Genomic DNA, 72,089 nt, shown 5'->3' on the forward strand with positions numbered 1-72,089 from the left:
CAACAATACACAGAATAACTATATATTAAAAAAAAAAAAATCTTCATAACCCAGTTAATCATGATGGTATGATCAATCAACTAGAGCCAGATATCTTGGAATGCAAAGTCAGGTGAGCCTTAGAAAGCATCACTACAAACAAAGCTAGTGGAGGTGATGAAATTCCAGTTGAGCAATTTCATATCCTACAAGATGATTTTGTTAAAGTGCTACACTCAATATGCCAAATTTGGAAAACTCAGCAGTGGCCACAGGACTGGAAAAGGTCAGTTTTCAGTCCAATCCCAAAGAAAGGCAATGCCAAAGAATGCTCAAACTACCACACAATTACCCTCATCTCACATGCTATCAAAGTAATGCTCAAAATTCTCCAAGCCAGGCTTCAACAATACATGAACCATGAACTATGAGATGCCCAAGCTAGATTTTGAAAAGGCAGAGGATTTTTTGGATCAAATTGCCAACATCCGTTGGATCATTGAAAAAGCGAAAGAGTTCCAGAAAGTACCTGTTTTATTGACTACATCAAAGCATTTGACTGTGTGGATCATAACAAACTGTGGAAAATTCTGAAAGAGATGAGAATACCAGACCACCTGACCTGCCTCTTGAGATATCTGTATGCAGGTCAGAAATCAACAGTTAGAACTGGACATGGAACAACCGACTGGTTCCAAATCAGGAAAGGAGTATGTCAAGGCTCTATGTTGTCACCCTGCTTATTTAACTTATATGCAGAGTACATCATGAGAAATGCTGGGCTGGATGAAGTACAAGCTGGAATCAGGATTGTTGGGAGAAATATCAATAACCTCAGATATGCAGATGACACCACCCTTATGGCAGAATGTGAAGAAGAACTAAAGAGCCTCTTGATGAAAGTGAAAGAGGAGAGTAAAAATGTTGGCTTAAAACTCAACATTCAGAAAACTAAGATCATGGCATCTGCTCTCAGCACTTCAGGGCAAATATATATGGAAACAAGGCAAACAGTGACAGACTTTATTTTGGAGGGGCTCTAAAATCACTGCAGATGGTGACTGCAACCCTGAAATTAAAAGACATTTTCTTCTTGGAAGAAAAGTTATGACCAATCTAGACAGCATATTAAAAAGCAGAGACATCACTTTGCCAACAAAGGTCCATCTAGTCAAAGCTATGGTTTTTCCAGTAGTCATGTATGGATGTGAGAGTTGGACTATAAAGAAAGCTGAGAGCCAAATAATTGATATTTTTGAACTGTAGTATTGGAGAAGACTCTTGAGAGTCCCTTGGACTGCAAGGAGATTCAACTATTCCATCCTAAAGGAAATCAGTCCTGAATATACATTGGAAGGACTGATGCTGAAGCTGAAACTCCAATACTTTGGCCACCTGATGTGAAGAACTGACTCATTGGAAAATACCCTGATGCTGGGAAAGATTGAAGGAGGGAGGAGAAGGGGACGACAGAAGATGTGATGGTTGCGTGTCACCGCCGACTCAGAGGACATGAGTTTGAATAAACTCTGGAAGTTGATTTTGGACAGGGAGGCCTGGCGTGCTGTAGTCCATGGTGTCAGAAAGAGTAAAACAAGACTGAGCTATTGAACTGAACTGAACTTCTATATGACTGCCAATAAATAATTAATAGAAGTTAGATAGGGCTTCCCTTGCAGCTCAGCAGGTTAAGAATCCACCTACAATGCAGGAGACCTGGGTTTGATGCCTGGGTTGGGAAGATCCCCTGGAGAAGGGAAAGGCTACCCACTCCAGTATTCTGACCTGGAGAATTCCATGGACTGTATAGTTCATGGGGTGGCAAAGAGTCGAACACGACTGAGTGACTTTCACTCACTCACTCACTCAGATAGGTCAACTGATGAATAGAAGTTCAGAAGTGATGCAGAAAAGTGGAAAGAAGAGAAAGATGAAATAGAAAAAAATATAATAAAAACTTCCTTTTAAAAATTACAATCATATATGTTATTCAGTCTAAATGTTGTATTTTTATAATATTACATGTGTGAACATGTAATAATAAAAATTAGAGGAACCTCAGGTAGTCTGAAATATTGATTCTTGAAAGAAGTTAAGTTATTTCTATGCTCCTTTCATGTTAATTCCTGAACAAGTAAATAGCTAAACAGCCATCAATAGTTATGATACACTTATTGGAACCCATGAAATGTCAAGCATTATTCTAGTTGTGGGGCCCAATAGTCTCTCTCATCTCACTATTCCTCTTTCCACTTCATTAGAATAATAAGGAAGTGTGATGTGCCATCGGCCATGAACAAGAGGAACCAGTTCTACCAAATAATAACCAGCGGCAATATGTATGGTGACACTTTCCCAATAGGGATGAAGCATGGAGGTGTTCATATACCCATAGTACAAATGTGAAAGATAAAAGTTTCTAACCATGTCCTGAACACACACACTATGCCCACACACCTTTATATATGAGATTGTCTTCAAACAGTGATTTTTTTAAATATAAAACTTCTAAGGTTCAACTTGATTCAAATAACTTTTCATCTTCTTAACACATTTGCTTTGGTCCTGGGTGTTCATTGGAAGGACTGATGTTGAAGCGGAAACTCCAATACTTTGGTCTCATGAAAGAGCTGACTCATTTGAAAAGACCCTGATGCTGGGAGTGATTGCAGGCAGGAGGAGAAGGGGACGACAGAGGATGAGATGGTTGGATGGCATCACCGACTCAATGGAAATGAGTTTGAGTAAACTCCGGGAGTTGGTGATAGACAGGGAGGCCTGGTGTGCTGCAGTTCATGGGGTCGCAAAGAGTCAGACACAACTGAGCAACTGAACTGAACTGAAATGAACTGAATATAAAGGAGGATCAATTCTTTATAGCAACTGAATATTTGCATAGAAAATCATTCTTCTCAAATAGGTACCTGTCTTGTTTTGTTTGTATGGTTTTTTTGTTTGTTTTTGTACCCACTTTTTTATTCTTTCCCTTGTCTACAGTAGGAGTTGAAGATGTAATCTGATTCTTGGCTATCCTGTAAAAACTTCACTTGCTGTCAGGAGCTCAATACTATTGTTTTTTTACTGGCAAAACTCCCAATGAGGTCAGTCAGAGCTTTCTTCCTGACCTAAGGAGAGTGCAATTGGGTCTCAGTGCAGCAGAAAATGTGAGCAAATACAGCTAGCTATTTGGTCACCGTAGATTGCTCAAACACATTTAGAAGGATTGAGTTCCTCTAATTCCTGCTGGGTTGCTGACCTTAAATTTGAGCAGTAGAGTATCAGAAGCAGAGGCTTGCTTTGGAAACATTCTGGGTCTTTTTTCTTTAGGCATTTGTGCAGACATTTAATTTTTTTTTTAATTCTATCATGAGGATTAAATAAATTCAGATAATTTGCTAACTAAGTTTGTGAGGTTTGAGTAGGAATGCTGAAATTGGAGAGGAAGAGAAGGAACGGAAGGAAGAGGATTGGCCAGATGAGAAATTACACTGGGAGATAAAATATAATATTTCAAGACTATTTTTTTCAGAGGATCCAAAACCACAGCAATCAATACAATAAACTACAATGATATAACCTAATAAATTATGTTTTTAATCCCTAAAGCACTTTTAATATTTTCAAAGTCAGTAAAATAAGCCTATATGATTTTTCTTTACAATATTTACTAGAACACAAAATATAGTATGTCAATTATTGCTTGAATCATTTCACTTTAATCGTATAATAGCATGCATACTATGTTGCTTCAGTCATGTCTGACTCGGTGTGGCCCCATGAACTGTAGCTCACCAGGCCCCTCTGTCCATGAAATTTTCCAGGCAAGAAAAGTGTGGGTTGCCATGCCCTCCTCCAGGGGATCTTCCTGACTCAAAGATCAAACCAGTGTTTCAGAGATCAAACCTGACCTGCTTTGACAGACAGGCTCTTTACCACCATGCCACCTAGGAAGTCCTTAAACGTGTACAATCAGGAGCAACTCAACTATGAAGTACTCTAAAACTGAAACCTTGTTTTATCATTATTATGTACTCTTTTCTTTTCTGATTGATTGATTGAAGAGACTTTATTCACTATGCATTACTGAAATTATTTATCAACAGGATTTTCTGTTGCTATTTTCGTTTGAGATTTCATCATTGACTAAAAGAATATACTTGAAATTACATTTTTTATGAGTTTCTATTGAAATGTAATTTCATGAAATTTTATCCTTCATTGTGAAAACAACACAACATGAGGTCTATCCTCTTAACAGACTAAGTGTATAATACAGTATTTTAATCTATAGGCACTCTCTGCAAAACTGAAATTTTATTCTTGTTGGTTAGTGGCTCTGTGTTTTGCGCTTATCCCAGCCTCTAGCAGCCATATTTCAATGCTTTGCTTCTGTGAGTCTAACTATAGAAATTTGCTTCTATAAGCAGACATCTCATGTAAGCGAACTTATATATACCCAAAAGTATTTGTTCTTTTATAACTGGCTTATTTAACTTAGCATTATATCCACAAGATTCATCTATGTTGTCACATATTACAGGATTTTCTTACTTTTTTAAAGCCGAATTTTTTTTTTTCAATTCAGCTTTACTATATTTAGCAATAACAATGACTTTTTTCTGTAAGAATTTATTGAACTAGAGTTGATTTACACTGTTTCAGGTATACAGCATGATTCAGTTTTATACATAGTATATAGACATATGTATATATTATTTTTCAGTGTCTTTTCCATTTTAGGATATTGCAAGATATTGACTGTAGTTCTCTGTGCTATACTGTAGGTCCTTGTTGTTTATCTAGTTTATATATAGAAATGTGTATCTGTTAATCCCCAATTCCTATTTAATCTCCTCAGTCCCCTGTCACCTTCAGTAACATAAATTTGTTTCCTACACCTGTGAGTCTATTTCTGCTTTGTAAATAAGTTCTATTGTAACATTTAATGGATAAAGAAGATGTGGTGCATATATACAACAGAATATTACTCAGGCATAAAAAAGAATAAAGTAATGCTATTTACAACAGCTTGGGAGGACCTATATTTTTACCATACTAAGTAAAATAAGTCAAACAAAGACAGATATTGTGTGTTATCACTCATTATGGTTGTTGTTGTTCAGCCGTGTACTTGTGTCTTACTCTTGAAACCTCATGGACTACAGTACATCAGGCTTCCCTGTCCTTTACCATCTTCTGGAGGTTGCTCAAACTCATGCCCATTGAATCAGTGATACCATCCAACCATCTCATGCTCTCTTGTCCCTCTCTCCTCCTGCCTTCAATCCTTCCCAGCATCAGGGTCTTTTCTAATGAGTCAGCCCTTTGCATTAGGTGGCCAAAGTAGTAGAGCTTCTACATCAGTCCTTCTAGTGAATATTCAGGGTTGATTTCCTTTAGGATTTACTGGTTGGAACTCCTTGCAGTCCAAGGGACTCTCAAGAATATTCTCCAGCAACACAGTTCAAAGGCATCAATTCTTTGGCACTCAGCCTTCTTTATGGTCCAACTTTAATATCCATACATGACTACTGGAATAACCAAAGCTTTGACTATACAGACAGACATCTGTCAGCAAAGTAATGTTTCTGCTTTTTAATACATGGAATCTAACCTGAATTCTTGACACAATTTTTAATAAGGATAGAGAAATAGTAAAGATAACAGCTATTATTTAAAACAAATAAAATACTGTGGGGCCCAAGATTGAAGATATCTGAAAATAGAGGTGCTCTCTTAACCTCGATCAATTTAGATTTTGCTAGGTTGTATCATTTGCCAGCCCCAAGTCTATGATTTTGAAGCCTGTTGTTTTTAAGACTTGATGTACCGTATGGTATAAATAAACAAAAATGAGATTCACTGAATGAAAATCTAATTCTAGAATTATTCTTCTATCTGCATTTTCATATGACTTCCAGTTCCCATAGACACTCACTATGGGGGCAACAAAGGTAGAAAAATTCCATACTGAACTTGGAAGCAGAAGGCATCAACTTGAAATGTAGTTTGTTCACTTACTAGCTATAGGATCTTGGGGATTCACAGTTGGAGTAGAGGCTGTTTAAACCATTCTTCTCTTGATATACAAATAAGGACTGATACACAGAAACATGGATGAAACTCAAAAGCATCTATTAACCAAAATAAGACAGACTAGAAATATATATTATGTGAAATAATTTTTCAGAGAAGACAAAACTAAGCAACAGCAAATCAAAAGAATGGTTTCTGCAGGGTGAGTCTGGAGGGTGAAGGCAGAGATGAAGACTGACTGGGAAAGGAAATGGGGAAACTTGGTGTCGGGTATGTTTAGTATCCAGATCTTGGAGTTTTCATAAGATTATATATATTCAAAATCACTATGTAGTACTTAAGATTTGTGCATTTTATTCCACATAAAATTTATCTCAATAAAATACTATAAAAATCCATGGAGATGGGAGAAAGAAAATGAAAAGATAGAGAAACGGAAAGTAACTTGAAGTAAAATCCAAATCCACAAGATGGGAAGAGAGGACGGGACATCAAAATCCCATTTGAGGGTCTCTGCATCCCTCAGTCTGTGATAAAATAGATTGCTATAACTAGATCCAAGAAATCCATCAGGCAGAATATCCACTTTGAATAGGATTCCTTTCCTGACAACTATGCATTATTCCTTCTCCACTGTGCTGATGATTCCCTCAAAAAGCAAATTACTTTCTAAGGCATGCTAGAAGTTCATGAAACAAATAGAATCTACTTTTTTTAAATCTCTACCTGAATCTATAAAAGTATCATTTACAAAAATTTCAAAGTAGAACTGTTTCAAAATCTATCCCAAGTTCTTGAAATAACCTGATACGTGTCATCCTTATTTACTATACAATGCACTACTTGGTGTTCTATGATATTTTGACTTCTAATTCCGAAAGACTACAGTTCCCCTCCCTTCATATCCCATCAAACATACTGCAACCACCACCAACACGCACGCACACACACACACACACACACACACACACACACACACAGGTGTACATTGCTGGGAAATACCTTACTGGAGAAAGGGCAGATAACACATGAATATTTAGGAAGAAATGGTTTGAAAAGAAATATAATTATTCATTAATAATCACAGAAATTGAATCAGAGGCATCTAGTTCATCTCCCTGCCATTTCAAGATTTTTCTCTCCATTAAGATACTCATATAGCAATATAAACAAGTGATATTGCATTTTATTAGTTCACATTATAATATGACATTTATATTCCATTTTCTATTTCACTAGTTGTCATGTACATTCCTATTGTTTTCATATTCCTCCTTTTGCCTATAGTGTTTTTAATAAGATTTTCCTTATAAAGTCAATTCTAAAATGTTTTGATGTTCTATATAATCAATTTTTCATAGTTCTGTAATGATTGCTTCATAACATTCTATGGCTGGTTTTATTGCCTTTGTTTTCATTTCTAGAACTATTATAGGAATTGAAAATATAAATGCATGTGCAGAGTTTTCCGTATCACTGCAAAGATTTAAATTTAGAATTTTTGCAGGGCAGTCTGCAGAAACACGACAAAATAATCAAAGAGTTGAAAGATGGCTGTTTTCTGATGGAGCATTGTTATTGTAAAGCAAACTTACAACTGGATACCAAATGACCTCAGTAAATAAGTAGGTTTTTGCCTGTTGCGGTTAGTCAACAAAACTAAGTCTCTAATGGTATTTCTAAATTAGCTAAAAAATCAAGTATATACCCATCAATAAATTACTTTAGTACTTGGTACTTTTAATAGTTTATTTATTGCTGAAAAACAACAAAAACAAAACAAATAGTGTGTGCAATAAATTAAATTGTTGAAATCTCTAATTGCCTCACTGACTTTCTCTCATTGGAAATGTGCACACACACACACACATACATACAAATGAGATTAGAATTAATGATAAGAAAAGTCTGGAACATATTATCCTGCAAAAAAAAACAGAAAGGTGTTACAAGTAGAACTATTCCTAGAAACTTTTAATTTTCAGAACTATCCTTTTGGATACAAGACTCCAGACCATCGGCTCTCAATCACAGTAGACTCAACGTTTCCTTTATGCAACAAATATCTTTATAATATCACCTTTATTCTCTCAATGCAATATTCACAAGTAATATCATGAATCAATCCACAATTTAAAAAAGAAATCATTAACTGTTATATAATGAAGACAATAAATTGATTTATAACAAAATACATTAATATTTACATTTTAGACATAACTATGCTAGTAAACATAATAAATTAGGTAGGTATGCACTCCTATAGGTAACATCATTGTGAATGTACAGATAAAAATGCAAATGGACTCATTTCATTGTGTTGCTGCCTTGAAAATTAGAGAAATTACAATGTGAGTCTGAGAAATGATGAGTCACTCTTGGTAAAGTTCTTAACAAAGTATACTCTCCTAAATTTACACAGCTGTTGCATTACTGGAAAAATCTGTGTGTACTAAAACTATTCACAAAAATACTTGATTTTACTAGGCTCATTTATAAACAGGTCTTTCACTTACATGGTTACTCAGTAGAACATTAACAAGTCATGCAGTGCCCTATAATTGTGCAAGACTTTCTACACACTCAGAGCACCCAGCGTTCCTAACAATTGCCTATTAAATAACAGCAGGGTCTCCCCACTTGTCATGACAGCAAATGCCCCAACCTGCTTCTATTTCCCAAAGAACCTCTAAGGGATTGTACGTCCGATTAAGAACCACTGCCCTAAACAAGCCATACTGTATCTGTTTGCTACTACATACAAAGCATTGGTCTCAGCAACTGTAACAACAATAAAGTTAAGTCACTGCAAAAGAGAAACCCTGTACCTTCCTGCTTTTCTCTTGCTTTTAGCCTGAGAGCCTTAAGTATAGAAGATAGGAGCAGCTCCTGCATGCATATTCTTTCTCTGACATCACTGAGGTGAATGCTTGTTGTTATTGGTCCCAAATGCTTTTCCCAGGACAATAATTATTTTTGGTCCATTTTTTTCCCAGAGGGCAACTATCCCTGTAAGAGGTTTATGTGTAATTATAAAACATGAACCTTGAGATAAACTTACCCCATTAAGCAGCATGACATCAATGTGCATACATGCTAAGTCACTTCATATCTGACTCTTTGCAAACCTATGGGCTATAGCCTACCAGACTCTTCTATTCATAGGACTCTCCAGGCGAGAATATGGGATTGAGTTGCCATGCCCTCCTCCAGGCGATCTTTCTGACCTTGGGATCGAACCCATATCTCTTGTGTCTCCTGCATTTGCAAATGGGTTCTTTACCACTAGCACCACCTGGAAAGCCCATGACATCAATAACAAAGACTAATGCTTAACAGGAACTACTGACTCCTGAGCCAAGCACTGCTCTTAGCAGTGTGATACATATTAATATAATTTATTCTCACAACTCTAAGAGGAAGGGTTAAGAGGAACCCTAATCATTCCCATTTTATAGATGAAGGAAATGAGAAAACAGAGGCACAGGCTAAAGCCACACAGTCATAAAGTGGTAGACCAAGATTGGAAACCTGGCATCTGGTAATCTGGCCATCTGGTGCCAGAGTCCATGCGCTCAGCTACATATGTTATTCTCTTTCTGATGCATGTGTATAAAAGGAGGGAGAGAGTTATGAACCAGTCGTCTGTCTAAAAATGTTAGAGTTTGATCATTGCTGTTATTTTCTTTTCAAAATTTCAGATGATGCAGTCACTCCTTTCTCTATCAGCTGCATCCTCAAATCACTACTGTGATTCTAAGCCCCTACTGCATAAGTCCTGTGGAAGTTATCCTTAGCTTGCTGATCCTGGGAATGGCTCTAATTTTAGACTTACGGAGTCTTCCAGAATATACACTGGCACATTGTGTTTCTACTTATAAATAGTGGCCCTCCAATTTCCTAGTTTTAATTGAATTTTCCAATGAATATTTTTATTCCTCTGATTCACAACACTCTAGCTCTTTGAATTTATAGGTACGTAGGAGGTCTGGAAATTTCATGAATCAGCAATTACAGTAGTTCTAGGTTATAAGTTCTCTGAGGGCAGATAATATCTTTCTTCTAGTCAACACTTTATCTCTGTCTGTTAGCATGATGCCTAAACCTTAGCAGGTGTTCAATAATGACTGTTAAAGAAATAGATTAATAAGTGAATTCTATACAGGATTTAAGGAAGCACTTTGGTTTGAATTGAATCATTCTGATACTATTGCTATGGCTATTCTCTCTTCTTAATCAAGTTTCTTCACTTTTTAATCATAATTGTCCAAACCTGTCAACATTCTATGGTTCCCTGCCAGACATGATCCAACTTACCTTTGTCCATAACTTCTGAAATTAAAAATAATATCAAATTTGTATGAAAATCATCCCTTAAAAATTTCCAAAATCTTTTTTGCACAACACTGAATTGCCATTTGTTGCATATTTATCATAGAAATCAAACCGTATAATAATCCTGTTGTGTATTATGTATATTTTTTTCTATGACAGTAAAAGTTCTGCTTTTGGAGAAGTTACTCTCCAAGTATTGAAAGGGAAAAAAGGAAAGTAATATATATATATATAGGTCAAAATTGCTAGAACAGTATGCAAAAGCTATCCCCTTCATATATATAACTTTTATAAATCAGGACAGAAAATATTTAAGAGCCTATTTAATGAGCCTATAAGGCATCATTAAATTGGCTGGTTTGTAAAGGTTTGCCTTTCATTGCTGTGATGTGTCAATATGGGATGATGTCGAATACAGCTTCAACAGCAACGCTACTCCAATGGCATGCAAAGATTCAAAATGATAAAACAATTTGAATATAAAATATGAACATACTGCAGTAAAATGAAGTGAATTAATCTTATATTCATTGTAAAGAGCAATTCCTCGAAATATATGAGTCAGGCTTAGAAGCACAATATTTAAATACTATCCTGAATGATATGCACAAATCAGAGTACACCTCTCAGTGACACCCCAAAACAATTTTCCCAGTTCTGATTGTTACTGGTTTGCTCTTTTTAAAGAAAAAGAAATATCTCAAACTAACTTCAAAGCTAATTGGAAATCCCAACTAGGAACAAACCCTAAATTAATTCTCTGAAAATAGTTAATGGGAGTTGAAAATGAACTGCAATTTCCAACATAAAAATGCATAAATATATTCCCATCAGAGGAAGTAAAATAGAACCAAAAATTTGCTCTTGTATAGGGAGTCTCAGAATGGCTTATGGAACAGGAGATCAGAATACTTGAAATCTTAGGGAGAAATAAGTATTTGCAAATGAAAAATGTTGCAAATGATATATATGATTTTTAGATATTTGCAAGAATATTTTTTAAAAATAGTAATAAAAGGAAAATAATCAGAGTCATGTCACTTTAGCATCTTAGAACATGCATCCACCTTAGCTCTCACTGTTGTCAAACTCAAAATTGCAACATACAACATGTATTTGTATTTGAGTAGGAAGACTTGGTAAGGTTAACTTTTGGTGAGACTGTCTAAAATTCTCACATCCCTGTCTTGTCATACTGTAAGTCATTTTCAATTTATTGGTGTTCTGTGTGTGTTAGTTGCTCAGTCATGAGACTCAGTCATGTCCAACTCTTTGCAACCCCATGGACTGTAGCCCGCCAGGATCCTCTGTCCACGGAATTCTCCAGGCAAGAATACTGGAGTGGGTTGTCAGTCCCTTAAACAGTTGGTGTTCTCTAAAAGCATTTAAATCTGCTCTCCTTCAATTTATTTTCCCCTCCTCACTCACATTCTAAAGTGCACCCTAAGCCCAAACCCCTGTTCATCACCCCGTGTGCCATCAAAATAGATTGGTGCTGCTGTGTCCACAGCAGGGCTTCCAGTCTGTCATCACACCCCTCAAGGATTGCAGACATGTTTTCTATTAGTCAACAGTGCATTTTCTTAAAACACTTCAGGGTTAACCAATTCCCACCCATGTGATAAATTCCTTCATGTACATATGTAAAATAAACTCAATCACTATGTGCTGAATGCACAGATACTTCAATGTCCTAATATTCAGTAAGTCTTTCTTTAGCTATTTTAAAGTAATTTGAAAAGGATTTACAACTTCAGTAGCTGATCTGCAAACTGCATCTAATAAGAAAGGTGACAATTGGAGACTTTGTCTAATGTTCCGCAAAGAAGAGCTATCTGGTCTTTCAACACTTCCCAAATCAGTAGAATGAGTGCAGAAGGGACTTCTTGTGTACAACATTCTATCGAGTAAATTAGAGGAGTGCTTCACTTAGCCTTCTTTTGTTTTCAGTGTTAAATTCAAGCACCAGATTTTGTTCAAATTTCACAAAGTTTTATGATAGTGTCCATTATCTCTTTTCATACATTATACAAGATTCCACACTGTAGTTAGTTGCATTGAGCGGCTTCAGCTGCATGCAACAAATTCTAATAAATTCTCTTTCAACTTTTATTCTTTTTTTTAATTTTTTTTATTTTTCAGTGGGTTTTGTCATACATTGATATGAATCAGCCATAGAGTTACACGTATTCCCCATCCCAATTCCCCCTCCCACCTCCCTCTCCACCCGATTCCTCTGGGTCTTTCCAGTGCACCAGCCCCGAGCACTTGTCTCATGCATCCAGCCTTTGGCTGGTGATCTGTTTCACTATAGATAATATACATGCTGTTCTTTCGAGACATCCCACCCTCACCTTCTCCCACAAAGTTCAAAAGTCTGTTCTGTACTTCTGTGTCTCTTTTTCTGTTTTGCATATAGGGTTATCGTTACCATCTTTCTAAATTCCATATATATGTGTTAGTATGCTGTAATGTTCTTTATCTTTCTGGCTTACTTCACTCTGTATAATGGGCTCCAGTTTCATCCATCTCATTAGAACTGATTCAAATGAATTCTTTTTAATGGCTGAGTAATATTCCATGGTGTATATGTACCACAGCTTCCTTATCCATTCGTCTGCTGATGGGCATCTAGGTTGCTTCCATGTCCTGGCTATTATAAACAGTGCTGCGATGAACATTGGGGTGCGCAGATGGTAATTGCAGAGAGAAAACATTTAAAATGAGAAATTAATATCAAAGATACATAAAAATTCCCATGTATTTGGAAATTAAATGCCCATTTTAAATGATGGGCTTATCTAAGAAGTCATAACAAAAAAATTAGAAAATATTTGTAACAGAATAAAAGTTAATGACACATGCACCCCAATGTTCATTAACTTTTATTCTGCTACAAATATTTTCTAATTTTTTTGTTATGACTTCTTAGATAAGCCCATCATTTAAAATGGACATTTAATTTCTAAATACATGGGATTTTTTAAGTATCTTTGATATTAATTTCTCATTTTAAATGTTTTCTCTCTGCAATCACCATCTGCATTTTTTCAGTCTTTTAATTTTTTTGAGGTTTTCAATGGCTAAACCAAAGATCTCTCTTGATAAATGTCACATTGCACTTGAAAATGTTTGGGTTACCTTCAAATATCTTTTGATACTGATTTCTACAATAATTCCACAGTAATAAGAGAACAGACCCTGTATGATTTCAATAACTTTAGACCATGAAATTTTTGCACCTTGTTTTATGTCCCAGATATGTTTCAGTGTCTCTGGTTTATAGTCTATGGGAACTTGAACAGAATTTGTATCCTGCTGTTGTGTGAAAATTGTATAAATCTTAATTATGTTAAATTGGTTCATTGTGCCTTTCAGATCTACTATAGCCTTCTACTTTTCTCTCTATTTACTTCATTAATTTTTGAGAGTTTGATATTGAAACTCCAAGTAAAAATCTTATCTACTTAAAGTAATTGAAATATATAATAGAACTATATGTAACTTCGTTCCATAATTTCCAAGTTTCCTGTAAATGTGTTTTTATACTTTCATAATTTAAAAAAGTAAAAAAGAAATATTAAAGATACAAAAAGAAAAAAATAAAGTACCATTTAGACAACATAGTTTGAAACAGAAGAGTGATTAAAGACTTGGACCAGGAACCACACCAGCTCAAAAACCTTAAAACAGCTACTTATCGGGGTCTCAGTTGACTCTTCATTCAAACAGTAATGAAATTGATAATATTTTCATAGGGTTTGAAAAGAATTAAATAAAGTACTATGTATAAATTGCTTTGTATATTCAGAGTATGGCACATAATAAGGGCTATATAAATATTTACTGCATGAAGGTGCTGGTAATGATGCTCTAATCCAGAAACAAATGATATAATATGAAAAATTATTCTAATATGACAAATGTGATTATATATTTATATATCTAGTAAGGTTTTTTAAAAAGATTCCTTGTCAAGATTATGACAAGAGACACATATGTGTACTTTTCCCCAACTTGAAAAATATCTACTATTATTTTCTACACTGGAAAATCTGAAGATATAGCTCTTAAAGTTTTTCAAATAGGGATCACCATTAGGAGAGCCTTGATGGGATACATTTAAATGGCCCCATATAGCTGAGGGCAGAGTTCCAATGTCCAGAACTGATTTCTCTATGGAGGTCTTACTATATATTAAGTTTCAGTGAAATTCATATTGAATAGCAAAGTGAAGGTTTGGTTACCATTAACCACAGTATATTCAATTCTTCAGGTGAACCCTTTATAGATAGAGCTATATTTAACCTGAATTCTCCTTCTATAATCCACAAGTCATGCATATTAGTTGAAAATAGAAACCAGTAAGCTCTTAGACATGACATAATAACTGAAAGATTTTAATAATTCTTTGTTTTGTTTGCCTGAATTAAAATAGCAATCTTTATGACTCATGAAAGAGAAGAAACAACTTATGATCACCAAGATATATTTAAAAGAGTTATTCCAGTGGAGAGGAGGATAGAATAAATGCTACATTGCTGCTCAAAAGTCCAATCTAGAACAGAGTTAGAAATGAATAATAAAGACTGTTTCCCTTATTTAACTTTTGACAGAGCTTTTCAAAAACTGTATCTTCACAAACAACAATTTTATTTATCTCAATAGAAAAAAGAATTATATTTGGTAAAGATGTTTTCTTTTAGTTTGTGTGTATATATTTATTTTCATTTATTGGGGGATAAAGACTAGGTGATCAAATGCATTTGGTACTGTGGTAAGTATATTACAGACATATTCTAATTTAAGGCTTATAATAAACAAATATGATTATATTTTCTAACTTTATAGTTGAGGAAATTAAAAGTTTGCAAGCTTCATCCAATATGAGTAGAGTCAGCAGGAAAGCAAAATTTAAATCTGATTCTGTTCCACTCTAAATTTTACACTCTTTATACTATACTGTGCAGTTGCTTTACCTGAAATAACTTCTTTGGGTAAATTATGTTTTGTGTTTTTTTAACTTGTTGTTTGAAAGTGTGAAAAACAAGGCTAGGTGTTTTTCTCACCTTCCCTGTAAGTAGCTCAGCCATTATATTTTTAATTTTTCTGCTTTTTCCATTTGGTTGAAGTACACTTTCTCTTTCATCTTCCAGATTAGCAGGATTTATTGCTTAAACAAAGATACTGACTGAATCATGAGTGCAACAGATTTGTATGACCAGATCTGTGGTTGCCGAGTGCCAATTACAGCATCAAGTTACCTTTCGTGGTGCTTTCAGGAGATCTACTATGGAACATTTCTTTCTACCCCTCTTTCAAGAAAGCTAAGTTATCATATCCTTTGAGAACTTTTAGCAAAATAACTGGCATGCTATTAAGAGCCACTTCAGGTACCCAAATATCTACCTCTTGTCCAAGGAGGAGTACATCCATAAAGTTGAGGCTAAATATGCTACTTTCAAAACACTCCAATGCCTTCAACAAGACCTCATCTCCATGGGCTGATCCTGAGACACTTATTACCCAAATCAAAGAAAAACAAATTATTCAGCGCCCTTGTTACTAAATTGAGATTTTTAGATTTCTGAATGTGGAAAAATATTATTGGTTTTCAAAAAGCTATTGGATTTAAAACCAGTTAATGAAAAAAATGAGATGATATAATGCCATACGTCTAAGAATCTCTGACAATATTTGCAAAGTCTAGAGCTAAAGGCCAACACAGCATCCACAGAACTATGAGGCTCAATCATAAAGCAAAAGTCATTAGTATCATATTTCTAGATGAATAAAAAGTATAATTACTTTGGAAATAAGAGGGATATTATCTCAGAGTTTTCCAATTAATCTTGTCTTTAATTAATTAAAATTAATCTTATCTCTAAGTCTATGAAGGCAAGGATCTCATCTCATTAATCATTCTATCTCTACTACCTACTGCTATGTATGATGATGTGTGTGCTTAAAATACATTGGAAAAAGGAATTAACGGAATAATAAATGGATAACTTGATAATAACCACAAGCAGAAAAAAAAAAAAAAAGAATCACCTGACTCCAACATTGGGTAGAAGCTGTGTCAGAAACTAAGATTCAGGATGAGGATAATTTAAAATAAATAGCTTCCACTCTCTCCCCCAATTTGCCTATTACTGTCTCTGATGATATACAATCCCAAGTGAAAGTGTTAGTGAAAGCTTTGTTAGTACATATTCCCTACATTCCAATCCCAGAAAAGTTACATTTCACCAGATTGTGTTTTATGTCTTCTGTCATCCCCGTGTTGGTCACTCTTCCATTCTCCCTAATGTCACTCTGATTGTAGATCTTACATTGCAATATTCCTAATTTCCCCTGCCCTAATAATCATGTATTAACTTTAAAAAATATATAATAGAAGTTATATCAAGGCAAAACACATCAGTCACCAGGATATCTTCCCTATTAAATTTACCCTCAAATACTTTAATTAATGAACCCAAGTCACCAGTTATTATTAAGTGATCTTATTCTGGATAGGGGTTTGGGGAGGACCATAAAATTGATAGATTAAGTAACTCATCAACACCTCTGCATGAATGGCTCAGAACCCTACCTTAATAGCTCATTGTGTCAATTTATTACCCATTCTCAGATAAGTAATATTCATTCACAATAGCATAGCAAAATCCCCAATAGCTTTTTTCATATAAATTATTCAACTAAAACTAAAAGAAATTGCAGAATATTCAAACTACACTTTGCTAACACAACTTAGTGACCAATTATCTCAGGGTGATCTTGTCCTCGATTTAAACCTCTAGTGAAACAGAAACTTGGAAATGAGACACACAGCTTCAACAAAACATAGAACTATAACTAGTACATTGTGCAGAGCTATCAATTCTAATATTTTATAAAGCATATTTGTAATTCAGTTCAAACAGTTTTAAATCCCAGCCCCTGCCAATGAATAAGTTTTTGTTTTGAGGGTTCAAAAACTGAGTAACAAACAGTTTCTTGACCTTAAGATCTTACTAATCAAGTGAGGGGTGCTTTTAGTATACAAATAGTGTTAATATAAAGAAGAAATTACTTGTCAAGAGGTATTAAATCTCATGGGAGTAAAAGAAGAAAAAGCTTGCATTTAGTTGGGCTTCCCTGGTGGCTCAGAGGTTAAAGTGTCTGCCTGCAATGCCAGAGACTCAGGTTTGATCCCTGGATTGGGAAGATCCCCTGGAGAAGGAAATGGCAACCCACTCCAATATTCTTGCCTGGAGAATCCCATGGAGGGAGGAGCCTGGTGGGCTACAATACACAGAGTTGCAGAGAGTCAGACACGACTGAGCTACTTCACTTTCACGTTCTTTCAAATAAGCAAATAAATTGATATGTTTGCTGAAATACAAACTATTTTCAACAGGACTAGCTCTGTGCTATGCACTATCCTGATAACTGTATATTTGTTATAAAATTTATTATTTTACTGAGATATAATTAACATATAAGCCCATTATTTTCACGTGGATAACATAATGACTATGTTGTTGGTCAGTCGCTAAGTCATGACTGACTCTTTGCAACCCCATGGATTGCAGCACGCCAGGTTTTCCCTGTCCTTCACTATCTCCCAAGGTTTGCTCAGATTCATGTCCAATGAATCAGTGATGCTATCTAACCATATCATCTTCTGCTGCCCTCTTCTCCTTCTATATATATAATTATCATACTGAGTCTAACATCCAACCCAATACATCATTAGGATTCTTTTTTATTTTGATGAGAAATTTTCAGTTATTCCCTTAGCAACTTTCAAATACATAGTTCAGTATTATTAAAAATTTGATAAGATATAATTAACACATACAACACCATCATGGGGTTAAAGTGTTAAGATGCTTTATTATTCCAGTGACAAAGCCGGGCTGGACCTGGGTAGCCTTACTCCATAAAGCTTCTCCTAAACACTGCACCACACTTGCCTCATTTTCTTCTGGGAGAATGGTGTGAATGGTGCAGTCATTAATAAAAGCACAGATATCAGAAGGAGGAAATCCTCTGGGCAGAGAAGAATATTCATATATTCTTCATATGAATTCATATTTCTGTATTTCATATGACAGGATTTGACATGATACTCATGGAGTTGGCTTAAAAAGGTGGAGAAAACTCCAATTTTGATATTGGAAATTAGCCAACTTCATAGTATTACTATTGGAACAAATGAGATTACCACAGAAGGGGCAAAGTGTGAGAGAGAAGATGGTGAAGAGCTGAGTCTTGAGGAAAGTCTTCATTTAAAAGAAAAGTAGGCCTCAGAGAGGGAGTAGCCACAACTGCTATGATTTCTGAAGAGTTGAAAATGCCCCCTTGGGCCAGACTTCTGTTTAGGCCAGTTGCTCTAATGGACAGCATTCAACTTCTGACCCATCCAACACCTTCTTCAAGGCTTTGTATCTGGCATATAGGAGACTTTCAAAAATGTTTTCAAAGAACTAACATTTTCTGTATGTATTTGTTAAGGGTATTAGGTTTTCATAACTCTGCCTCATCAGCTACTTAGTTCCTTTTCACCACTTTTAGAAAGGAAGAAACTCATACGTTCAATAAATGGGGAACCTGGGAGTCAACTGCAGGTTTGTCTATTTCTAAACTGATTTCTATCTTCTAAACAATATCCCAGAGATGTGTGTCTTTTGTTCATTGATTTGCTTGTAGTGCAGTTTTATTGTTGTGGTGACAAGGATTGAAGAAATGAGAAGACTTAAACAGGAAATAATGAGCTATCATTTTTACAGTCATACTATCACAAAACAAAGTTCACAGGAAAGAACAAACCAATATGGTGACTGGAAATTGGGTTAAAACTAATTATTACTCCCATCTAAACAAAGTGAACCAAGTAGTTAGCAATATAGAAGTTTTGTGAAAAGATATTTTAATAGTATCACTATAGTTAGTACACCATGCAAAATGCCAAGTTGGATGAAGCACAAAATGGAATCAAGATTTCTGGGAGATATATTAGCAACCTCATATATGCAGATGATGTCACATTAATGGCAGGAAGTGAAGAGGAACTAAAGAGTCTCTTGATGAGGGTGAGACAGGAGAATAAGAAAGCTGGCTTAAAGTTCAAAATTTTAAAAATGAAGATCATGGCATCTAGTCCCATCACTTCATGGTAAGTAGATGGGGAAAAGTGGAAACAGTGACAGATTTTATTTTCTTGGGCTCTGAAATCAATGTGGACAGTGACTGCAGTCACAAAATTAAAAGATGTTAGCTTTTGGAAGAAAAGCTACGACAAACATAGACAATGTATTAAAAAGCAGAGACATCAGTTTGCCAACAAAGGTCCATATTGTCAAAGCTATGGTTTTTCCAGTAATCATGTATGGGTGCTAGAGTTGGACCATAAAGTTGAGCACCAAAGAATTGATATTTTCAAACTGTGGGGCAAGAGAAGACTCTTGAGAGTCCATTGGACAGCAAGGAGATCAAACCAGTCATTCCTAAAGGCAATCAACCCTGAATATTCATTGGAAGGACTGATGCTGAAGTTGAAGCTCCAGTACTTTGGCCACTTGATGCAAAGTGCCAACTTATTGAAAAAGATCCTGATGCTGGGAAAGATTGAGAAGGGGTGATAGAGGAGGAAAAGGAGGTGACAGATGGCATCACTGACTTAATGGACATAAGTTTGAGCAAATTCAGGGAGATAGTGAAGGACAGGGAAGCCTGGTATGCTACAGTACATGGGGTCACAAAGAGTTGAACACGACTTAGCAACTGAATGACAATAATAATTATAATAGGCAAATAAGTTCAGGTCAGTTCAATTTAGTTGCTCAGTTGGGCCTGACTCTTTGTGACCCCAAGGACTGCAGCACACCAGGCTTCCCTGTTCATCACCAAGTCCCAGAGTTTACCCAAACTCAAGTCCATTAAGTCAGTGATGCCATCCAACCATCCCATCTTCAGTTATCACCTTCTCTTTCTGCCTTCAGTCTTTCCCAGCATCAGGGTTTTTTGCAATGAGTCAGTTCTTCATCAGGTGGCATCTATCAAAGACAGGAAAGTATCAAAACTAACAAACACACACTCACACATGCCCTTGATAATTGGACAAAAGTCATTCTATTTATAAGATTTCATACTCACTGTTGTCATTTTTTGTTTGTGTGTGAAGAATTTTCTTTTTGTTATTTAGTATTTTGGAATTTATTTTAGACAAAAGCACCTGATTTGAAACTTGAGGAAGTGAATTTAAATTTTTCTTTATGGTTATCAATGAGATCAAGAAGCATGTTATTTAGGCATACAAAACACCATAACCAGGTGGATGAACTATTTGTTCTGCCCTCCAGATTTTCCCAAAATCCCTGGAAGAAAGGGCCAGGTCATGCAATTTCAGAGGAAGGGGTGGGGAAGTGGTATTTCCTCTTTTGTAAGAGGAAAAAGGAAACTCATCCATTTAGGATGTTTGAGTTTGATCTTAACCCTTCTGATCTAGAGTTGTCTTTTTTTTGTTGTTAGATAAGTGAGAAAGTTGTACACTGACCCAAAGAAAAACATAATATCTGAATTATGACCCCACTCCCCCATTAGCAGTCACATGAAAGAACGTTCTGCATTACTAACTATTCAAGTTGACAGGGAAAATTTGAAAGGGAATGTGACATATGCCATAATGTAAAAACTGGAAGGAAAAGACTCCTTTAAAAAAATTAAAAGATGGCGTCTTATTCTCTATTAAGAATTCTCATTCGTATGAAGAGATGTTGAAGAAAGAATAACACTGTTTAAAAGGCAACATCAAAAGTATACTCAATTCTGACTGTATTCTAGCCATTCACTCATTTGCACTGTACCTCATCCCTTAATGCTTTTGTGGTTTGCATAACAAATTTGATGTGTTTTAGAAAGCCAGTGTAAAAAGGAGAGAGAATCTAGAATTGAAGCTTACTCTTTTTGAACAGCTATAAGAATGTTAATGCCTCATAAAGAACTAGCTGTATATCCCCTTAAGTTTGAACTGATTTTGATATTTAATCCTGATAGTCTTCAATATTATTGACCTATTGTAATGACCAGATAATGTTGATATTGTGAAATGTTGATGCCTGGAAAACACCAAGGACATTATATGATTTATTTCTTAAATTAAAATATCATTTTCTATAGTGTGACCTATGTCTTTATGAACTACCTGATGGATTCACACAGCACAGTGAAAATCAGTGAAATATGAAGTACCAGTAATGATATGTAATATGTTTGCAACAGATGTGATATCCAACATAACTGAGTGCACTGAGATTTACTGCTTCATTTAAGCTTGGCTGACATGGCTAATCCAGTGTTACAGAAGATATTTTTTCAAAAGCATCCAGTCCTCCAGCCTCATTGTTTCAATATTCAATGAATAATTTTACATTTCAATTTTAAGGCACTTTGCTGCCTTTCTTAGCATTTTAGGTCCTTAAAACAAAAATGCCCAACTATTGTTCCAAGAACAGAAGGAAAATTAATCTAATTAATACATAGCACTATTTAAATGAATTCTAATTTTGTCACTAATTAATACACAGCACTATTTAAATGAATTCTAATTTTGTCACTTTTTTTCTGAACATGTGCTCTTTTATATATGCTACCCTTATTTACATCATATATAATATGAAAATATTATTATATCAGATTCTGTAAAAACCAGAGCTGAGTAATGAAGTGTAAAGTCCAAAGTAAGTGTTCAATAAATATATGTTAGATTAAAAATTCTGATTCTTTTCTATTAGCTATTTTAAGTTTGCAAGTTACAAAACATAATCAAATAGAATCAAGCAGAAATGGCAGAGTGCAAATTATTGATGTAATACTTAAAACTACAAAGTCCTGAATTTTACCTTCAAGTATGGTTATATCCAGGAGTTAAAAAAGTCATCATGATTCTTTAATTTCACCACCACTCCCCTTCCCTCCACCATGGCCCTGCTTTTCTCCATATTAGTCTCATTTTAAAGTAAGTCCTTTCTTTCTAATGGTCCTGGTAGCTCCCAAATTCCATCTTGCTACCTAAATAACCAAAGCAGAGGAAAATCTCTTTTCCAATAATTTTCAAAAAGTCATTGGCTATATTTCATTAGCTGGACATGAATTCTGGGGCTTCTCCTAGATCTCAGAAGTGACATCACCTTAAATAAAGGTGTAGGTTAAGAGCAGAGAAGCAATTTCAACACAAGCATTATTTGCACAACTTACCTGAGATTCTATACAATTTTACCTTAGAAAAATCCAAATTTTTTTTTTTTTTTTTAGTTTTGACCCCACCACTTAGCTTAAGGTTCCCAGTTAGGGTTACCCAGGCCATGGCAGTGAAAGCGCTGAAATCTAACCATTAGACCACCAGGGAACTCCCAGCCAACTTTTTAGAATATATTTTAGTCGTGAAATGTCAACAGCATTACAATTCTTCAAGGAGTGTCTGCTGCTGCTGCTGCTAAGTCACTTCAGTCGTGTCTAAACTATTTCTAATGGTCTCTGGCAGTTTTAGGGGCTTCTCAGGTGGTGTTAGTGATAAAGAAACTGCCTACTAAGCAGGAGACCCTTGTTCAATCCCTGAGTGGGGAAGATGCCCTGAAGGAGAGCAAGGCGACCCACTCCAGCATCTTGCCTGGAAAATCTCATAGACAGAGGAGCCACAGGGTCGCAAAGAGTCAGACATGACTGAAGCGACTTAACACGCATGCTTGTAGATTTGAAGGTTATCCTTTTAATGTTTCAGTACCTTTATTTTATCTAATTTAAAGGAGTAGTTTATATGAGGAAAGTATTAGTTATTATCACAATTTTCCCTGAAATTAGGCCTAAAAACCACTATTTTAAGGACAAGTTTAACAGCATAACTTTTTAAAATACTTACTTTATTGAAAGTAATAATTCCATCTGAAAAATGACTTTAATTTTCTAAAGAATCTGATCAGGTCTACTAATAAATGAAATTGGTGCTAACAAGTTGGTATCATGCTTGAGTTGTTTTCCTAGGACTGAGAGAAATGTAGACTCTCTCTGTATGTATATGTAGTGTTACTACATATGAATAGTAACTTGTCTGCTCTGTTATGAATGGCTCATATGTGCAAGACATCTGAGTGGCCAGGGTTAGCTATTCAGTTTGTGATCATGTGTCAAAATAATCTAACTGGCCCACACAAGGATCAAAGCCCTGACCTCATTACACATAGAGGTAATGTGCTTACTAACTGGGCTTACCAGCCATAGACAGGCGGCTGGGTCATTAAGTGTTCCGAGTTCCTGATAGTCTTCTTCCAGACAACTCCACAACAGAGCTTGGTGATGACTCACCCAAGAGGCAGCCACACATATCTCAGCTTCCTGAGGAAGGAACCAGAAGAACACGCCAAACAATCTTGAGAAGCTGATAAGGCTTAAGTCAGCACCCTCTTCAACAACATCCCCCAGGCCTCTCCACTGACTGCTTTCCCTTGGCACACTGGTATGTCATAGTTGCATCATCTTTTAGGAAATGGAACTCAGAGCCTGATGCTCTCTGTAGGATTTTTATTATTTGAAATCTGAGGTGTCCTTTTAAAAATTATTTTGAGGATGATAAATACATTTGGATGCACCTCTGGTTTCAAATACATCAGTATTCAAATCTCAATGACTAGATTCCAAGTTCATTAAGGTAATTTGAACACATTTTTAATTCTTCAATGTTTCATATTCTAGAAGTCATGTTGCAAAAGTATGTTAAGTATTTTCTTTCAACATGTAGTGAACATGTCCCAGCCTCTCATTATCACAGCTTTTGGTTTTTCCTTACATGAGAGATGGTTTCTAGCCCCTGACCTATGTGATTAAAAAGACATATTTATACTCTATACATTTGTTAAAATGTATTTTGTCAGATTTTATAATACAGCAACTGACTAAATGCACTTAAAGTATTTATTACATAGGTACCATACTTTAAAAGTCCCTTTTTAACCACAGCTTTTCCAATCAACATCAGATCACTACTAATTAAATATTTTGATAATGAACACCATAATCAGAACTTATAGACTGAACCTATCTTTTCAAAAGATATATTTAATATGCTACTTTATAGGCATTTGCTAAAACTATTCTTCTATTTATCACTTTATGGTGATAGTAAGTTTCAAATTTCCTGAAGATTGAATCAAAAAATTTCTGACTTGATTTCCAGATACATGGACAAATAAAACTAAAGAATATGGGGTCAATTTTATTAGCTGTTAGTTCACACTAGGAAGGAAGAAAGATGGAAATGAAAGAATGAAAGAAGAAAAGGAAGAAAGGGGTAAGAGGAAAGAAAGGAAGAAAGAATAAAAAGAGAAAGGGAGAAACAAAACAAAAATAGCTTAAACTTTCCCATACAATTTTAGTAGTATGATTGCATGCAAGCATGCTTAGTCACACAGTCATGTCTGACTCTTTGCAACCCCATGGACTGTAGTCCACCAGGCTCCTCTGTCCCTGGGAATCTCCAGGCAAGAATACTGGAGTGGGTTCCCATTTTCTTCTCCAGGGGATCTTCCCAAGCCAGGTATAGAACCCAATTCTCTTACATCTTCTACATTGGCAGGAGAGTACAACTACTGCCACCTGCAAAGCCCAAATCTACCACTAAAACCAAAATTATGTGTGTGTGTATATATATACACACATATAGTACAGAAACTATCACTAGTTGAAAACAATTTTTGTTAAAGTCAGTCAGATATAAAAACAGAGCTTTGCATGCAATAGAGAGTGAATGAATCTGTTAAGAAATTCAAATAAAATGGCTGAAACATTTCTAAAATAATTTCTTTTTTTCTCTTTCAAGTCGAAATACACGAGATGGAAAGCAGGAGTCCCTAAAAGGAAAAGAAGGGAAGTGACCATTTTATTTAAAATGATTTGGCAAATCACTTTGCGAATAGTGTTTGGAAGGACTCTTTATGTGAACTCAGAAAGCTGTGAAAATATTGTATATTGTACCACTGAAAACATTACAGACATTCTGAAAAACAACAGAAAATGAAATACAATGCTATTTCAATCACAAAAAGTCAAATATAAGGATTTACAATAATGTAACTTATATGGATAGCTATAAACACATAATTCTAAGCACATATAGGAACAAGTATAAAATATTGTAATTAAAACATTCATTAAATCACATATGGGCTTAAGAGTCTCACTGAAATTCCACTATTAACTTTTAAAGGGTATTAAAGCTGCCAGTTCAGCTGTTTAAATAATAGGAAGACTTGTAATTGGAACATATTAGGTCATTGTAATAGAAAAACTTACATTTTAAACCTCTTTAATGTTAGTTTTCCTGGGGTATTCCCTGCATATTTTATTAGTAGCAGGACTCTTGTCTGGGTGTTGTTTCAACTACACAAAGTCTTTCTAGAATCCATGTGAATGTATGTGGAAAGAATCCACTGCAATGCGGGAGACCCGGGTTCCACCCCTGGTTGGGAAGATGCCCTGGAGGAGAGCACGGCAACCCGCTCCAGTATTCTTGCCTGGAGAATCCCCCACGGACAGAGGAGCCTGGGGGCTGCAGTCCATGGGATCGCAAAGAATATGACACAACTGAGTGACTAAGAAGAGCGCAGCACAGCACAAACTGAAGGAAAATATTTCAAATATCTTAGGTCTGGATAACAGGAAGTGTGCTTATCATGGAAATTTTACCTCTCAGTAAGAATTCCACAGTCAATATCCCACAGTGTCAGCATTTAGAAACTCTTGGAAGGGAAAGATTGGGTTGCAGTGAGTTTAGAGAGTAACTGATGAAAAAGTTGGGTCTTCATGAGTGCTGAAAAATGAAATCCTAGTAGATTTATTTATATGGTTTTAAAATTAGTTTCACTCATAAAGTCACTTCTCAAAACTATCTCGGAAAGTATTGAAGTATTGGTAATGAATTATCCATGATAAAGAAGCCACATTATCTATGGAATCATAGAGGGGAAAAGATACTCTACATAACATAGATAACAAGGTGAATATAGGTCAGGAGTCTCTACAATGGTTATACACATCATTTTATTTAAATTTATATTACATTTATTTCAGGATGACTCCATTTACCTCCTGACCCCATTTACCTCCTAAAATTTATCCATTTTAACTCCAGTGTTCATATCTTCAGTCTTACCCCTCTCCTTTGCTAGAGAAGTGGTTTTCAGGGTATCGACTGCTTATCTTCCATTGCCTACCCATGTCTGTCCATCATTCAAGGATTCAGCTGAAAGATCACTCTCTTCCCAGTACCCTGTTCAAAAGATTTTCCCAGTCCTCCCCTGTCTCTCTGTCTGCCTCCCTGCTTCCCCATTTCCTTTTTAACTCCCTTCTTTCTAGTACTGTGCTAAAAACAGTGTCATTAATTAGGTTTGTTTTTAGGGATTACACTATTCCCTTATATACTTTTCTCTTGGTAATTGTTTAAAAATTTAAAATTTTTGATTCCAACTTTTGATCAATCAGTTAGCAGCCATTTCCTTATTCATTCATCTATACATTCAACACAAAATTAAACTTAACCTTTAAATAAAGACAACCTCAAGAGCATATTAAAAAGCAGAGATATTACTTCGCCAACAAAGGTCCATCTAATAAAAGCTATGGTTTTTCTAGCAGTCATGTGTGGATGTGAGAGTTGGACTATAAAGAAAGCTGAGCACTGAAGAATTGAGACTTTTGAACTGTGATGTTGGAGAAGACTCTTGAGAATCCCTTGGACAGCAAAGAGTTCCAACCAGTCCATCCTAAAGGAAATCAGTACTGAATATTCATTGGAAGGACTGATGCTGAAGCTGAAAGTCCAATACTTTGGCCACCTTACGTGAAGAACTGATTCATTGGAAAAGACCCTGATGCTGGGAAAGATTGAAGGTGGGAGGAGAAGGGGATGACAGAGGATGAGATGGTTGGATGGCATCACCGACTTAATGGACATGAGTTTGAATAAGCTCAGGGAATTGATGATGGACAGGGAGGCCTGGCGTGCTGCAGTCCATGGGGTCGCAAAGAGTCAGGCACGACTGAGCTACTGAACTTAAATAAAGAGGCTCACAGAAATGGGATAAAAATCTCATATTCAAATCTTCCTTGACTTACGATGGGGTTGTGCCTGAGTGCTAAGTCGCTTCACTCGTGTCTGACTCTGTGTGACCCTATGAACTGTAGTCCACCAGATTCCTCTGTCCATAGGATTCTCCAGGCAAGAATATTGGAATGGGTTGCCATTTCCTTCTCCAGTGAATTTTCCCAACTCAGATATTGAACCATTCTGATAAACTCACTGTAAATTGAAAATATAATTAAGTGGAAAATACATTTAATACACCCTACCAAGCAAGGTGTATTATAGGTAAGCCTAACCTACCTTAAATCTGCTCAGAACTTACTTTAACCAATTTGAATACTGTCCAGAAAGTGAGAATCACAATGATGGTACAGTTACAGAATGGTTGTGAGTGTGTCGGTTGTTTATCTTTGGTGATCAAGGGGCTGACTGGGAGCTGGGACTATTGTCTGCCTATTGTCAGCAAAGTAACCATATGGTGTATTGTTAGCCCAGGAAAAGATCAAAATTCATAATTTGAGGTATGGTCTCTACTGAATGCATATGGCTTTTGCATCACTGTAGAGTAGAAAAATCTTAAATTGAATCATCTTAACTTGGAGACCATCTGTATTCAACTCTTCTTAAAATAAAGACTGCTAGACACATTTACACATTAACTCATTGAAACTTTCCAACAATCTATTTCCTCCAATTCCAGCTGGGTTCATGTTATGTAGGAGAGAGAACATCCAGCCAAACAGCAGAAGGCCTCCATCCTGACTCTTCTCCATTCCTCATCAGCTATTTAAAGATGGGCATCTCACTCTACTGGCTTTAAACCATGGTATTAAAACCAACTGAATATAATAATGATCAAAGTTCACACAGGGCAATAGATGTGAAAATTGTCTCTGCATTTCAAAGTGCTATTCAAATATCAGGTACTAAAATCTCTTACAAAGGTATGTGAAAATTACCTTCAATTTTTCACATAATTAACTTTTTAAAATGTGACTTGGAGCCACTTGAACTTTGTTCCTATAGCAAAATTACTATCACTTTCTCATGTGTTCCTATGTGTGGGAGAAGAGTTGAGATAAGGATGGAAGCGTGGAATTAAAGATTTTTAGGATAGTCAATGGGCTTCTCTGATAGCTCAGTTGGTAAAGAATCTGACTGCAATGAGGAGCCCCTGGTGCAATTCCTGGGCCCGCAAGATCTGTGGAGAAGGGATAGGTTACCCACTCCAGTATTCTTGGGCTTCCCTTGTGGCTCAGCTGGTAAAGGATAGTCATTATCCTTAAGTTTCTTCGTTGTAGTTTGTAAAGTTATGAAGAGATAAATTCTTACTCTGTGACAGGGACTAATTTAAGTGCTTGTATCTGTGCTGCAGTCCACAGATTCACAAAGAGTCTGAAACATCTTAGTGACTGAACAGCTAATGCTTAAAGAAGAAAAAGACAAATTCCTTCCCTCTGTAGATATGCAGTTATTGTGCTTTTCACTTTCTGCACAGTATCCAAATTGGCTACTTTATAAGTTCTGAGCAGATTTAAGGTAGATTAGGCTTAGCTCTAATATACCTAGCTTGATTAGATGTATTAAATGTATTTTTCACTTAGTGATATTTTCAATTTACGATGAATTTATCAGAATGCAATCCCATTTTAAGTCAAGGAAGATCTGTATATGAGATTTGGATCCCATCTCTGTGAGGCTCCTTATTTTTTAAAACCACTGTGAACATGGCTTCAATATTCTGGAAAGGAAAAAGGAAAAAGAAAAATTAGGCTCAATTACCCTGTTGCTTTAAAGGTTGGGAACTGGGGACCAGGGGAGGTGACGAAAGGCGAGACTGAAAAATAAGAGGCAAGAGCCCAGTTATGTTCTGAGTCAAGGCAAGTTAGTGACAAGTTTTTGTTGGAGAAATATCTGAGCAACATTTGAAAATCGTATAATTCTAGCATGCTTTATTGAAACACCTGCATATCTTTGAACTTCAGTAAAGTCCTCACCCCTTCCATCCCCCACTAAACATACACGCTCTGATGGTTGTGGTACTATGGGGAAGGATTAAGAATTGAGACAGCATCAGGCATATGATAATATGGAAAAGGAGACTAGACAGGATGGGGATCAGCAGATATCAGAACTGAAAAGGTGTGGTACACATGCACATATCATTACAAGACCTTAGAAACTGGTGGTATCCTGCAGTTCTAAGTGGTGAGACTTTGAGAAGTTTCTTTTTCCAGAGACACGGATTCATCAGGAGTAGATGAGGATGATGCTAATTTCCACTTTGAGAGACTGTGGTCTATATTGAATATGAAACATAAATATATGTATATATGAATGCATATATATATGTGTATGTATATATATATATATACACACATACACCTCTTTGACTGTCTTCAGTATTAATAAGACTATTTCTTGGAATAAAAGTGATAGGCACTATCATGGAGAACCATTTCTGGAGACTTTGACTCTCTGCTAAATATACTTCTGTGAGGAAATTCTCCATGCCCCAGCTGAAGTTTGGATTTTACTAGATAAAACTACCTATGTTGGTTCCTGTAGCAGCATGGGAAGCAAATGCTGAACACCTCTTCATCTTCTTAGCAAATTGACTTAAGATTCTGCTTCCCATCTTGAAACTATCTTGAATATGGGAAGTGATCTGATAAATTAACTTACGTTAAAGTGATATTAAATGATAGTCTAATGAGTAAGCTTCTCTGAAGTATATGTATATACTAAAATAATAATAATGAAAAAACATATATTGAGCCCTTCCTTTGTTAACAGGCACTTTTTATATATGTCTGATATTTAACGTCACACAGACACATGACAAAGCTACTTTTAACATAATCATTTTGAAAATAAAAATAACAGTCCATGACTGGACTGTTAGTATTTCTGAGCTCTAGACCTCTATGTCATATCACACTCTTTTTTATACTCCCCCACATTTTTCTCACAGATCACAGAACTTAGTCTATATTGCTATAAGGCTTAACTTTTCCACCTTCATTTTGTAAACATCTCAAAGTTTCTTCTGTCTCTGTGCCTCCTCTGTTGCATATAGAACTATCCCCACATCCTTCATCACTTTGCCAACCTCCATTCATCTCTGGAACCAAATGAAGTGTAACCGTCACTATAAAGTGTTTGAAGATACTGTGGTTATATCCACCTGTTGTGTGTGCTGTCATGTCTGACTCTTTGTGACCCCATGGACTGTAGACTTCCAGGCTCCCCTGTCCATGGGATTTTCCCAGGCAAGCATACTGGAGTGGGTTGCCATTTCCTTTTTCAGGGGATCTTCCCTACCCAGGGATTGGATCCACATTTCTTGAGTCTCCGGCATTGGCAGGCAGATTCTTTACCACTGCACCACCTGTTAGAACCAGTTATTACATACATACTCCACCACACTGCAAAATACTAGCATGGCACTGATTGATATTAATTTTTTATAAGTGTTAACTCTATTTTTTCCATAGATGAAAACTCCATGAGGGCTAGAATATGTCAATTTTGGTTTTGTTTTTCTAATTTTCACCATTTAGCCCATATCCTATCACAAGATAAAATGGATCCAGTACCTACCAGATATTTTCTAATTTTCACACAGGCACCTCAAACTCAAAATGTCCAGACAGCTTCTTAATCTCTCCCTGAAAACTTCTTGAGACTCTGTTTCCATTGGAACAATGACCACCTATCTCTACTTATACCCAGTCACCCAAGGAATCACCCTCCATTTCCTGCTTCCTTCCCTCTTCTCATCCACAGTCATTAAGGTGTGTAGATTCTGCTTCTGAAATTTTCTCTTTTCCATTTGCAAAACCCAATATTCAATTTGTCTTGGAATATTGATATCTTTAGAACTTGTCTGGCCTCTTTGCACCTTGCCCTTCAAAAAGATACTTTTTTCCCCAAAAGCTCACAGTTGGTCAAGTTAATTTTTTGCTCAAAGTCTTTCAATAAACTATTTAACTGTCTTTAAAATGTTGTCATATTTTTCAGTTGTATTCCCCCATCCCCATATCCACCTCTTGCCATCCAACCAGCTAAGACACCTCCAATTTCCCCCCAAATATCTGGTACTGGATTTTCCCCCTACTTAAATTATTATTTTTCTTTGGGAGTATAGCTGATTCTTATTTATCTTTAAGAAAGACCTCTCACTTCCTCTAGGAAGCTTTTCCTCACTCGTTCTTACCCCTCCCTCTGTTCTCCAGGGGTTTTGATACTACCATAGTACCTGCCTTATGATCAAATATAAGTTTCATATTGTATGTTCATTGTCTTTACTGAAATAAGGAAAACAAGATTTGGTTAGAACAACTATAAAATTCAAAATGATTAGAAAGAATAAATTTTTCTTTTATTTGCAGCTTTTTTTTTTTTTTTTTTTTTTTTTTAGCATTCACTATTTCATTCCTGTTACAATTTCAGCTTGAGAGAAAATCCAAACACCATGAGAACCCACAGAAGGTTGTGGTTTTGTTTTGGTTTCATAATGAAACATTTGTAATAAAACCTTTCTAATGGTGTCATGAAGCCTACAGGAACTGTAAAAATACTCAGCTCCCAAGGCTTTTTTTTTTTTTTGGTAACTTTAATTTGTTGGTTTTTGAGATAAAAGTTTTAAAAGCTTCAAAAATGATTTGGGGGAACTTCCTGCTTTTTTAGAGCTGCAAAGACAATATTCCACCAGAGTACTGTTTTCTTACATTAAGAGAACCTCAAAGGAATCTTTCTACGTTAAGTGGCTCTGGTTTGTGAGAGATACAAAACACGACCCCTATGTCTATCACAGAAATCATGTGCTAATTTCAAGGAATTGACTTCCCTTTCTTGTTTCACAAGAGGGAGAGAGGTGGGGGAAGGAGAGATGTTTGATATTTCTTTCCATCTGCATGATTTTCTCTTTATCCTTTATGATTTTGTGATTTATAAAGTTAAATGTTTGAAATGTGAAAGGAAGATAGTTGTGTGAATTTTTTTTAGATTAATCTCTGTCTTTTCATGAGCATTGTAGTTGAAATGAACATTAAACTTATTATTTTACTTTTTATTAAATAAGTTGATTAAATAAGCTTGAGTATATATGGGAAGATCCCCTGAAGATGGGCATGGCAACCCACTCCAGTATTGTTCCCTGGAGAATCCCATGGACAGAGGAGCCCAGTGGGCTACAGTTCTTGGGGTCACAAAGAGTCAGACGTGACTCAGTGACTGAGCACATATGCACAAATATATATTAAATGTGGTTAAAAATTAATAACATTCACATAGATATTCTATTTATTTAACAACATCATATATGTATTTGCTGTTGTTCAGTCCCCCAGTCGTGTCTGACTCTTTGAAAACTCCATGGGCTGCAGCACACCAGTCCTCCCTGTCCCTCATCTCATCCTCTGATGCCATCTTGTCCTTCTACCGTCAATCTTTACCAGCATCAAGGACTTGTCCAATGAGTCTTCTGTTCACATCAGATGGCCAAAATACTGAAGCTTCAGCTTCAGCATCAGTCCTTCCAGTGAATATTCAGGGTTGACCTCCTTTAAGATTGACTGGTTTGATCTCCTTGCTGTCTAAGGGACTTTCAGGAGTCTTCTCCAGCACCACATTTCAAAGGCATCGATTCTGCCTTCTTTATGGTCCAGCTCTCACAATTGTACATGAGCCCTGGGAAGACCATAGCCTTGACTATACAGATCTTTGTCAATAGAGTAATGTCTATGCTTTTCAACATACTGTCTACGTTTGTCATCATTTTCCTTCCAAGAAGCAATCATCTTCTGATTTCATGGTTGCAGTCACCATCCACAGTGATTTTAGAGCGCAAGAAGAGGAAATCTGTCACTACTTCCACATTTTCCCCTTGTATTTGCCATGAAGTAATGGGGCCAGATGCCATGATCTTAGGTTTTTGTTTTTTTTTTAATATTTAGCCTTAAGTCAGCCCTTTCACTCTCCTCCTTCACTCTAATCAAGAGGTTCTTTAAATTCCTCTTCACTTTCTGCCATTAGAGTGGTATCATCCACATATCTGAGGTTGTTGATGTTTCTGCCTATCTTGATTTCGGCTTGTAACTCATCCAGTCTGGCATTTCTCATGATGTGCTCAGCATATAGGTTAAACAAACAGGGTGACAGCAGACAGCCTTGCTGTACTCCTTTCTCGATCTTGAACCGATCAGTTGTTCCATACAGAGTTCTAACTGTTGCTTCTTGACCCACATACAGGTTTCTCAGGAGACAGGTAAGATGGTCTGGTGTCTGATATACTCATTTCTCTAAGAGCTTTCCAGTTTGTCGTGATCCACACCGTCAAAGGCTTTAGTGTAGTTGATAAAACAGATAGATGTTTTTCTGAAATTCCCTTGTTTTCTCTATAATCCAGCAAATGTTGGCAATTTGATCTCTAGTTCCTTTTCCTTTTCGAAATGCAGCTTGGACACCTGGAAGTTCTTGGTTCACCTAAGCTGAAACACAGCGTGCAAGATTTTAAGCATGACCTTACTAGCATGGGAGATAAATGCCATTGTCCAATGGTTAGCACATTCTTTGGTCTACCCTTCTTGGGAATTAAGATGAGGATTGACCTTTTCCTGTCCTGTGGCCACTGCTGGGTCTTCCAGATTTGCTGACATAATGACTTCAAAATCTTAATGGCTTAATTCTTTAGGGATTCAAATAGTTTTGCTATAAGTTCATTTCATACACTTGCTTTATTAACAGCAGTGCTTCTTAAGGCCCACTTGACTTTGTACTCCAGAATGTCTGGCTCTGGGTGACTAACCACACCATCGTAGTAATCCAGTTCATTAAGATCTTCTTTATACTGTTGTTTCATGTATTCTTTCCATCTCATTTTGATCTCTTCAGTGTCTACTAGGTCTCTACCATTTTTATCCTTTATTGTGCCCATCTTTGGGCAAAATGCTCATTTGATGTTTCCAATTTTCCTGAAAAGATCTCTAATCTTTCCCCTTTTGCTGTTTTCTTCTATTATTAAGCACTGCTCATTGAAGACGGCCTTTTTGTCTCTCCTAGATATTCTTTGGAACTCTGCGTTTAATTGGAGGTGTCCTTCCCTCTCTCCCTTCCTTTTCACTTCTCTTCATTCTTTTGCTATCTGCAAAGCCTCTTCAGATAACCGCTTTGCTTCTTGCTTTTCTTTTCCTTTGGCATGGTTTCATTTGCCGCCTCCTTTACAATATTATGGACCTCTGTTCATAGTTCTTCAGGCACACTGTTAACTAGATTTAGTCCCTTGAATCTATTCATTACCTCTACTGCAAATTCATGTGGGATATGAAGTCATACTGGCTGGCCTAGGGTTTTTCCAGGTTTTCTTTAGTATAAGCCTGAATTTTACTATAAGAAGCTGATAATCTGAGCCATAGTCAGTTCCAGGTCTTGTTTTTGCTGACTGTATACAGCTTCTCCATCTTCATCTACAATATAATCAAATTGATTCTGGTATTGACCATTTGGTTATGTCCATGTGTAGAGTCATCTCTTGTGTTGTTGAAAAAAGGTGTTTGTTATGACTAGTGCATTGTCTTGGCAGAATTCAATTAGTATAACTCCCACTGTCACTTCCAGTTCCTATGCAATCACTAATGTGTTTTTTTGTCTCAATAGATTACCTTGCATTTTCTAAAGGTTTCTATAAATGCAATCTTACATCATGCTCTCTTCTTTTTCATTGACTCAGTTAATCATCATTATATTTCATCTATGTTATTGTGAACATCTGTAGTTTCATCTCTTTTACTGCAAAGCTATGTTCCAGTATGCTATTATTCAAAAATCTATTTGTCCTTTCACCAATGAAAGGACATCTTGGTTGTACTGCTATGAGCATTCTTGAACAAACCATCCTATGAATATATGCTTCAGTAAATGTCAAGGTATAGAGTGGCTAAGTAATTTGGCAGATGTATGGTTAAATGTTTTTAGGAAATAAGCAAACACTCTTTCCCAAAGTGGCTGCATAATTTTACACTCTGACCAGCAGTAAGAGAGTTATAATTACTTCAAATAATGGCCAACACTTGGTATAATCAGTTTTCTTAAATTTTTTATATTCTAAGAGGTATATCAAGGTATCTCACAGTAGTAGTGTATATTTTTAATCAATCTTTTTATTTCAAAATAATTAATTCACATGCAATTGTAAGAAACAATGTAAAGAAATGCCAAAACTCATTACCCAGGTCCCCCAATAATGACATCTTGAAAAATATAGAACAATATGCAGTCTGTCCACTGACATTGATACTGTCAAGGTACAGAACATTTCCACCCCACAAGGATCCCTCTTGTCATCCTTTTATAGACACATCTACCTTCATTTCATTGTTTATTTGTTTTATTTGCTTCTTATTCTATTGTTTCTCTTTCCTTGGCTTCCCAAGAAAAGATTTCATCTGGATTCATTTAGGGTGCATTGGAATATATCACTTTATGTGATACAGAAGGTAGAGTGGTTATTACAAATATATATATATATCAGTTCAGTTCAGTTGCTCAGTCATGTCCAACTCTTTGCGACCCCATGAATCACAGCATGCCAGGCCTCCCTGTCCATCACCAACTCCCGGAGTCTACCCAAACCCATGTCCATCAAGTCGGTGATGCCATCCAGCCATCTCATCCTCTGTCATCCCCTTCTCCTCCTGCCCACAATCCTTCCCAGCATTAGAGTCTTTTCCAATGAGTCAACTCTTTGCATGAGGTAGCCAAAGTATTGGAGTTTCTGCTTCAGCATCAGTCCTTCCAATGAACACCCAGTACTGATTGATCTCCTTTAGGATGGACTGGTTGGATCTTCTTGCAGTCCAAGGGACTCTCAAGAGTCTTCTCCAACACCACAGTTCAAAAGCATCAATTGTATAATACTTACAGTATATACAGATCATTGATTTACTGCTTTGAGTGAATTGTAGAAATCTTACTTCAACTTAGGACCTTTTACCCTTCCCACATTTGAAAAATAATTATCCTAAGTATTGGGTACATACTATATACATTGGGTACATCTATACATTGGGTATATATTGGGTACCTCTAACAGTACCTCTAATTTTAACAGGGTTAAAAATTTTTCCTTCAACCATAAATTGTGATTTAAGAAACACAATAAAAAGCAGTATAGTCTGTTACTTATTCTACTTTATTCACTCTGATGTTCTTCTTTCCTCTCAGAAGTTCCAAGCTTTCCTCTGTTATTGTTTGCTTTTTCTTTAGAGAACTTCCTTTACTTTAGCTATCCTTAGAAATGTAAGAAATGCAAGTCCAACCTCTGGGTCAGGAAGATCCTCTGGAGGAAGGTATGTCACCTCACTCCAGTATTCATGCCTGGAAATCCCTTGGACAGAGGAGCCTGGCTGGCTACAGTCCTTAAGGTAGTAAAGAGCTGGGCACAACTGAAGTGACTTAGCACTCATGCAAGAATAGTTTTGCTCACAACAAATTCTTTTAACTTCTCTTTGCTCAGAATATATTTATGTCCTCTTTATTCCTGAAGGACATATTTGCAGGATTTAAATTTTGAGGTTAGCAGTTTGCTTCTTTCAGTATTTGAAAAATGTTGTATCACTTCCTTCTTGCCTCTGTGATTTCACGTGAGAAAGTGCTGTAATTCAAATTGACTTTGCTCTTGAAGCAATGTGTCATCGTGCTATGGCTGCTTTATATGGTGTGTGTGTGTGTTGCTGTTGTTGTTCTTTGGTCTTCATTTTCATAAGTTTAATTAAGTTTCCTGGCATGCATTTATTTGAGTTTGTCCATTTGGGGCTTTACTCGATTTTTTGAAACTGTAGGTTTATGTCTTTCATCAAATTTGGGAAGTTTTTAACTATTATTTCATCCAAATACTTTTTCACATACTTCAAGTACTCTCCTCACCTCCAGGACTTCAATGATAAGGGTATTAGCTCTTTTTATTTTTCTACATGTCATTTCTTTAGCCTACTTTCTTTCTGTTGTTGATTGATCTCTCTTCAAGTTCACTGATTCTATCCCCTGCCATCTTCATTCTAGTCTTGAAACTATTCAGTGACATTTTTTAGTTACTGGATTTTTCAGTTCTATAATTTCTGTTTGGTCCATTTATGACTTCTATTTCTTTGTTGATATTTTTTAATGTTTTCATTTACCCAAAAGAATTTGTAATTGCTTGTTGAAGCATTTTTGAATGGTTTTTAAAAAATCGTGTCGAATAAAATCAACATCTGATTCATCCTGATGTTAGCATCTGTTGATTATATTTTCTCATGTTGTGATCTTCCTGCTTCTACATGGAGTTAATGTTATACGGTAAGACTCTCAAATTTTTCGACGTTCTGAGGGGGTAGTCCCTTGGGACGGTGTAACACTAGGCAGTTGGGTGTGCCCGCTCACTCCCACTGTACCCTACATTTTTGGTCACTGACTCACACCGCTGCATTGCAGACAGTTGCGGTGGAACATAAGCTTCTCCTTGACCCTGAAGATATCCTCCCATTAAAAATAGGGCACCTCCCACTGAAATGTTGTGGAGTAATTGGCCTCCAACTAATAAAATAAAATTTTTTAAAAAAATAAATAAATAAAAATAGGGCACCTATTCATACCACCTTATTACCTCTGTGTGGAGGGGTAAGATCAGCTTTCCATTGATCTCACTGCCCCTGCCCCGAGGATGTTGGAAGTGAAGGGATCAGGCCTAAACTGCCTTTTTCTTGCAGGTTGGAGGCAGAAGCTCAGCTCTCCACTGGGACCCCCCAGTGACCAGGAGAAAGGAGGTGGGGCAGGTAGATTGTCAACCAATCCCATTTCCATTACCTCCTTGTGCCTCCTGAGGGGGATGCTCAGCAATCCACCCTGGGAATGGGGGAGCTGTATGCAGAAACGAGGGTGGTTAGCCCCGCCCCTAACTGCTTACGTAGTTGTTTTCCGGTGAATACGAATGTTCAGCTCTCCACTGGGTTTCAGATGCACTGAGGGTGGGAAGGAAGTGAAATACATACTAGCATTTACTTGTGCTATGTTGTTTTATTTTATTGATGTAAGGTAGGGTAGAAGGTCATCTCCCCACTACCATGGAGGAAGGTGATGTGAATTCTAGTGATGATCAGCCATACTTGCACTGCCTCTTTAGTCTCTTTACTTCTGGGTATGGCATTGAGGCTAGCTAGCCCCAAGATTCCAATGACACTATCCTGGTGAGGGAATGGGTATAGCATACGCATCTGCTAGACAGATAACAGACAATCAGCTCCTTGCTGCACCTGCCAGTATTGGAATTGACTTCCATGGGCAGGAATTTGGGACGGAGCAATACCTCTTCTCATGAAACATAGTGTCTTGAAAACCAATGTTTCATATATTTTGCCCAGTTTTTTGTGCCTTTCAGGTATAAAGGTAAACCTCATCACTGTTACCCCATCTATTTATTTCGGGCCAGAAGCAGAAGACTGAAATAAATCCTTTGAAATAACTATCAAACTCTTTTGAAAATGGTGTTGAGTTGAGCTAAAGTCATCACAGTTTCCAACTTTGCTGATGTGCAATCAAATGTAATTAGCTGAAGTACATCAGAGTACAAGATCAAAAAATGAGTCACATTGGTGTCCTCACCATAACAACTTCACGTTTTAAACATAGAGTTTTCCTCAGTAAGAATCAATCAATAGCAAACTGATGATTTATGTCTAGAGACTGTTAAGCAATCTTTAGTGTTTTCTTGAAATGCAAACAAAAATAATGAAATGAGGATAGAGACACATTTATTCAAATAAGCAAAATTGGTTATCACTTATGTACATTTGTGAATGGTTTTTATAGTTTAGTAAGTAGTTTTGGAATAATGTAAATCTCTTGATTTTGATAGATGTTAATTAAGGAAAGTTAAGGGAATACAGAAACTCTTTCTGGTAAGTTTGCAACTCCTCTGTAAATTTAAATTTATCTCAAAGTAAAGGAGTTAATTTAAGAAACTGTTCCCTATATTGTTATTATCATAGCTAATGACTTGAAATGTCAGAGTCATTTTCATTTCACTCTTTCAACCAATCAGTCACCAATGCCTTGATTTTCACCTCTGTGCTGTCTTATATTTTCTGCAACACATTCTTTGCTCAAGTTCCCATTAATTCGTTCTAGCTTGGATCACTGCAAAGGTCACACATTAATCTTACTATTTCTATGCCTAAGAAGGAAAAACTAACTTAAATTGGTCTCCCTCTGTGAATTGACTAGAACTGACTCACCTCATCAATTGGTAGCCACTTAACTTCTCTGGACCACAATGTCTTCAACTGTAAAATGGGAATAATTACAAGTAACGGTAAGACACAAATTATATATAATCTTAGAATCAGCAAAGTGCTTGCACTTTTAAATGCTAATGCATAATTACTTGCTAGACACGGCCAATTGTAAACAATTGCTTCCAGGAAAATCATTTTACCCATATGTTTAAGTTCACAGGTTTCTTGTGATCTGCTTGCATAAAAATAGCCACCAGTGGTGATGCTAAAACCCAAAGCAAACTGACATGCTTCAAGCCAAGTCCATCTTGGGGATTGCAATGGGCTCTTATTTCTACCTTATTCAATTTCAGCCGTGTAATATAGTAATATAGGACTAAAGCTGTTAATTTTCATTTGTCACCTTCAGTAACTTCTTAAAGCCATATAGCTATAGAGCTGCCTACAAATTAACCCCAAGTAAAATAAGTCACCCTCAAATGATTGAATATCTTCCTGGATACAAGAAATAACATTCATTGATTAATACACCTGTAAGTACATGGATAAAACTAAGTAACAAATGTTTTTAAAAAAATAATTTTTTTGCAAGTACAATTGAAGGCAACAATAGGACATGCCTTTAAGATTATTCATGACATTTAAAAACCATCATCACTTTTACAATTCTTATGAAACTGTAATATTGTTGATGAGACTAAATACAAACTTTAGCAAGATTTACAATCTTTAAAAATTAACACTGTTTTGCAGAATTTTGCTTGACAAGTCACTGACTCAACCCAACTAGTTCACAGGCTCAACTCCTCCTTTTTTGCATTCATAACAAAAAAAAATCAGAAATTTCTTAATGATAAGCAGAAATGAGATATCTTATATTTTTGATGAAGAACTGAGCATATTTTAAAAAATTAACATAGATATTTGAAAAAGATGAAAAACACCAAAGCAAACCTTGTATTTTAGTAGAATTTTCCAGGTTTCAATAAAAGTAACACCCAGACAGCACCATATGTTGGCTGGATAGAGGGAGGAAGGGTGATGAATAATTCAGAGTTGCCGCCAGAACCTTAACATCATAATGGTTTTCATACTGCCTGGTTATTTCTTACTGGACTCACTTAACTGGCAGAGTCCACATTTCCACAAGGCTTTATTCAGTGAAGAAAATCTATACTGAGACCCTAAGCCTTAACAAATTGCCAAGGGATGAGGCTAGAGTTGACTGGAGATCTCTGCATATTTAAATATTCAGGAAGCGGGCCTGATAAATATGGAAGGTAAAGCAGAAATTTAAGTGAAAGCAAGGTTCCTATTTGCTTCCCAGGTACTTTGCCAGTTCACTGCGATGTTAAATAAGAATCTTGGCTTTCAGTATTGACAGATGAATGATCTGACTCTTGAGGAAGAGTTATTATCCAGTAAGGGCTTTGTGTTATACAAGCAATTTTGTTTTAGTTCTGGGGGCACTTGGCATAAAGATCCTCCACTATTACCTGCAGCTTGAGAATGCACAGCTGGAATGGCAATGGATTTGTTATTTGTAAAACATCCATGAATTTCACCACAGGCCCTCTACCAACATGGAAGCATCTGTGAGTCAAACTGTTCCCCAGCTGTTCATCCACTACCTGCGGGTTCTTGTAGCTTAGAGTCCCTATTAATACTGCCGGTTACCCTGCACCCCTGATGAGTCCAGACAAAATCGGTCCTTTTATACTACAGTTTAATGCAGAAAATCCCGTAAGATTCTTTTTAAAAATTCATGGTTTTTTCAGAATCACTGCCAGAGCTTCTGGGGCAACTCTCCACATTTTCAACTGAAACCTTGTTTGCTTCCTAAGTTTTGCAAAACGTTCTCCCTTCCAGGCACATACATTCTTGGTGCTTTCTTGCACACACACACACACACATACAAATGGAGAAAATATCCATGAAAGCAAGATTTAAAGATTAAACAGAATAAAATCAAAATGCCAGACTGAAGCTGTTTTAGGACTTATCTTCAAAAGCACAATTGCTTCAGGAGCCCTTAAAAATAGCTTTTCTTATTAAAGCTCTGAAAATTTTAATTTCTTTAACAGTGACATACATATTTTAGACTTTAATTAAAAGCTTCAGTGATACTAATTTTTATCATTGCACCACTGTACTTTTATTTAAAAACAAATTGAATTTATAAATCACTGGGTAAAGGGTATTTAACAGCTTTATTTCAGGAAATGGAAAAGGAGTAAATTTTCATACTAAAAACAAAGCAATAATATATAATGTTTAAATTGTCAAAGAACATTTATTTTAAATACTGACTAATAATTGTGGTAAATGGATGATTACAAGATAGAGTATTTCAACAGACTTTTGAAAATGTGAAAGAAAAATATGCAATGGCTTACTTTAAAATCTAGATTTTTTAGTGATTACATTTTGCTTTATAGCCCTCAAATTTCAATAAGATAATTTTATCTAATGTAATACATAAACTTTGTAAGCAGCAATTTGCCATTTTTTCCACATCAGCTGATCTCCATTTCTTGTCATCAATTTGAATATTCTTTCCAATACCCAACATTTCTTTTTCTCTGGATGTGTGTTTCTTTGGATCTAAAGACTATAGATTCAGTTTACTAAGAATATGGTGTCAAGTGTAATAGCTTAAATCTGATGTATCACTCATTAACAAAGCAATAGCCATAGAGTTTCACTTCTATATGGATTTCTAGATCCCATTTCGATTTTGGTGTGATTTTTGAATTTCACATATTGGCCTTCTTTTTTAGATTTCAGCTATTTATTTTATTTGTTTGTACTCATAAATGAACATATATATGATATACTTTTTAAAATAAAATTCTTTGTTTAAAGGTCACTTTCAAATTGGAAATAACATATTTGGCTCTGTACTCAAAAAGGAAATAAGTCAAATACCTTCTATCTGTTTATATTAAAAGAAACACATTATCAATTCATAACTAGAAGAATGATTAATAGTATATAATGTGCAAGCTGGTGGAAATAGTGAGCTCAGCCTTTGATCTGTGGCCTACTTACCCCCACTAAGCAATATTTCTTTAAAGACATACGCATTCTTTTATTCCATTTATTATTTCCAGTCATATCATTGTTTGCACAGCTCTTTCTCAAACTCAATCCCCATTGCACCACTTAAGTCTTAGTCTCATAATTATAGAGAGTATGTTCTACAAACATCTTCTCAGTGAAATATTGGTTTAATTGAAGTTCGATTAATTAGCAGCTTTGTCTTATGTAGACCAAATTTATAAAACAAATACTTCTGTTTTAAATTCTCACAGAAAATGTCATCACTATTTTCAGTTAATTTTGTTAATGATTACTCAAATTTTTGTTCTGAAAAGTTACCATGTAGAATCAGAGAATTTTCTTTCATACTTGAAATCCAACACTTTCTTTTCTGTAAGGTGAGTATTTCCTATCCCTTGGTCATCCTCTTCTTCCCACTCCCAGTCTCCACCAATAACAGAAATGTAGGGCTCAGCATATTCTGATCAAACACAACATGCTAAAATTTCCACCAGTTATCACATATATAAGTGTTTCAGAGACTAAGAAATCTACTTTTAATTCAAATTCTCTAATACTGTAGATGAATGATAGATTATTTTTACCATTGACTTTATAATGTCTCAATTTAATTTTGAAAATGCAACATTTCATAAATGACAATATGTTATACGTAAATTAAGAAGAGTGGCTACTTCTTCATCTTTAAAGTGAATTAGGCATATAAACACATATTATATATAGTATGCACATAAATAGCTTAGTTGGAAGGTATTCAAATAGTATTTTTTAAAAGACTCTATGTTTAAAAAGTGTAGCTTGGTAATTTAGTAGCTCTTCCAGAATATAAGCAGGAGACAAGGGTTTGATCCCTGGGTCGTGAAGATCCCCTGGAGATGGGAATGACAACTCACTCCAGTATTCTTACCTGGAGAATCCCATAGACAGAGGAGCCCAGCAGACTACAGTCCATAGGGTCATAAAGAGTTGGACACATCTGAATAACACACACAAACCCCAAAATATAAACACCTATAGGGCTTCCCGAGTGGCTCAGTGGTAAAGAGTCTGCCTGCCAAAGCAAGTGACAGAGAGGATGCGGGCTCTATCCCTGTGTAGGAAAGATCCCCTGGAAAAGGAAGAGACAACCCCCTCCAGTATACTTGCCTGAGAAATCCCATGGGACAGAGTCCATGTGGTCTCAAAGAGTCAGACATGACTTAGTGGCTGACCATGCACACGAAGGCAGAATGGGAAAATTTCTGCCCATAGAGACACAATCATAAGTTTCAAAAATAAGCATAAATAGGTTGCTAAAAAAAATAGCTCTTTTTGTATTCCTTGGCCTTTGATATTATTGGAAGCATGGGAAAAAATTAATTGTTCAACTGTTTTCTTCAGTCCATTTGAGACAAGTATAAGCAGTCAAAGTTGTTTACCTAACTTTCACCTCTAGAACAGAAATTTCCAAATATTAAAGACAGAACATTTTCCACTGGTTCACAGGGAATTCTTCAGTAGTATCTTTAAACAAAAATCATTAAAAAAAAACCGTTGCAGTTCTTTTCGTATTCTCATTATTATACAATAGTTATTAAAGGATATTATTTTAAAATATCAAAGCAATTGCTTTTCCAGTGAGGGTACTGAAGTACTAGGATACTCTCTCTTGACTGAATTATTCAATATGACAGATTTCCACTAGAAATGGTATTAAAACTACATTCTGAATTTCCTGACTCTTGAGACTGTGTTTGGGCAATTATTTCGCTAGGGTGCCTAATGTATCGCTAAATGAAAAGGATCATTAATTCTTTTGGGGTACAAGGATATAATTTAAATTCTCAGGAAGAAACAGCTTGCCAGCTGTGACATTAACACCCTGAAATAGTTAATAGAATGAAGAGTTTGCATCCATCAAGTATTTTATAGACTTTGGATCATGCTAGAATCAGAAATTGTCTTTAACTTTTAAAATAAACTTAACTTTAATTGAATGCATGTATTTGTTGTTTGCTTGGAAGTCAAGGCAAATAATTGTAACCTCACATATTCTATAAACTCTCTAACTTATCTGTATGAATTTTCAAGGAGGGAATGACATGAAAGTGATAGCAATGACAGACTTGCAATTTCAGAGTTTTAAGTTTTTTATTTTAGATTACATTATGTATCTATTAATAAAGGCTAAATTTCTCTCAATGTTCAAATCTTATCTGTAAATAACAAAACAGGAGTGCCTGGCAGTAGAACTAATAAAAAGGGAGTAGGTAAATACATTCTTATATTGTTACTGTTTTTGAGATCAAAATGAGTATCTGAACTCAACTGTAGTATCGCTACTTAATCATTTAGTTGCAACCATTTAGATCCTTGAAACAAATTTTATTTAGTGCTGATATAAATTTTATCCATGTGATGCTGATATTCTGATAAAGTCAAAAATTTGTTTTGTCTATGAGAAGATGAAAAGTAAAGTAAAATGTCTTGGCTATTTTGTTGAATGTTTAGACAAAAGCAACTCATAGTGGTAATATTCCTAAGAACACAGGGCCTATAATCATGTACTTATAGTCCAAAATATAACATTTTTTCTATAGTTTTATTTACAAATCATACTTCTCTGAGTTAAGGAACATGCAAGAAGAAAGATAAGGAGAGTGAAGAAATGAGGCAAGGAGGGCAAGAGAAGGAATGACAGAAGAAGAAAAAGGAGAAGGAAGAGGGAAGGAGGAACATGAGAAAAGAGAGGAGGGGGAGGTAAGAAGCGGGAAGGAGCAGAAGGGGTGTGAAGAGAAGATCACTAGAGAGACATTGTACAGGAGGCAGTGATCAAAACCATTCCCCACCCCCAAAAAAAAAAAATGCAAAAAGGCAAAATGGCTGTCTGAGGGGCCTTACAAATAGCTGAGAAAAGAAGAGAAGCTAAAGGCACAGGAAAAAAGGAAAAATTAAGAAGAGGTGGCAAGAATAAACAGAAGTACTATTCAAAAATGATCCTCATGACCCAGAGAATCACAATGGTGTGACCACTTGCCTAGAGCCAGACATCCTGGAATATGAAATCAAGTGGGCCTGAGGAAGCATCACTATGAACAAAGCTAGTTTAGGTGATGGAATTCCAGGTGAGCTATTTCAAATCCTAAAAGATGATGGTGTGAAAGTGCTGCACTCAATATGTCAGCAAATTTGGAAAACTCAGCAATGGCCACAGGACTGGAAAAGTCAGTTTTCATTCCAATCCCAAAGAGAGGCAATGCCAAAGAATGTGCAAACTACAACAAAATTGCACTCATCTCATAGGCTAGCAAAGTAATGCTCAAAATTCTCCAAGCCAGGCATCAACATTATATAAAACATGTTTTAGAAAAGGCAGAGGAGTCAGAGATCAAATTGCAAACATCTGCTGGATCATTGAAAAAGCAAGAGAATTCCAGAAAAATATCTACTTCTGCTTTATGAACTATGCCAAAGCCTTTGACTGTGTGGATCGCAATAAACTGTGGAAAATTCTGAAAGAGATGGGAATACCAGACCACCTGACCTGCCTCCTGAGAAATATGTATGCAGGTCAGGAAGCAACAGTTAAAACTGGACATGGAACAACAGACTGGTTCCAAATAGAAAAAAGAGTACGTCAAGGCTGTATATTGTCACCCTGCTTATTTAACTTATATGTAGAGTACATCATGCAAAATGCCAGGCTGGATGAAGCACAAGGTGGAATCAAGATTTCTGGGAGAAATATCAATAACCTCAGATATGCAAATGACACCACCCTTATGGCAGAAAGTGAAGAAGGACTAAAGAGCCTCTTGATGAAAGGGAAAGAGGAGAGTGAAAAAGCTGGCTTAAACTCAACATTCATAAAATGAAGATAATGGCATCTGGTCCTATCACTCCATGGCAAATAGACGGGGAGACAATGGAAACATTGACATATGCTGCTTTCTTGGGCTCCAGAATCACTGCAGATGGTGACTTCAGCCATGAAATTAAAAGACGTTTGCTCCTTGGAAGAAAAGCTATAGCATATCTAGACAGCATATTTAAAAACAGAGAGATTACTTTGCCGACAAATATTGGTCTGGTAAAGCTATGGTTTTTCCAGTATTCATGTATGGATGTGAGAGTTGGGATATAAAGAAAGCTGAGCACTGAATAATTGGTGTTTTTGAACTGTGGTGTTGGAGAAGACTCTTGAGAGTCCCTTGGACTGCAAGGAGATCAAACCAGTCAGTCCTAAAGGAAATCAGTCCTGGGTGTTCATTGGAAGGACCGACGCTGAAACTGAAATTCCAATACTCTGCCCACCTGATGTAAAGAGCTGACTCATTGGAAAAGACCCTGATGCTGAGAAAGATTGAAGGCAGGAGGAGAAGAGGATGACAGAGGATGAGATGGTTGGATCGCATCACTGACACAATGAGCAATAAGTCTGAGCAAGCTCCAGGAGTTTGTGATGGACAGGGAAGTCTGGCATGCTTCAGTCCATGGGGTTGCAAAGAGTTGGACATGACTAAGTGGCTGAACTGCACTGAACTGAGAGAGAGATCAGTGTCTCTTTCGGATGTATTCTGTTTGGGCTAAAGGAAGGAAAGTTAAGCAAATTATGTATTTTTAAGGAATGTATTTACAAGGAACTCTGGCCATGACACATATAATACCTAAGCACTATTGGATGAAGGCCAGAGACCCCTCCACCTTCCCTCCCTGTCTCATATCACTGTTTTGTTCCTCTTGGTTTTCTCTTTTCTCTTCCTTCAACATTTATATTTCAGTCTTTTCTAACCAAATGCAATCAATCCATCTGAAGCACAATAACATGCTGACTTAAGTCTTTCTGCTTTTTTATCTTTCCAGAAAAAAAAAAAAAAGCATTCTACACCCAAACTACAGTAAGAAATGCACACGTCATTAGTGATTCTGATTTTGATCACCAATACCAAGTAATGGATTTTTTTTTCCTTTAAAGTGAAAAGCTTATCTTGTAGGTAGATTTATAGAAGGACAGATAGTAATGAGAACACCTTACATCTGATCATTTGTAATTAAGTTTGATTTTAGAATTTGGCTGGAAGAGGAAATCCAGTATTCTTGCCAGAGGAATCCTGTGTCAGAGGAGCCTGGCAGATTACAGTCCATGGAGTCACAAAAGTAGGCCACACTGAGCAACTGACCAGTAAAATTTGTAGGTGGCATGGAAAACTTCTTTCCTATTAAAAGGTTTGTAGTGTTTTAGTAGGATTTTTTTTTTTAATTACTGTGTTTCCAATTTGGGAGAAAAATGGAATATCAATAAATCTAAATTTGGGAATCTGACCTTTTTTTTCTTTTGAAATGCTTTCAAAACTATAACACTCTTATATGTCTATTATTTCACTATAAGACATCTCTGGTATATCTGCAGATATATTAAGAGATCTAATATTGCAAGGTATTTATGACCTATAATTGAGTAGCTTACAACCTCTTCTTCTTACCAAATAGTACAAACTATTATCATTTGTGTCAATTTATTATAAATGTATTCTGTTCATATGAAACAAATTTGTTCTTCATATGTATTCAAATGTTTTATGTAAAAAAGTTCATGTAACATATTTTCCAAATGTATTTCATCGTTTGTGTACCAATCACAACTGAATTTACCAGTGTTGTTTCCACTGAGAGGAGATAAGTAAAAGGAATCATTGTCACTCAATCTGTTTATTCCATTTTAATTTGGGGAAAAAATTAAAGTTGCTTAAAAATTTGGTTCTTGACATATTTCAGCTAAAGTTCTTCAACTTATGTCTTTAGTTTGCAAACACTGAAGGAAAGTGCCCATAAATATTCAGCTGCCTGAATAAATTAAGATTAAATATACTTGAAAGAGGATGCTGTGATAATATTCCTTTTGGGAAGATGTTTTCACCAATTTACATGCAAGAATGAATCTATATCATTTAAACTAATTTTCAAAACATTTGGCAAAGAGCAGCATTATCTTCAACTCAAAAATTTCTTCCCTAAAAGCATTTTTATTGCTCATGGAAATCAAGCTGCTGGGTTTTCTTTAGCTCCTTTTAAGGGTCTTGATCCTTCAATGGATTCAGACTCTATTTTGCAGGTATTGTTAGACAAAAACCATGAATATTAAGCCATTATTTTTACATTAGTCAGTTTTCCCAAGGCGGGTTTTTATCATTTTAAGACATTTTGTTTTGTTTGTTACTCCCTTTTTGTATAATCACCTCTAAAATTATGAACTCTACAAGAATAATACATGCTGAATAACAAAACAGCTTGAAATATTCATAACTAAGAAAGAAACTGTTAAATGTTCATAAACAAAGTTGTTTGGAGACTCCTTTATTAATTTTTAATTTATTTGCAGTCAATTCCTTATTACTTCCAAATTCCTGTAGGGGATTCTGTTAATTAGTCATGTGTAAAATATTCATTAAAACCAGCTTCTTATTTTCTTTTTTTATTGCAAATTTACATTTCTAATCTTATAACCAAAATAAATGCCATTGGGTAGAAGAACCACATTAATTTTGATCAGCCACTAAAAATAGAAGCTCATACAGCAAAAGATATGGTAATATAAGCTAGGCTAATATTGAGGTATTGTACTATGTGGTAGACCCTGATATTGAAATAGCAGATGGTTACCAATTTCCCCTTTGAAAACAAAGTTGCTACTATGTAAAATAGAGTATGTAAGAAATCCACTCTAATCTAAAATTTAACAATACTATGTGCTTTTATACCTTTATATGTTAAGAATGTTTCAGAAACAACATATACTTTAGTTAAGGATTCAAGGTAAATCAACAGTGGCAAAGTAGATGCTAAATTTAAATCACTGAGTTACACAAGTGTTGCTAGACCAGTAAACTTTGTATTTTACTTTTCTACTTAGTTTCTTAGTTGTCATCTATTGCACAAAAATATTTGTTAAACTTTTGAATAAATTAAAAATATTTTAATTGTCTGTCTTTACTATCAGTTACTGTTACCTGGATTCAATGTTAACAGATAGCAAATAACATAGAATATGGTACATTTATGTGAGCTTATCAATTTTAATGTAGCTACTGACTATTCCCCATAAGTCAGTAAAACATTCATAGAAATATCTTTAAAAGAATATATGCTATCTTTGTGAAAAATAGTTTCCAATGCCATGTATATAGTATTGCAAAAGTGAAACTCTTGGCCTCGTGGAAAACTTTTTTTGGATACATCTTGCCATCTTATATTACTCCACAGAAACATTACAAGTTGTCTATACATGCGGCTTCTCTACTGGAAGTCTATGTTCCCATTTTTAAGTCTTCAGTAATTCAAATATGTAAACTACAACTCCATTTGGAAAAATTGCTAAAACAAAGTAGCATCACTGTTGTTCAGTTGTTAAGTCTTGTCCAAATTTTTGTGATCCCATGGATTGCAGCACACCAAGCTCCTCTGTCTTCCATTATCTCCTGGAGTTTGCTCAAATGCACATGCATTGAGCCAATGATATTATCTAACCATCCCATTTTCCGCTGCCCCGTTCTCCTTTTGCCTTCAATCTTTCATCATTAGGGTCTTTTCCAATGAGATGTCTCTTCCCACGAGGTGGTCAAAGTATTGGAGCTTCAGCTTTGCACACAATAACAAAATACCATTATTAATTGGAAAAAAACTTTTTAAAACATATTTTGTGAGAAGGAAAAGGAAATTATACTTAAATAAATGGAATATTTTGTTCATTTGGGGAATGAGGACAGTAAATTTACTACCAAACTAAAGTCATGGTTAGTGACAATCTCCTTACAGTCCAAGGAGATCAAACCAGTCAATCTTAAAGTAAATCAACCTTGAATATTCATTGGAAAGACTGTTGCTGAAGCTGAAGCTCCAATAATTGGGCCACCTGTTGAGAAAAGCCTACTCATTGGAAAAGACCCTAACACTGGGAAAGATTGAAGGCAAAAGGAGAAAGCGGCAGTGGAGGATGAGACAGTTGGATAGCATCATTGGCTCTATGAACATGAATTTGAGCAAACTCTAGCAGATGCTGAAGGACAGAGAAATTTAACTTTCTATGGTTCATGAGGTCATAAAGAGTTGGACATGACTTAACAATTAACAACAACAAATAGTGACAATACATTTATCCTACAGAAACATTTAGTGACATTAATCAAAGGCCTCTCAGTTCTAACTTTGTGTTCTGACACAGATCCATTTGGAGGCAAGGATGTAGGTAGCACAATTTATTGGTTGTTTTAAAGAGAATATATTGATTTAACAGCAAAAAATAGAATGTTAGAACACACAGACCAACATTTTAAGATTTTATTTCTTCATTAAACAAAAAGTTGAACAGAAGTCTGAGTTTGGGAAAGGCATATGGCACTATTAAAGCAGATCTCTAAGTAATAGATAAAAATATACACTAAAAAAGTGGTTAATCATAGCAGCATATGGCCAATCCTTAGAGACCACTTGCCAGTCTAATTTGAACTATCAGTCAAATTCTTTCAGGTTGTTTATTTTCCTAAAAATCCATCTAACCTGATTTTGATCTAAGTCTGCACTGATATTTTTATATTGACCACAAAAATATCAAGAACTCATTCTATGGTGACATACACAGATAAATTAATACCAATGTAGTACTGTAATACAAAAGTTAACATGCCTTACTAGGGAAGGGTCTCTTCTTGCCCCATTATCACTGTCTTTTTATCTAAATGCTCCCTAAATATTTTCTTCCCAACACTATTTTTCAGAATCAACTGACTTAAGAGTTCTCTAAATTTCTTTCTGACCATGAGAACACCTGTCCTCAATATTTTGCAACTCTCATTCTCCAAGAGAGCTCAAAGCAGCAGTCATGATTTTCCACCTCCATGATTTTTTATTTGTAGGCAATGTGAGTCTTTAAGACTGTAACATACAGAGAGCCCTTTATCTTGGTCTTCTCTCTGCATTCTATGTGCAATACCCCTTGGTTATACATGTTGCTTGCCTTTCAGTTTAAAAATCATTTTCACATCTTAAGGGGTAGGATAGGGAGTAGCTAAAGAAGAATGTGAAATTCAATCCTCTCTTTTACAGAAAAGGACCCTGAAATCAAATGCATGTTTGGTTTTATTTCAGTGAACAGAGGGCTGGCTGGACCTGGGGCCACTCCACAGATTCATTCTCCCTGAAAAGGAACAGAATCATGTGTGTGAATGACTGTACTATAGCAAAAACAACAAAATAAGTAAAAATGCCAAGCTCCGACCTGGGTTTATGTTTTAGTTAAACTCAGGCTAATTTTCGAACATAGCTTGTTTTTCTGAAACAAGCAAAAAAAAAAAGTCCTGTCTGTTTTGCAACACTGTTATGAGATCCCAGATTAGGGAAAAAAGCATGAAAACCATCGTAGAATGTATAAGCATACATTACTATAATTACATAGTAAATTATACCATCTGTCCCTTGTTCTTACTATAAACTTTAAAAAATTAATAAAATCCATCTTTGCTGTTTCTCAAAATGTTTTAAAATCCTGATTGTTCGTATCTTTCTAGACTGTATTCCTAAGAAAAGAGCATGTTTTTTTTGTGCAACCCAACAAAATCTTTTCCTTAACAACTTTTGATGATAACCAGCATTTAAAGTTTTTTAAATTGTGTGTGTGTGTTCTACAAGAGTAGTTTGACAAGTTTAATTCCAAGTGGAATTAGGATGATAGCTTCTCCCTAAGAATTAGTAACAACACTTTCTCAGAACTGTAAAATTGAGATATTTCTGAGAATATTCTCAGCTGTATCTGAAAAGACTTTTAAATGTAAGCTGTGGCTCCTTTTTAACAACATCTCCCTACAAGATTTTCCATTTCAGACACCACCATATGCAGCACCTTCTTGCTCACTCAGAATGTCTATTTCATCTCTACAAAAATATATTGTGTTATTTCTTTGAAAAGTACTGAAACTTTGAGTAAAAGTAGTGTCTTTTAATAAAGAATACCTATTAGTACATTGCACATGCTTCTAAAAATGTGTTCTCTCCTATCCTTTAATAGCTGCAAGTAAGCTGTGTTTTATAAAAAGAAACAAAACTGCAGTCTATAACCTAGACAAATGATCAAAATACATTTTGTTTTTACAGTACATGCTGTGAAACTTGACTAAAGAAAACTACTTAGTTATTATTAAAAATGTATCTGGTTCCTTCATGGATATACATGGGGTAATTTCTCATGAAGTTAGTATATCCAGTTGTAGAAGTGTCATATCTCTCAAAGATGTTTTATGAAATAGAGTAGTGATCAAACTCATGTTAAAAATCATAGAGAAGTTTTATAAAGAAGATAGTTGGTTTTGGTTTTATTTTTTTGAAGTGTTAATTAAGTAATTATTTTATCCATAACCCCAAAACTTATTCACAGGTGGAGAGCAAAACAATTAAGTATAATGTAATGTTATTGGTTATACGGGTGGGATTTTGTTATAACAAGTAATATTTTTATTTCTTTATGCAATAGAAAAGAGAAAATTATTTTCCACTATCATTTCAAACTCTAATAACAACTTATCTCAGAAAATTGTGTGAAACATGGGCTCCTGATAAGAAATTTGAACACATTTTTATTCACATTTAAAAATCTCTTTAAGTTAAAATTCAGCTTGAAAAGGAAGGGCTTTAGAAGAGAATCAAAGATTAACAATTCATCATTGCCGAATGACACTTCTTTTGACAACATAACTCGATTGCTACTCAGAAATAAATAATTTATGACTCAAATGCTGTGAATATTTATTTAGTGTCGTACCTGTCATTTGTTTGGCTTTTTCCCCATGGATACAGAAGAACAATTGTATATCTCTTATTACACAGCCAAAATGATTCTTGGTAGCAGAAAACCACAAATAATATGTATCTGAAAATGGGCAGCAGATTTTCTCAGTTGTCCTAATAAATCACAAAAAGAACCAGTAGAGTTTCCCTAATACCACTCCACTTACTGTAAAGTCCACACTTTATAAAACATGATTCAAAAGCAACATTCGAGAACTCAATCCAGGCTACTTGATAGATATTATTGATTTAATAAAAGAATAAAAACAGATTCAATCCCAAGGTTTTTCCAAAAATTAAGTCTCTATGGGTTTCAGACAGAATCTTTGTTTCTATCCTGTCATTTTCTTTAGGAACAATGCATAATCCTTACTTAAGGGTCCAACGTGGCATGCCAGAACTGAGCATAGGTCGGAATTAAGAACAACTTCTAGGAAATTAAGCTAGAAAAGACACTACTGGATTCTGGGCAGGACTAAATAATGTTTTAGTTAGAATACAGTGTTTCTGTTAGGTAAACATTTCAAAACAATGTAAATTCATTTCTTTGGAATCTACAAAGCGGTTAGTTTTTCATATAAACCAGTAAATTCAACATCAGAAAACATTTTGCTGAATTAAGAATTTTAGATAAAGTTTTAACACTAAAATGAAATGAAATTTCCTCTATCTTTTTTGCCATGTACTATTTATACTTATATTATTTATGCTATTGACTGAAGTTATACATGTAAAGTACACTGTCAAATAAAACTGTATATTAATATGGTGGATTACTATGCTGATGGTGATAATTAATATTTTTGGCCGATTTGACCAGATTCATTTTCATTCAAACTTAATGTATTTCTGGTAGTTAAATAAGCCTGCATAAACCAGATTAAAAAGTCTCTATTTATCAGAGACTTGAACCTTAATGGAAATCTCTTGACAATAATAGGATAATGAATATAATATACACGTTGATGTGTTTAATAAAACAGTAGTATTGAAATAAGTCAAGAATTTTGAGATCTAGTCACTCCACAAATCATGGACTGGGTTTCTCTTGTTCTGTAAAATATATGGATTGGATTACAGGTTCCCAATTTTCTAGCCAGGAATACAGTTCCATGTAAATGATCAGAATCAGAAATCAACAATGTTTTATAGATCACTAAAAACATATGAATACTTATAGCAAATTGTACTTTTTGGGGTCAAACATTATTTCATATCTGTACCCCAGATGACCCTCATCCCAACCTTCAAAATTATGCTATGAGGGAGTCAAACAGACATTACTATCTTGATATTGTTATTCAGTCCCTAAGTTGTGTCCGACTCTTTGCCACCCATGAACTGCAGCACACCAGGCTTCCCTGTTATAATTATCCCCATTTTACAAACCAAGGCTAAATTAGATTGTTTAATGTGCTATGGATGGAAACATAAAATATTCAACTGGGGAGAGAGTTCAGATGTTTTTCATTCCAAGAGAACAAAAGTATTTTAGGATTCTTATGAAATATTATCTCAAAAATTTTAAAGAAATCACTGATTACAGAGCATTTTGATTTCTGTTAGAAATTAAACTTCCCATGGGTTAACAGAAGATTAAAATATATGAAATATATTCTAATTACAATTTCATAGATTAAATTATATGAAAACTGAAATGTTCTACTCCACATATGTAATAGTATGTAAAATCAGGAAAACTAACCCTATGTTTTACACTTCATTAAATATTTTTAGGAAATATTAGGGAAAAATGATAATTTAAGTTTACAGGTGTTAGGTACTTCATCTCAGTAAGCTGTACTTGCATTTCAAATAGTGTATCAGAACTGAAAAATACACAGTTAATATAAAGTTTAAAAGTACTGATTTTTCTCTGGATTTAAGTATGAGTAAATAAATTATATTTAAAACCTCTAGGGCTGATTAGAATCAAGTTTAGTCACATTAATTTTTAAAACCAATTAATTCACTAAATATAAATGTACATAAGCTATTAATACCAATTGCTTTTAGATACCTAATATTAAGATTTCTGTGATTCAAGCACAGTCATTTCTCTAAAATATTTATTTACAAGGTATCTAAAAGCAACCCCAAGAAATGATTATGCTTTAAATAATTTGCTATCGGTTTTGATATGGTTCATAAAATTTGAAATACAGAGATACAGCCTGTGTATCATTTATATGTCAAAGACACTTGAATATTAACACTTAAAAATGTTCTTTCATTTCTAGTACTGATTTCCTGTGAAGATAATGTATTAGAACGGATTTCAGGTAGAAGAATAAATATGACAAATTAGGACACAGTGAAACTTATTAACTTCCTTCAGTCAGTTCATTTGGTGGACGGTTCATGACAACTTGTAGTTTTTCTTTTTTCAGTGGAGTGACAGTAAGCAGTAGTATATAGCTGCCAAAAGGTTATTAGCAGATAGACTAAAGAGAAACTATTTTTGATTTGCTAAAAAATAAATATATCTTTAGTCCAACTTTAAATGTTTTTTGGGGGTAGATTCCATTCCTTGTTTTAGTTGACAGAAATGGCCTTTTAACTCAGATAGACTGACATTTATTGCATTTTGATATCTACTTTTTACAAAGTTTATGAAAATAAAATGTCATAATAATAGCTTTTGAGAGCATTGTAATTTTTTAAGTCGTTAAGTGAATTGATAAATAAGGGGAGGAGCAGGATGGGGAAAGAAAATGAGAGTGGAGGGCAAGGGAAGGGAAAAGTGAGGGGAGAAATAACCCTGAAGCCCTAGTAAACAAACTGCCTTCCATGGCCTCATATTCCATTACAGTGAGCTGTGTGTCAGTGGCAGAATGAAGTAATGTATAGATTCTGCAGATTCCAGTTATCCTCACGGGAATAGTTTCTGGACTTCCTAAGAACTCACAGAGAAGATGAAATTTATGAAAATTCATTTCATCTATTTTCATTTTATACTATCAGATATTTTTGATGACCAAATGGAAAAGAAAAAATGAAATTCTACCACATGAATTTCTATTAAATATCATTTCAGCTATCAGTTGTCACACACCTGTTATTTGACGCATTTCTGCCAATTGCCATAATTATGTATTTTTGCAACCTATATCAGTCCATGAAGGCATATTTTTTGCAATAAACCCAACTTATTAAAAATGTATCCAGACATCTTAACACGTACCAAATATTTGTTTTCAATACATTTAAATATTCTTCAGTCTAAATCCATAAGGAATTGATAACATGTGGCTGCTTTTAAGTAAAATTAAATCACTGTTTCCATGATAATGTCATGACAGTTCTGCAGACTCTCTTTAGAAACATTCAAGTCAGCACATACACTTAGTTGCATACAATTTCAGGAAGTTTTAAGGCTTCCTGATTCTCTTCACAAAGCTCTCCGAGGTTCTGAAGCTCCATCAAATCTCTATAGTCTATCAATTGCCTTCAAAATTGAATCATTAAAACCATATGTCCACTACCTTTTTTGTATCTCCCATATACATATATATTAACATATTCAAAAGAAGATTTTGAAAATATGAAATAAATTTGCAGTGAATAATATTTTACTGCCTCCTTATTGATATGACTCAGAATACAATTCCCTATATTCTTGGGTATGATTCATAATCGATAATAAATTATGTAAAACTTTGCTTTAAAAAGAGTTCTTTAATTTTTGGCTAAATTTTTGTCAAATATTTTAAGATATGTCACTGTTTTTACTTCTTAAAATGACTCATAGTACAAGCATTAATACCCCACTTGCAAAACTGGCATATTATATATCATAACACTTATTTATACATATACTGGTTATATATAAATATATATATATACACACATATGTACATACATCATACGTGCATGCTCAGTCTCTCAGATTTGCCTGACTCTTTGCGATCCCATGATCCCAGGGGTTCCCACTGAGCCTGCCAAGCTGCTTTGTGCATGGGACTTTCCAGGAAAGAAAACGAAACGGGTTGCCATTTCCTACCCCGGGGACCTACAGCATACTGAGTTATGATCATTAAGAATCTCTTGAACGTGGCTAATCAAACTCCTTAATGGTCAGAATCTTAACCATGTAGGGATGCTGAAAACAAAACTACCCTTACATGTGTATTTCTGATACATATATTTAAATATCTTTAGTTAGTCATGGACAACTTTAACTAAATGTAAATACTTTCATCTTGACTTATTTAAATATTTCCTAGATTAAGTACACAAATATGCACTTCACTGAAAATATTTATGATGACTTTCTGACTATTTCATTCAAGTGACATCTTATTTAGATCTTTTTCTTTGGCTGTGTCATTTAATAGAAAAAATTAAAGAAAAAAAATTTTTTAATGACAAATATATTCTCTTTTGGCTTTTCCCTGCCAAATTTTTTTCACTGTGATAAGAAAAATTTTCTTTTCTGAAAGACAAAAATCATATTTTATGTCACCCTTTTCTCAAATTTACTCACCAAAATATTTCAATACTTATTACATTATTTATTTGTACAGTACTCTGCTAAGTACTGCAGAGTCCTTTTTCAACAGTTGGTATCTGTTTCCTCCCTTTATATAATAACTCTCAGTTTTAAGTTAATTGAATTAACGGTACCACCCAAATTTCCTCTGACAGCTTTTTTTTCCTACTGCAAATGCACACATTTCCTAAACAGTACAAAATAGCTAGTGCTTATCGACTGTAAAGAATTACTTAACTCTGTATAAATGCTCACATAAGAATCAGTCCCCACCCTCAAAAACTGAGTTTAAAATAAATCCTGGAAGTAATTTTATCAGAGAATATGAAAGCTGACATTTCTATAGTTAACATGTTTATTCTTTAGTGGTGATAAAAAGGAAAAAGAAAAAAAAAGACTGATCTAATAATTTCAGTATCCCAAATTATATCACAGACAGTGATTCTTAAAATGAAAACATACTTTGTAAACCTACTTGGTAAGGTTTATATTCTCTACTGTGATGAAGTATTTTGGGAGTGAAAATGACAGATGTGAAGTACATTAGCAAAATGAATAGTCCCTTCTTCCCACCAGATGAAACACTTTTATCACAGCAATTTATCATAAACCAGATATTTATTTAAGAGGAAATATTTGAACTACAGTATATATTACAAAGAAAGTTAGCAAATTTGAAATTATAACTGCACAACTGGTAAGCACTTTCATTACTTATTTTAATATTTTGAAATTAAATGTCATTTCAAAAGTGAAGAAGTGGGAAAAATACACAGTTATCAGAATACTTCTTGTAAGAGAGAGGAGGGCAGTTTAATGCTGATTTAGTCAGTAATTTCCTGTATTTTTCACTCTTCATTTGTCTACCTACATTTTTCGGAATCACTTGACTGATTTTGTGAGAAAAACTGATTCTTCCAACCACCTGTGACACTAGTTAAAATGTCCATGCTTTCTGCTCAAACATTTTAGAAATAAATAAAACTGCTAAGTTCAAAGTCCAAATGCTTAAACAACAGAGAATTCTAATTTTAATTCTATTTGGTTTTATATAATTATTATTATTATTAACATCTATTATTATTAACGTCTATTCAGGAAGAGATATTTGAAGGCCATTTGTGTACAAAAAAGACCTCTACAGATAGATATACATAACACATTTTAACAAATGACAAAATTTCAGAATGGAAACATACTTTGGTCAGGGAGAGACATTCAATCTCTAAGTTTCCCACTCATTTCATTAGAAGTGATGAACCTCCTCTGTCAGGCTCTGGGAGTACAAAAATATGACAGTTACAGACCAAGCTCTCAGGAGCTCACACTTTATTGACAAGACAGTTGATATTCAATTTGAATACAGTATAGACATGATGTCATAAATTGTGTTTAATGTGTCAGGGGAGAAGCATAAACAGAGCGCTTCAGTCTGTGAGAAATCCTCAGAAAATGCTGCCTAAAGCAGGTGATCTGGAGTTTAGAGTGTGGCAGGACATAGAAGATCTCCCATAGTGGAAGCCAGTTCTGTCTCTCTCCATCCGGAAGGATGAATCTAGCCAGACAAGGTACTTCCAGGCCTCTGAGCAGTCATGGCTTTAGGACCTGCTCCGTGAAATGATACTGGACAGCAACAGGGAGGAATATGTAGGCAGCAGAGTTCTAAAAAAGTTGGAAAGTGAAAAGAAGTGTTAGTCATTCAGTTGTGTCCAACTGTTTGTGACCCCATGGAACCCTCCAGGCTCCTCTATCGCTGGAACTCTCTAGGCAAGAACACTGGAATGGGTGGCCATTCCCTTCTCCAGAGAATCTTCCAGACCAGGGATTGAGCCCAGGTCTCCTGCACTGCAGGCATATTCTTTACCATCTGAGCTACCAGGGAAGCCCTGAAAAAAAGTTGAGAAAAAAAACTAAAAATGAACACACAAAGACAGACTTTTCCTCTTCCTGTCTTTGCACATGCTGTGAGAAGGGATGATGCTAATAGCTGTCACAGTTCGGTTACCACTCTAAGGAGAAATAAGAAAAAATAATGAGGGGAGTCAGTTGAACTGAACACAATCTGAAACTTATTCAGTTACATTTTGCATCTTCAAGCAAAATAGCATAGCTTTCCTAACCAGTTGAGAGAATACAAAATAGTCAAACATAGGAATAGATAAATAGATATATAAACTACTTATCTTACCATCAGCACAAAGACAGACAAAGTGGGAGATAGAGCAGGCAGCTTGAAGAACCTATCCCGTACTGATTATTTGGTCCCAAAATTCCATCATAAGTGATTTACTCTCTTCCTATGTCTTAGTCTCTCAGTCATGCCCAGCTTTTTGCCACCCTATGGGCTGTACCCACCAGGCTTCTCTGTTCATGGGAATTCTCCAGGCCAGAATACATATGGAGTGGGTTGCCATGCCCTCCTCCAGGAGATCTTTCTAACACAGGGATTGAACCCATGTTTCCCACATTGCAGGAGGATTATTTACCATCTGAGCCACCAGGGAAGCCCAATTCACTCTCTTAGGTCTTCATATAAAAGCTTAATATGCATGCATAAGCTCAATTGTTATTAACTAATATAACAATGTGCATTCTGTCTATTGTGACATGATACTATCATTACATGATGCAATAATGTAGGGTCAGATGGGGAGAAGATGGTTGATGTTTGGGAGAGGAATGGATAGGGTATCTATTAAGGTTTCAAACGAAAAGAATGCCATAAGTAGAATTGAAGTTAGAATAGAGTCCAAATTTGCCTGCATTGTCACTTCATCTAGCTCTCATCCTAAATACAGTCTTCAAGATAAATTCTATCTCATTCCAGAAAGACATATTTTATATCAAGTATGGCTTTTATATTTACTTGTTAATCAAGTCTACTGTTGATGGCAAGGAGATCCAACCAGTCTATCCTAAAGGAAATCAGTCCTGAATGTGCATTGGAAGGACTGATGCTGAAACTGAAACTCCAATACTTTGGCCACCTGATGCTAAAAACTGACTCATTTGAAAAGACCCCGATGCTGGAAAAGATTGAAGGCCGGAGGAGAAGGGGATGACAGAGGCTAAGATGGTTGGTTGGCATCACTGACTCAATGGACATGAATTTGAGTAAACTCCAGGAGTTGATGATGGACAGGGAGGCCTGGCATGCTGCAGTCCATGGGGTCACAAAGAGTCAGACACGACTGAGTGACTGAACTGAGCTGAACTGAACTGTCTACAGAAGGACAGTTAGAAGTATCTCCTAGAAGTATTTGCAGGTCTATTATGCAATAATGATCACAAATCACTGCCATTATTAAAAATTACTACATGCAGGAATTATGCTTGATATGCATTATCTCATTTAATGTTAATAGCAAAATCACAAGACTGAAGCAGTCTTTAAATTCCTAAATAAAAGCAAGACTCTGTTGACCAAAGACACAGAATTCTTCAGTATCTAGAGCAAGATTTGGGCTTCTCTTGTGGCTCAGGTGGTAAAGAATCTGCCTGCAATGCAGGAGACCTGTGTTTGATCCCTGGCTTGGGAAGATCCCCTGGAGAAGGGAAAAGTTACCCACTCCAGTATTCTGGCCCGGAGAATTTCATGGACTGTATAGTCCATGGGGTCACAAAGAGTGGAACATAACTGAGCAACTTTCACTTTCAGAGCAAGATTCAAACTGAGGGTTTCTGAATGCCAAACCAGGGCTCTTAACCACTATATATGATAGATGGCTTCTAGAAAGAAATGTGCGATAATTAGCTATTGGGTGTGGCATATATTTGCTCTAAAGATAATTATTTCAGTGTTCTATTTTTGAAAATTGAAGTACTTTATTGCACTATTTCTAAATTTTTTTATCATACAATCATATCAAATTTTCTTGCCAAGAAATGTTAACACTGCTTTTTCAACTGAGTGCAAACTAATATTTGCATGGATTAGTAATCCAGTCAAAAAAAAATACCTGAAAACACTCTTATAACACCTGGTGACTAATATTCTCTCAATTATACTCATTTATAAAAATGAATGTTTTAAAATTTATGTTCAGTTCAGTTCAGTCGCTCAGTCATGTCCAACTCTTTGCGACCCCATGGACTGCAGCATGCCAGGCCTCCCTGTCCATCACTAACTCCCCGAGTTTACTCAAACTCATGTCCATCGAGTCGGTGATGCCATCGAACCATCTCATCTTCTGTCGTCCCCTTCTCCTCCTGCCCCCAACCCCTCCCAGCATCAGGGTCTTTTCCAATGAGTCAACTCTTCGCATGAGGTGGCCAAAAGTACTGGAGTTTCAGCTTCAGCATCAATCCTTTCAATGAACACCCAGGACTGATCTCCTTTAGGATGGACTTGTTGGATCTCCTTGCAGCCCAAGGGACTCTCAAGAGTCTTCTCCAACATCATAGTTCAAACGCATCAATTTTTTGGCGCTCAGCTTTCTTCACAGTCCAACTCTCACATCCATACATGACCACTGGAAAAACCATAGCCTTGACTAGACACACTTTTGTTGGCAAAGTAATGTCTCTGCTTTTTAATATACCATCTAGGTTGATTGTTAGAATAGTAATAATAGTCTCTCTTGAACTTTTGTAAGAACCAATGTGTTCATATTCATAAAGCACATTGTAAATCCTAGTTTGTGTGCATGCTAAGTTGCTTCAGTCATGTCTGACTCTTCGCAACTGTATGAAATGTAGCACACCAGCATCCTCTTGTCTATTGTCTAATGCTCCAAGTAAGAATACTGGAGTGGGTTGCCATGCCTTCTCCAGTGGATCTTCCCTGCCCCAGGGACCAAACCCATGTCCCTTGTGTCTCCTGCATTTGCAAGGGTGTTCTTTACCACTAGTGCCACCTGGGAAGCCCTTAATTCCTAGTTTAAAAGTAGTTAATTTAAGAAATATATGGACTCTAATAAAAATATTAAGTGTGAAATGTATTGAACTGAAAGTCAGCTGTTTGTTGTGTGTTGTTAAAAGTCTTAAGACCCTAAAGAGTCCCCTGGATGGCAAAGAGATCAAGCCAGTCAATCCTAAAGGAAAACTATATCCAACCTAGATAGCAAATTTAAAAGCAGAGACATTACTTTACCAACAAAGGTCTGTCTAGTCAGAGCTATGGTTTTTCCAGTAGTCATGTATGGATGTGAGATTTGGACTATAAAGACAGCTGAGTGCCGAAGAATTGATGCTTTTGAGCTGTGATGTTAGAGAAGACTCTTGAGAGTCCCTTGGATCACAAGGAGATCCAACCTGTCAATTCTAAAGGAAATCAGTCCTGAATATGCATTGGAAGGACTGATGCTGAAGCTGAAACTCCAATACTTTGACCACCTGATGCAAAGAACCTACTCATTGAAAAGATCCTGATGCTGAGAAAGATTGAAGGCATGAGGAAAAGGGGACAACAGAGGATGAGACGGTTGGATCACATCGCTGACGCAAGGGACATGAGTTTGAGTAGGCTCCAGAAGTTGGTGATGGACAGGGAAACCTGGCGTGCTGCAGTCCATGGGGTCGCAAAGAGTTGGACATGACTGAGCGACTGAACTGAACTGAACTGAACTGAGGTTCTGAGTCAATAGTGATTCCAAAGACTGTGTTTCAAGTGTCAGGATGGCATCGACCTTAACTTAAATTTGGAAGTAAACACAGTTTTTAGATATTTTGAGGGAGGAGGCAAAGGAGAAGAGGGGAAGTTTAATTTTTGAAAACTGCTTTAGGCATTCAAGTAAATAGCTTTAGGTGTTGCTAGGGATATGGTTTAAATGTGGTAAGTGTAAGGAACCAAGACATGAGTCTGGTCAGGCTTCAACATATTCATTGTTACTTCTCCAAGGCCATGTATAATACATTGCGCTTAAGTGCAATATTAACAAGTATTCAAGACATGAAGGGACAAATGTTTTAGTATAAACATCTCAAATGTTGCCATCAATTTTTCTTTATGGGAGTTATGCAGTAGAAGATCTTGAGGATAGGGTCAGCAGTTGCCTCAGAGTGAAGAGCCAGATCTATTTGTTTCTGACTCTTATCATTCAAGCAACTCGCTTCCTATACCATGTTTGATTTTGAACAGTGTTATCCACATGAGTTGACTAGGACTTTAGTCAGAAAATAGACTTCCAGATAAGTGAACAAGTTAAAGTGAACACAACTTAGTTTTATCTATTAGAATACCAAGTCATTTTGTGTAAAATAGTAACTGCAAATTTTCTATAATCGATATTCAAATGTTTTTCTGACAATAATTGGCCAAAGTATTTGGCTACTTCCTGTAGCCACTTCTGGAAAGAGGAAGTTTGTTTTCCTGTTGCTCTGACAGGAAAAGGTGGGTCTACTTCATCAAACTGCAGAACCAAATTGTTAGGAAACAAGCGAAAAAGAATGAGTGCATTGGTATTAATATATGTTATTCTTTGAAGTTACATATCTATTTAAACAGTTATGTGTGTGTGTTTATATGTGTGTGTCCACTTGCTGAGTTTGCAATGCTATAAACAAACCTCTTATTATGGAATACAGGTAAACCAATTTTAAAACACTGATGTGACAGGTGAAACCATGAACCATGAGATGGGATCCTGATACTAATAGTCACCAGTAGATTAAATGTACTGTGTTTATTTCAGTTGTGTCTGACTCTTTGCAACCCTATGGACTGTAGCTCTTTAGGCTCCTCTCTCAATGGGATTTTCCAGGCAGGAATACTGCTGTGAGTCACCATTTCCTCCTTCAGGGGATCTTCCCAACCCAGGGATCAAACCTGCAACTCCTGTGTCCCCTGCACAGCAAGCAGATTCTTTACTCTCTGAGTCACTGGGGATGACATTGGACATGTTTTATTCTTCCTAAGCCTGAGATCTTAATTTGTAAAACAGTATTTAGTTCATGGAGTTATCTCAAATGCACATGAACTTTTATCTACCAAATGCTTTAAAGTGACTGGAGCATAACAAACAGATAGTAGACAGTAGGTATTAATTTTTACTGTTAATATTACTATGTATGCTATTTTGTAGATTACATTAAAATTTTAGAAATTTTCTTTCTGTTCTTTACTTAGACTTATACTGATCTTCCATTTCACTGAATGGTCTTTATAAGTAACACTTGAAATAGCATTTGTCATACTTATTGTATTCAATTTTCCCAGTATTCAGGATTGTTTTTAAGAATCAATACACTGGTATCTTTTGTTAGCATTATGTCATTATGTTTGACATTTAAAAAATCTGAGATCTGTATCATTACTTTATCTAAATGAAGATCACTATTATACAGTCAATGAGAAAAGACAAATCAGTTACTCATCTACAAATCTTGCCAGTTCTGTGACAGTGAGTCTAAGTAGGCAAGTGCATTATGACATTGCAAATCTTCTTTTTCAGTAACAATCCTTACTCTATTTCAAAAAGATTCCAAATAATTGAAATATGAACATAACAATATTGCAAGTATAGTTATTTGATAAGTCTGCATCAACACTTTCATTTATCCATGATAAAATCAAAGAAAAGGACAAACCAGGAAACTATTCTTTGTAACAAAACCAAAATATATAATTTACAATCAATCTAAAAAGATGAAACAAATGAACTTATTTAAAAACAGAAAGAGACTCAAAGACATGGAAAACAAAATTATGGTTACCAAAAGGGAAAGGTCAGGGGAAGGGATAAATTAGAAGTTTGGGATTAACATATACACACAGCTTCTGCTGCTGCTGCTGCTGCTGCTAAATCGCTTCAGTCACGTCCGACTCTGTGCGACCCCATAGACGGCAGCCCACCAGGCTCCCCCGCCCCTGGGATTCACCAGGCAAGAACACTGGAGTGGGTGGCCGTTTCCTTCTCCAACGCATGAAAGTGAAAAGTGAAAGTGAAGTCGCTCAGTTGTATCTGACTCTTAGCGACCCCATGGACTGCAGCCTACCAGGCTCCTCCATCCATGGGATTTTCCAGGCAAGAGGACTGGAGTGGGGTGCCATTGCCTTCTCCACATATACACACTGCTGCTGCTGCTGCTGCTGCTAAGTCACTTCAGTCGTGTCCAACTCTGTGCAACCCCATCCCTGGGATTCTCCAGGCAAGAACACTAGGACGCACTACTATAAATAAAATAGACAACCAACATGAACCTATTGTATAACACAAGGAACGCTTTTGTAATACCTATTTGAAATAAAGAAGCTGAAAAAAAAATATACATATGAAAGTGAAAGTCACTCAGTCACGTCTGACTCTTTGTGATCCATGGACTATACAGTCTGTGGATTTCTCCAGGCCAGAATACTGGAGTAGGTACCTGTTCTCTTCTCCAGGGGATCTTCCCAATCCAGGGATCTAACCCAGGTCTCCCACATTGTAGACAAATTCTTTACCAGCTGAGCCACCAGAGAAGTATATGTACAACTGAAACACTTTGCTATATACCTGAAACTAATACAACATTGTAAGTCAACTATATCCCAATATAAAAAAATAAATAAATAAATAAATACAAATTTTGCAAGTGAAAGTGAATTCACTCAGTTGTGTCTGACTCTTTGTGACTCCGTGGACTGTAGCCCAACAGGCTTCTCCATCCATGGGGTTTTCCAGGCAAGAATACTGGAGTGGGTTGCCATTTCCTTCTCTGGGGGATCTTTCCCACCCAGGGATCGAACCCAGGTCTCCTGCATTGCAAGCAGACACTTTACCCTCTGAACCACCAAAAGTTTGCAAAGCCAGGAATAAAAACTAAAATCTTATTTTAAATGATCTCTTCAAAGTTATTTAGAGGATGTATTGCTGTTTAGTCAGTAAGTCATGCCTGACGCTTTGTGACCCCATGGAGTGTAGCCCACCAGGCTCTTCTGTCCATGGGATTCTCCAGGCAAGAATACTGGAGTGGGTCAACATTTCCTTCTCTAGGGGATCTTCCCAACCCAGTGATTGATCCTGCATCTCCTGCAAAGGCAGATGGATTTTTACCACTGAGCCACCAGGGAAGCCCAGAGACGTATTATTTAAAGATAAAATATTTAAAATGAAGTATTTGGAGTTATAATCTATCTCTACATCATTTATCGAGTAATATAAAGTCAAAAAGAGCTACTTCAGCAGAAGGAACTAATTTACATAAAAATATACTCGTGAGTCAACATTAACAATAGTGACATTTTAAAAAATAACATTTTCTAAAAAGAGATCAAAATCATTTTGCATTAAATAGTTCATATTTAAATATATTTTTTACTTTATAGTATTTTTGATTCGTTGAAAATGATTTATGTTAATTTATATTTGAATGAAAAACAAATTTACAATTCTACTTCATGATTTATTATATACTATAGTTTACTGTATTTGAAATGCATCAGATATTTACTATCATTTCATTTTGGGAATTCAAAACTTTTTTCTTTTTAAATTAAATAATAGCACTGATAAGCACATTTTGAAATTACTATCACTAATTTTATATGACCATGTAACACTGATGTGTCATAGCTTCCTTAATTATTTTCCTTTTGTTGAGTTTTTAAATTATTTTCAATGTTTGAATGTTATGACTAAAGTGGCTATACATATTTTGATGCTTAAAAACTGTCTAGAGGAGTTCTCTTTGTGTTTGTGTTTTTAGAATATTTGGAAAGGACAGGAACCACTGAGTCAAAAGATGACGATACTTTTAAGACTTTTGGTTGTTTTTGTTTTGTTTTTGTTTTTTTTCCATTTGCTTTTATTAGTTGGAGGCTAATTACTTTACAATATCATGGTGGTTTTTGCCATACATTGACATGAATCAGCCATATATTTACATGTGCTCCCCATCCCAATCCCCCCTCCCGCCTCCCTCTCCATCCCATCCCTCTGGGTCTTCCCAGTGCACCAGCCCTGAACATTTGTCTCATGCATCCAACCTGGGCTGGTGATCTGTTTCACACTTGATAGAATGCTTGTTTCAATGCTGTTCTCTCTGAACATCCCATCCTCGCCTTCTCCCACAGTTTAAAAGTCTGTTCTGTACACCTATGTCTCTTTTTCTGTTTTGTATAGAGTTATCATTACCATCTTTCTAAATTCCATATATATGCATTAGTATACTCTATTGGTCTTTATCTTTCTGGCTTACTTCACTCTGTATAATGGGCTCCAGTTTCATCCATCTCATTAGAACTGATTCAAATGAATTCTTTTTAATGGCTGAGTAATAGTCCATAGTGTATATTTACCACAGCTTCCTTATCCATTCGTCTGCTGGTGGGCATCTAGGTTGCTTCCATGTCCTAGCTATTGTAAACAGTGTTGCGATGAACATTGGGGTACACGTGTCTCTTTCAGATCTGGTTTCCTCAGTGTGTATGCCCAGGAGTGGGACTGCTGGGTCACATGACACTTCTATTTCCAGTTTTTTAAGAAATCTGCGCACTGTTCTCTGTAGTGGCTGTATTAGTTTGCATTCCCACAAGCAGTGTAAGAGGGTTTCCTTTTCTCCACACCCTCTCCAGCATTTATTGCTTGTAGACTTTTGGATAGCAGCTATTCTGACTGGTGTGTAATGGTACCTCATTGAGGTTTTGATTTGCATTTCTCTGATAGTGAGTGATGTTGAGCATATTTTCATGTGTTTGTTAGCCATCTGCATGTCTTCTTTGGAGAAATGTATGTTTATTTCTTTGGCCCATTTTTTGATTGGGTCATTTATTTTTCTGGAATTGAGCTGCAGGAGTTGCTTGTATATTTTTGAGATTAATCCTTTGTCTGTTGCTCCATTTGCTATTATTTACTTCCATTCTGAAGGCTGACTTTTCACCTTGCTTATAGTTTCCTTTGCTTTGCAAAAGCTTTTAAGTTTCATTAGGTCCCATTTGTTTATTTTCGCTTTTATTTCCAATATTCTGGGAGGTGGGTCATAGAGGATTTGGCCGTGATTTATGTCGGAGAGTGTTTTGCCTATGTTCTCCTCTAGGAGTTTTATAGTTTCTGGTCTTACATTTAGATCTTTAATCCATTTTGAGTTTATTTTTGTGTATGGTGTTAGAAAGTGTTCTAGTTTCATTCTTTTACAAGTGGTTGACCAGTTTTCCCAGCACCACTTGTTAGAGGTTGTCTTTTTTCCATTGTATATTCTTGCCTCCTTTGTCAAAGATAAGGTGTCCGTAGGTACATGGATTTATCTCTGGGCTTTCTATTCTATTCCATTGATCTATATTTCTGTCTTTGTGCCAGTACCATACTGTCTTGATGACTGTGGTTTGTAGTGCAGCCTGAAGTCAGGCAGGTTGATTCCTCCAGTTCCATTCTTCTTTCTCAAGATTGCTTTGACTATTCGAAATTTTTTGTATTTCCACACAAATTGTGAAATTATTTGCTCTAGTTCTGTGAAGAATACCGTTGGTAGCTTGATAGGGATTGCATTGAATCTATAGATTGCCTTGGATAGTATACTCATTTTTATAATATTTATTCTTCCAATCCATGAACACGGTATATTTCTGCATCTATTTGTGTCCTCTTTGATTTCTTTCATCAGTGTTTTATAGTTTTCTATGTATAGGTCTTTTGTTTCTTTAGGTAGATATACTCCTAAGCATTTTATTCTTTTTGTTGCAATGCTGAATGGTATTGTTTCCTTAATTTCTCTTTCTGTTTTCTCATTGTTAGTGTATAGGAATGCAAGGGATTTCTCTGTGTTAATTTTATATCCTGCAACTTTACTATATTAATTGATTAGCTCTAGTAATTTTCTGGTAGAGTCTTTAGGGTTTTCTATGTAGAGGATTATGTCATCTGCAAACAGTGAGTTTCACTTCCTCTTTTCCTATCTGGATTCCTTTTATTTCTTTTTCTGCTCTGATTGCTGTGACCAAAACTTCCAAAACTATGTTGAATAGTAGTGGTGATAGTGGGCACCCTTGTCTTGTTCCTGACTTTAGGGGAAATGCTTTCAATTTTTCACCATTGAGGATAATGTTTGCTGTGGGTTTGTCATATATAGCTTTTATTATATTGAGGTATGTTCCTTCTGTTCCTGTTTTCAGAGAGTTTTTATCATAAATGGATGTTGAATTTTGTCAAAGGCTTTTTCTGCATCTATTGAGATAATCATATGATTTTTATCTTTCAATTTGTTAATGTGGTGTATTATGTTGATTGATTTGCAGATATTAAAGAATCCTTGCATTCCTGGGATAAAGCCCACTTGGTCATGATGTATGATCTTTTTAATATGTTGTTGGATTCTGTTTGCTAGAATTTTGTTAAGGATTTTTACATCTATGTTCATCAGTGATAGTGGCCTGTAGTTTTCTTTTTTTTTGTGGCATCTTTGTCTGGTTTTGGAATTAGGGTGATGGTGGCCTCATAGAATGAGTTTGGAAGTTTACCTTCTTCTGCAATTTTCTGGAAGAGTTTGAGTAAGATAGGTGTTAGCTCTTCTCTAAATTTTTGGTAGAATTCAGCTGTGAAGCCATCTGGTCCTGGGTCTTTTGTTTGCTGAAAGATTTCTGATTACAGTTTTGATTTCCATGCTTGTGATAGGTCTGTTAAGATCTTCTATTTCTTCCTGGTTCAGTTTTGAAAAGTTATACTTTTCTAAGAATTTGTCCATTTCTTCCAAGTCGTCCATTTTATTGGCATAGAGCTGCTGGTAGTAGTCTCTTATGATCCTTTGCATTTCAGTGTTGTCTGTTGTGATCTCTCCATTTTCATTTCTAATTTTGTTGATTTGGTTCTTCTCCCTTTGTTTCTTAATGAGTCTTGCTAACGATTTGTCAATTTTGTTTATCTTTCCAAAAAACCAGCTTTTAGCTTTGTTGATTTTTGCTATGGTCTCTTTTGTTTCTTTTGCATTTATTTCTGCCCTAATTTTTAAGATTTATTTCCTTCTACTAACCCTGGAGTTCTTCATTTCTTTCTTCTCTAGTTGCTTTAGGGGTAAAGTTAGATTATTTACTTGACTTTTTTCTTGTTTCTTGAGGTAAGCCTGTAATGCTATGAACCTTCCCCTTAGCATTGCTTTTACAGTGTCCCATAGGTTTTGGGTTGTTGTGTTTTCACTTACATTCATTTCTATGCATATTTTGATTTCTTTTTGATTTCTTCTATGATTTATTGGTTATTCAGAAGCATATTATTTAGCCTCCATATGTTGGAATTTTTAATAGTTTTTTTCCTGCAATTGAGATGTAGCCTTACTGCATTGTGGTCATAAAAGATGACTGGAATGATTTCAATTTTTTTGAATTTACCAAGACTAGATTTATGGCCCAGGATGTGATCTATTCTGGAGAAGGTTCCGTGTGCACTTGAGAAAAAGGTGAAATTGATTGTTTTGGGGTGAAATGTCTTATAGATATCAATTAGGTCTAGCTGGTCCATTGTGTTATTTAAAGTTTGTGTTTCCTTGCTAATTTTCTGTTTAGTTGATCTATCCATAGGTGTGAGTGGGGTATTAAAGTCTCCCACTATTATTGTGTTATTGTTAATTTCCCCTTTCATACTCATTAGCATTTGCCTTACATATTGCGGTGCTCCTATGTTGGGTGCCTATATATTTGTAATTGTTATATCTTCTTCTTGGATTGATCCTTTGATCATTATGTAGTGTCCTTCTTTGTCTCTTTTCACAGCCTGTATTTTAAAGTCTATTTTATCTGATACGAGTATTGCGACTCCTGCTTTCTTTTGGTCTCTGTTTGCGTGAAATTTTTTTTTCCAGCCCTTCACTTTCAGTCTGTATGTGTCCCTTGTTTTGAGGTGGATCTCTTGTAGATAGCATATATAGGGGTCTTGTTTTTGTATCCATTCAGCCAGTCTTTGTCTTTTTGTTGGGGCATTCAGCCCATTTACGTTTAAGGTAATTATTGATAGGTATGGTCCCGTTGCCCTTTACTTTGTTGTTTTGGGTTCGCGTTTATACAACCTTTCTGTGTTTCCTGTCTAGAGAAGATCCTTTAGCATTTGTTGAAGAGCTGGTTTGGTGGTGCTGA

General features: G+C 35.7%; 1 long non-coding RNA gene across 1 annotated transcript; it reads right to left on the reverse strand.

The window, feature by feature from the left end:
• Positions 1–20,292: 20,292 nt before the first annotated feature.
• LOC136163659 (uncharacterized) lies at positions 20,293–57,549 on the reverse strand. The gene is made up of 5 exons (XR_010662286.1): positions 57,482–57,549; positions 39,745–39,792; positions 29,647–29,771; positions 23,608–23,730; positions 20,293–20,396 (listed from the first exon to the last, which is right to left on the reverse strand). It is a non-coding gene; the product is annotated as an uncharacterized lncRNA (long non-coding RNA).
• Positions 57,550–72,089: the final 14,540 nt, after the last annotated feature.

This window comes from Muntiacus reevesi, chromosome 1 (genome assembly GCF_963930625.1).
Source record: "Muntiacus reevesi chromosome 1, mMunRee1.1, whole genome shotgun sequence".
Classification (NCBI taxonomy): Eukaryota; Metazoa; Chordata; class Mammalia; order Artiodactyla; family Cervidae; genus Muntiacus; species Muntiacus reevesi.